Here is a 72,089-nt window from a genome sequence, read left to right as displayed (position 1 = left end):
TAGATGGAGCTGAGCAGCTGCTGGGGAGCAGAGAATGAATCAGATCCAGCACAGCAGGGGGAGATTTAATACCAGGCCACTTCTGTATAGCAGAGCTCATTACACTGGAGCTCCCGGGCAAGGACAGGAGAAGACACGGAGAAAACAAGATCACCTTTATATTATACCTAGCAAATCTAAGAGCTCAGCCCGGCCCGCACCACTCAGCTCAGCCACCTCCGCATTTACTGGAATTGTAGCTTATAATATTCAGGTGAATGATAAAGAGCAGGAAGGTAATAGCAGTCCCCGGGCCGTGCATGAGATCCATACTGGTCCATACTGGAGGATCTACAGCGACAAAGATACAAAGTGCTGTCACTAAGAGAAGGGAAGAATACACAGGAGCGAACGCATTACTGATGGAAAATCTGCAGCTTGTAAATCAACGTTTAATCTTAATCTGCTACATGAAATATGATTAAAATTAAAAATAATGCGCAAACCAATTTCTTAGAATTGAGACTTTCATGAGACTCAGATTCCAAATGTCCACAGGTAACCGCGGTCTCAGCAGACGGAGAGACTGGTGCAAGTATGAGCCGAGCTTAAAAGGGGTATTTCATGACCATAACCATATTCAATATTATAGACAATTACATGGTAAACATTTTTACAAGTAGACAGAATTGCTAATTTTGCTAACATTTTCTCTACCCATCTTAGCGGTGACATCTTCAGGCAGACAAGCTGTTGGCGCGGTGTTAAATTGTTTGTTAATGGCCAGGCAGTGACAATCAATGAATCTGTATGGAGAAGAAAATGTCACACTGTGTATCTGCCAATGTAAGAATCGATGATAAAACATTGTGACTGGCGCTCGTCCACCTGAACATCAGGCTGCAGAAATGAGCGCTAAGTCGTTCATGCAAAGTTATACAAATATGGAGCTGCTTGGGCTACCTGCTTGGTAGGATGTGCCCAGCCCTGGGTTTCGCAGCATTGTCACTCTAACCTATGCTCCACATCAATGACACAAACAAGGTTATAAAATTCACCTGCTACTTCCTCCTCCTCCGAGGAAGTCTGTTTGCACAGTAAATGCACTGGGTTAACAAGTAATAGAAGATCTGAAAAATTGTGGCTGGGCGAGTTATCTTCTAAGCTAAGAATGTTCAATAATTTGTAGAAAATTCCAAGTTCCAGCAGTGTAAAGCAATGTAGACTCTCACACTGTAAAAGAAGCATCTTGTGTCATGTGGATGAAGGGGTTTTGTAGGATTTAGATATGAATTACCTTTACCTAGGATAGATCATCAATATAGGTGCATCAATATATTGTGCAGTGTGTGTGCCCAGTTACATTGTATAATGGCTGTGCCCGGTTACATTGTATAGTGGCTGTGCCCGGTTATATTGTGCAGTGGCTGTGCCCGGTTATATTGTGCAGTGTGTGTGCCCGGTTATATTGTGCAGTGGCTGTGCCCGGTTATATTGTGCAGTGGCTGTGCCCGGTTATATTGTGCAGTGTGTGTGCCCGATTATATTGTGCAGTGGCTGTGCCCGGTTATATTGTGCAGTGGCTGTGCCCGGTTATATTGTGCAGTGGCTGTGCCTGGTTATGTTGTGCAGTGTGTGTGCCCGGTTATATTGTGCAGTGGCTGTGCCCGGTTATATTGTGCAGTGGCTGTGCCTGGTTATATTGTGCAGTGGCTGTGCCCGGTTATATTGTGCAGTAGCTTTGCTGGTTACATTGTGCAGTGGTTGTGCCTGGTTGTATTGTGCAGTGGCTGTGCCCGGTTATATTGTGCAGTGGCTGTGCCCTGTTACACTGTGTAGTGTCTGTGCCCGGTTATATTGTGTAATGGCTGAGCCCAGTTATATTGTGCAGTGGCTGTACCTGGTTATATTGTGCAGTGGCTGTGCCCGGTTATATTGTGCAGTGGCTGTGCCCAGTTATATTGTGCAGTGGCTGTGCCCGGTTATATTGTGCAGTGGCTGTGCCCGGTTACACTGTGTAGTGGCTGTGCCCAGTTACATTGTATAATGGCTGTGCCCGGTTACATTGTATAGTGGCTGTGCCCGGTTATATTGTGCAGTGGCTGTGCCCGGTTATGTTGTGCAGTGGCTGTGCCCGGTTATGTTGTGCAGTGGCTGTGCCCGGTTATATTGTGCAGTGGCTGTGCCCGGTTATATTGTGCAGTGGCTGTGCCCAGTTATATTGTGCAGTGGCTGTGCCCGGTTATGTTGTGCAGTGGCTGTGCCCGGTTATATTGTATAGTGGCTGTGCCTGGATATATTGTGCAGTGGCTGTGCCCGGTTATGTTGTGCAGTGGCTGTGCCCGGTTATATTGTGCAGTGGCTGTGCCTGGATATATTGTGCAGTGGCTGTGCCCGGTTATGTTGTGCAGTGGCTGTGCCCGGTTACATTGTATAGTGGCTGTGCCTGGTTATATTGTGCAGTGGCTGTGCCCGGTTATATTGTGCAGTGGCTGTGCCCGGTTATATTGTGCAGTGGCTGTGCCCGGTTACATTGTGCAGTGGCTGTGCCCGGTTATATTGTGCAGTGGCTGTGCCTGGTTATATTGTGCAGTGGCTGTGCCCGGTTATGTTGTGCAGTGGCTGTGCCCGGTTACATTGTATAGTGGCTGTGCCTGGTTATATTGTGCAGTGGCTGTGCCCGGTTATATTGTGCAGTGGCTGTGCCCGGTTATATTGTGCAGTGGCTGTGCTGGTTACATTGTAAAGAAAAACACATTATCAAAAGACAGAACCACAATCATAAAATTATATAATGTTATTAATATTATCAATAAAATGACATAACAAAATAACTAATAGTGAAAGAGAGAACAGAGAAGGAGGAGGCCAATGTTGCCTTAATGCATCACACATGGAGAAATATTTATATAATAATAGGACAAGTGTGGTGGTAAAAGTATATCTATATGTTAGCAAGTATGGCTAAAAGAACCCCAGTGACATAATATGTACAAAAAAAGAGTGAACACACAATAATAGAATAAAGCGGATACATAAAGCCATACAAAGTGGCAATCTCATAATAAAACACCGCCACTCTGTCCTCAGATATAACACAAATCTCGGCCCCCTATGGAGCTATCACAAGGACCTTGCATCCATATCTGCACCCTGCACTGCTGTCGGAGTAACTTGACAAACTGTCATTAACTGAGCTCAAGTCCATATTTTGCAGTTTGGGCGGAGGTATATCTCCAGTTTATGTTAGGGGTTTCTTTCTTATAGACTATATAAGACTGATGGACGGTGTGAATGTCAGATAATACGTGACTCCTCAGCGGATTGCTCATGCCATATGTGACTGACCTACTGACACAGACTCTCGGCTTTTGCTCTCCCTCTCTAATACTCCTCCGTCTAGACAGTGCAGATCAGGTGAAGGCTGATACCGTCTGGGCAATGTCTTCATCGCACTCTACACGTGGGCCTCATTCTTACCCTAAACACTGCTAATACCCAAACGGCTTCTGTCACCTGCGGCTGCGACTCTGAGAGGGTCAGGTCATCGTGATTTCCTACAGAGTTACAAAAGTAGCTTAAAATATACTGGTGTAACCTTATGGCCATATGAGATTTGCCAAAATGTATCTGGGATCTGCCAGTAGGTTTGGAAGCATGACACCAGTCTATACATAGATGGATTGCATAAGGGGCCACGTGGTGGCTCAGTGGTTAGCATTGCAGCGCTGGAGTCCTGGTGTTCAAATAAAATGATAGGAGACTTTTTTTTTAACGAGGACTTGAAATAATTTGTAATGTTGTTTTTGTTTTGTTTTTTCATTGTAGAGGATTTGGAGCAGAAGTTGGTTGCATATGATGACCTTGCCTTTAAGTGTTTATCTTATGTGGACACCTTTGGCTTTCATCAATCATGCAGATCTCGTGATGTTGAAGCTTCTGCTATCAGATCAGGTGATCCGGCGGTGGATGCCACAAAGCAGATGCCCGATTCCCCTCCCGAGCCATTCCCAGGGGAGCGAGCCATTGCAGGTCGGCCTTTCCTATAAGCTGGGGGCCATTGTCTTTAGAGGATGTCCAATATGGAGGCCTCGGTTGAACATGGTTCTCTCTTAACCAGCTGTAGGGTTTCATTAGGATTAGATACCTTTGCATATTTTCTATATTATGACAGAATACAGCTGAAGGATTATAGACTTCATTTGCAGCTTGTGGTGACAATATAAGCCATACAGTAGGCCAGATCCACTAAGCACTGGTAAGCCGAAACGAATCTTCCTGCCAAGTCACGCAGAGCGGGCAGAGCTTAGCATCAGCAAACACAGAGCATGTAAAATAATACAGCTGCTCGAGAGTTAATGACACTTATTGTCCCTTCCTGAAAGGGTTAACAGAGAGGAAGAGGATTACGGCAAGGAAGCTTAAAATTACAGGCCGTGCCCGAGTCATTACATGCTAATATACATGTATAATGTCCGGGTGCATGACGGCTATACTGTGATAACCTCTCTGCAATGACCTATAGTTACATAGTAGACTCTGCAATGACCTATACCTGTAGTTACATAGTAGATGAGGTTGGATAAAGACATCAGTCCATCAAGTCCAGTGGAGACGCACACGTATTGTTTACAGGCAAGGAGCCATGATACTCACAGATACAGAGCGTATCGCTGCCCCATTGAAGTTTATAGGACAGAACCTAAACCTGTCGCTTCACATCGGCTCCGTATGTATCTGCACGGTCCGGGAACAGCTGATCTGCGGGGTGCTGGCTCTCAGACCACTGCAGATCTAATAAGGATTTGTCATCATTGTTAGAAAGCGGACAACCCCTTTAAGTAACGGTCCTTATACAATAAATGTATCAAGTCCTAATATCTATGTAATATAATATGTAATAAGATCGGCCAATGTTCTGTCCTCTCACTCTGCCAGGTCACGGAGCTCAGGCTGGAACTTTCTGTAATGACTGTTGCAGGACGCCAGATATTCGTCGTTGCTGTTGTATAAGTGGGTCAGAGGGTCAGAATAATCCCATAGTAGGGCCCCGGCTTCACATTTCACTATTCGGATACTTTCTAAGGACAATTTTTGCAAAGACATAGATTCTGTATTGAAAGTGAAATCCGAATGGTCCCTTTAAAAGCTGGATTTCTGCGAGATTCGAGAATTCTGCGAGAATTAAATATTGCAGAGCTTACAGATGCTTTTATGTAAGGATGGAGGCGCTAAATATAAATGCCTGTGTCAGATTGTCATGGAAACCGGATGAGTGAGGTTCATGGCCGGTGTACTAGAATGAGGAAAAGATGAAATGATGGACCGTGCACGAGGGGACACGGCTGCGGCGTCCTGTACAGATCCGTGCGCCGGGCCCTGAGGCTGCCCAATGCTCGTCTAACAGCCCCATTGTCTGCTAGAAAGAATATGTGCTGCTGCTCCGGGGCACCGTAAGACGGTTAATGCTGCAGAAGTCACTTGTATCTGCTGCAGAAGCCATTATAGCCAGAAGAAAGGACCGCCATTCCAAAGAAAGGACCGCCAACCAGGAGAAAGGACCGCCAACCAGGAGAAAGGACCGCCAACCAGAAGAAAGGACCGCCAACACAAAGAAAGGACCGTCAACCAGAAGAAAGGATCACCAAACAGAAGAAAGGACCGCCAACCAGAAGAAAGGACCGCCAACCAGAAGAAAGGACCGCCAACCAGAAGAAAGAACCGCCAACCAGAAGAAAGGACCGCCAACCAGGAGAAAGGACCGCCAACCAGGAGAAAGGACCGCCAACCAGGAGAAAGGACCGCCAACCAGAAGAAAGGACCGCCAACCAGAAGAAAGGACCGCCAACCCAGAGAAAGGACCGCCAACCAGGAGAAAGGACCGCCATCCCAAAGAAAGGACCACCAACCAGAAGAAAGGACCGCCAACCCGGAGAAAGGACCGCCAACCAGAAGAAAGGACCGCCATTCCAAAGAAAGGACCGCCAACCAGGAGAAAGGAACACCAAACAGAAGAAAGGACCGCCAACCAGAAGAAAGGACCGCCAACACAAAGAAAGGACCGCCAACCAGAAGAAAGGACCGCCAACCCGGAGAAAGGACCGCCAACCAGGAGAAAGGACCGCCATCCCAAAGAAAGGACCACCAACCAGGAGAAAGGATCACCAAACAGAAGAAAGGACCGCCATTCCAAAGAAAGGACCGCCAACCAGAAGAAAGGACCGCCAAACAGAAGAAAGGACCGCCAACCAGAAGAAAGGACCGCCAACACAAAGAAAGGACCGCCAACCAGAAGAAAGGACCGCCAACACAAAGAAAGGACCGCCAACCAGGAGAAAGGACCGCCAACCCGGAGAAAGGACCGCCAACCAGGAGAAAGGACCGCCAACCAGGAGAAAGGACCACCAACCAGAAGAAAGGACCGCCAACCAGAAGAAAGGACCGCCATTCCAAAGAAAGGACCGCCAACCAGAAGAAAGGACCGCCAACCAGAAGAAAGGACCGCCAACCAGAAGAAAGGACCGCCATCCCGAAGAAAGGACTGCCAACCAGAAGAAAGGACCGCCAACCAGAAGAAAGGACCGCCATTCTAAAGAAAGGACCGCCAACCAGAAGAAAGGACCGCCAACCAGAAGAAAGGACCGCCAAGCAGAAGAAAGGACCGCCAACCAGAAGAAAGGACCGCCAACCAGAAGAAAGGACCGCCAAGCAGAAGAAAGGACCGCCAACCAGAAGAAAGGACCGCCAACCAGAAGAAAGGACCACCAACCCGAGGAAAGGACCGCCAAGCAGAAGAAAGAAACACCAACCAGAAGAAAGGACCGCCAACCAGAAGAAAGGACCGCCATTCCAAAGAAAGGACCGCCAACCAGGAGAAAGGATCACCAAACAGAAGAAAGGACCGCCAACCAGAAGAAAGGACCGCCAACACAAAGAAAGGACCGCCAACCAGAAGAAAGGACCGCCAACCCGGAGAAAGGACCGCCAACCAGGAGAAAGGACCGCCATCCCAAAGAAAGGACCACCAACCAGGAGAAAGGATCACCAAACAGAAGAAAGGACCGCCAACCAGAAGAAAGGACCGCCAACACAAAGAAAGGACCGCCAACCAGAAGAAAGGACCGCCAACACAAAGAAAGGACCGCCAACCAGGAGAAAGGACCGCCAACCCGGAGAAAGGACCGCCAACCAGGAGAAAGGACCGCCAACCAGGAGAAAGGACCGCCAACCAGGAGAAAGGACCGCCAACCAGAAGAAAGGACCGCCAACCAGAAGAAAGGACCGCCATTCCAAAGAAAGGACCGCCAACCAGAAGAAAGGACCGCCAACCAGAAGAAAGGACCGCCAACCAGAAGAAAGGACCGCCATCCCAAAGAAAGGACCGCCAACCAGAAGAAAGGACCGCCAACCAGAAGAAAGGACCGCCAACCAGAAGAAAGGACCGCCAAGCAGAAGAAAGGACCGCCAAGCAGAAGAAAGGACCGCCAAGCAGAAGAAAGGACCGCCAAGCAGAAGAAAGGACCGCCAAGCAGAAGAAAGGACCGCCAAGCAGAAGAAAGGACCGCCAAGCAGAAGAAAGGACCGCCAAGCAGAAGAAAGGACCGCCAACCAGAAGAAAGGACCGCCAACCAGAAGAAAGGACCACCAACCCGAGGAAAGGACCGCCAAGCAGAAGAAAGAAACACCAACCAGAAGAAAGGACAGCCAACCAGAAGAAAGGACCGCCAACCAGAAGAAAGGACCGCCAACCAGAAGAAAGGACCGCCAACCAGAAGAAAGGACCGCCAACCAGAAGAAAGGACCGCCAACCAGAAGAAAGGACCGCCAACCAGAAGAAAGGACCGCCAACTCAAAGAAAGGATCACCAACCAGAAGAAAGGACTTCCAACCCGAGGAAAGGACCGCCAACCAGAAGAAAGAACTGCCAACCAGAAGAAAGAATGAAAGAACCGCCAATCCGAAGAAAGGACCGCCTACCGGAAGAAAGGACCGCCAACCAGAAGAAAGGACCGCCAACCAGAAGAAAGGACCGCCAACCAGAAGAAAGGACCGCCAACCAGAAGAAAGGACCGCCAACCAGAAGAAAGGACCGCCAACCAGAAGAAAGGACCACCAACCAGGAGAAAGGACCGCCAAACAGAAGAAAGGACCGCCAACCAGAAGAAAGGACCGCCAACCAGAAGAAAGGACCGCCAACCAGAAGAAAGGACCGCCATTCCAAAGAAAGGACCGCCAACCAGAAGAAAGGACCACCAACCCGAGGAAAGGACCGCCAAGCAGAAGAAAGAAACACCAACCAGAAGAAAGGACCGCCAACCAGAAGAAAGGACCGCCAACCAGAAGAAAGGACCGCCAACCAGAAGAAAGGACCGCCAACCAGAAGAAAGGACCGCCAACCAGAAGAAAGGACCGCCAACCAGAAGAAAGGACCGCCAACCAGAAGAAAGGACCGCCAACCAGAAGAAAGGACCGCCAACCAGAAGAAAGGACCGCCAACCAGAAGAAAGGACCGCCAACTCAAAGAAAGGATCATCAACCAGAAGAAAGGATCATCAACCAGAAGAAAGGATCACCAACCAGAAGAAAGGACTTCCAACCCGAGGAAAGGACCGCCAACCAGAAGAAAGAACTGCCAACCAGAAGAAAGAATGAAAGAACCGCCAATCCGAAGAAAGGACCGCCTAACTGGAAGAAAGGACCGCCAACCAGAAGAAAGAACTGCCAACCAGAAGAAAGAATGAAAGAACCGCCAATCCGAAGAAAGGACCGCCTAACTGGAAGAAAGGACCGCCAACCAGAAGAAAGGACCGCCAACCAGAAGAAAGGACCGCCAACCAGAAGAAAGGACCGCCAACCAGAAGAAAGGACCGCCAACCAGAAGAAAGGACCGCCAACCAGAAGAAAGGACCGCCTAACTGGAAGAAAGAACTGCCAACCCAAGAAAAGAACCACCTAAACAGAAGAATGGACCACGTAACAGGAAGATAGGACCTCTAACCAGAAGAAAGAATGATAGAATCGCCAATTTTCACCCATAACCGTTCTTATGAATTGTTGTATATGTAACTATACCATTAAACAAGCTGTCCCATGAGGGTGAGCAGCACCTAGCTGGTTGGGGAGAGACTAGTATAATGCTACCTGTACGTGCCGCTTACTACCAACCATACAAACAAAGCAACATAGCACAGTACAGTCTCAGCACACTCTCAGTGTCAGGCCAGACTCCGGCGCCTCCTCTCACTCTCAGGATCTGCCCTGAAGTGCAAGCTCTGCAGCCTTTTATGGGCCAGTAATGAGCCCAAGACCCACAACTGGGGCTGAGGCCTAAATAAGACCCGCCCTGGACCACACATAAGTCAGACACCTGGGGGAGATATAGCGGGCGTCCAGCCCTCTGCCTGTCACCTCTGCACAGTGTTTACAAAGTGGCTTCATTTATGTAGATGATCTGCAGATAAGGGATAAGATAGCGCTCAGGGGTGTCTTTGTTTTTAAGCTGAAGCCGTCAGATCGATCAGTAGCCAACCACAGGCCCAGCCACAGGGCGAAGCCTTACAGAAGAATACATTAGGGTTGTCAGGGATTTATGGAACAGATGTTTTTGGACAAGGGACAATTTTTAGAAGGTGATTTGTTTTCCTGAAGTCTGGGGATAATTTTCATGCGACGCTGCAGATATAAGACGATGCTCGGCTCGGTATCACCAGGGACTCTTATGTGGACAGATCGAGGATCATTGTTGATTTGGGTGTTTTTATAAAGCAAATATGTTCTTATTTATATAACCTGCATAATGTGTACAGTGTCATAGGGAGGGTGGAGTGCGGTATACTCATATACAGCTAGTGTGAGTATTCATGACCTCATGGGATTTCTGAATACAAACCCGACCAAAACCTCAGGACATCTCTATGTGCCCCTGTGGGCCTCCATTTACACCCCAAATTCCTTTCTCTTCAGTGGATAGAAATTGCTAATATTACATTAATGTGCACAATAACTACAATATAGTTATAGTTAGGGCACTAGGGGGTATTATATTGTATGGGGACACTAATGGCTCAGTATAATATGTGGGGGCACTAAGGGGACAGTACTCAGGGGTTCCCTATACATAACTTTACTTGGGACCTCATAAATGCCAAATCTGGGAGCACTGCAGCGGTCACTGCAGCAGTCACTGGAACCGTTCTTGTTGGCGCCAGCAGTTTGATGGCCGATCCTTTTGGAGCCCTTACATACTCAGTTGAATCCACTTCAGTAACCTGCGTACGGGTGTCCCATCCCTCACATCAAAGGAAAGAGATGATCGGGCGCTTGGATTTTGATATTTGTGCAATCTTTTAGTTCTCAAGGCAGATAATCTGTTACCATAAGTATCTGGCAGTGTCTTATTGGATGTGCATCAGTCTGAGGATATTACACTGCCATACACATGGAGCGCTGCTTTCTAGGAGGCTCCTGCAGTGTCTGGGAGGTCTCCCCCTTTAATGGAGCTTCACAGATGTTGTGGATGAGTTTCAGGTATGTCGTGCGCAGTGTATCTGACGATGGTGCGCAGTGTATCTGACGATGGTGCGCAGTGTATCTGACGATGGTGCGCAGTGTATCTGACGATGGTGCGCAGTGTATCTGACGATGGTGCGCAGTGTATCTGACGATGGTGCGCAGTGTATCTGACGATGGTGCGCAGTGTATCTGACGATGGTGCGCAGTGTATCTGACGATGGTGCGCAGTGTATCTGACGATGGTGCGCAGTGTATCTGACGATGGTGCGCAGTGTATCTGACGATGGTGCGCAGTGTATCTGACGATGGTGCGCAGTGTATCTGACTATGGTGCGCAGTGTATCTGACAATGGTGCGCAGTGTATCTGACAATGGTGCGCAGTGTATCTGACAATGGTGCGCAGTGTATCTGATAATGGTGCGCAGTGTATCTGATAATGGTGCACTGTGTCTGATAATGGTGCGCAGTGTATCTGATAATGGTGCGCAGTGTATCTGATAATGGTGCGCAGTGTATCTGATAATGGTGCGCAGTGTATCTGATAATGGTGCGCAGTGTATCTGATAATGGTGCGCAGTGTATCTGATAATGGTGCGCAGTGTATCTGATAATGGTGCGCAGTGTATCTGATAATAATAATACATTTTATTTATATAGCGCCAGCATATTCCGCAGCGCTGTACAATTTATAGGGTTCAGATACAGACATACATAACAAAGAACGTCATTTCACACAATGGGACTGAGGGCCCTGCTCACAAGAGCTTACAATCTATGAGGTAGAGGGGGTGACACAAGAGGTAGGAGGGGCGGCATTGCTTATACAGTGTTCAGACAATTTTGTAATAGAGGTTACAGCTATTACACAAACAAAGCTTTATGGGCCGTCACTAGTCGTGTCCTTTAACATGTGGATAGAGCATGGACAAATATGTTAGGCTGAAAAGGCATCAAAAACGGAAGGCTTAGCATTAGGAATTGTGATAGGCTTGTCTGAAAAGATGTGTCTTTAGTTTGCGTTTGAAACTGTAGAAGTTGGGAGTTAATCTTATTGTCCGGGGTGTATCTGACAATGGTGCGCAGTGAATCTGATAATGGTGCGCAGTGTATCTGATAGCAGCCATCTTGGTCATTAAAGGGGTCAGCGACTTTCAGACCAATATTAACAAACAAATGTATAATAAAAAGATATACAATTTCCCAATATACTTTCCATATCAATTCCTTGCGGTTTCCTAGATCTCAGCTCACTGTCATTCATTCTGTTACTTCTAGGAGATAAAACTCTGACCATGGTCATGTGATGGACACACGGGTGCACGGCTGATTACCAGGCAGGTGTCTGATTATTGTGCTGTGACTATAACGAGCGGCACCTGTGTGCTCATCACATGACCATGGACCGCACATCACATGACCATGGACCGCACATCACATGACCATGGACCGCACATCACATGACCATGGACCGCACATCACATGACCACGGACAGAGTTTTATCCTCTAGAAGTAACAGAATGAATGGCAGCGAGCCGAGATCTAGGAAACCGCGAGGAATTGATACAGAAAGTCTATTGGAGAATTGTATATCTTATTATTATACATTTGTTTGTCAATATTGGTCTGAAAGTGTCCGAGCCCTTTAAATATGTGGTGTGTACAGCGGCCTATTCCCCGCTGCCAGTTTCTGACTTTTCTCGTACATGTTTTGCCATCTATATCTGTATATTATATATAACATTATACTACAGGGCTGTAGGTACAGTGCAGTGCACTGCAGGTTTGTGTATCTCTTTATGCCTGATTCAGTACAACATGCCATCTGAACAGGTCTTTATCAGGGATGCGTTTCCCATATAACACATGAGCATCATTACCTAATAGATCTCCACGAGGGCCATCCTGGCACTGCTCAGGACACAAGCACGCGTTCACACCAGCGCAGCAGAGCCGCATCTCTAGCCCATACGTGCGTCTTCTCTCCTCATGACGTCACCGCACTCACCTTGACAGGCGAGCCCCGCCTCTTGCCCGGGATTGGCCAGGATTCTCCAGACTCTGCCTTCTGATTGGACGCCAGCTGTGCCAATCGGAAGAGGAGTTTTTGCTCCCGCCTTCGGCCGCGGCGATGTCAGGGAATATGGCGGCCGCTATGTGGTGAAGCTGCCTAGGAAACTGCGGCGGTGTGTGCGCTCCGCGGCCTGCCAAGCGATGAGAGCTCCGGCGGTCAGCTTCATGACTAGGCCCGAGGGCAGGCTCTGGAGGACGCTCGGTGACAGCGGCGGACGGCTGTGAGGAGGCGCAGTGTCGGTGTGTCAGGCTCCGGGTCACCGCTGAGACCCCCTCCCTGCCTGTGGAGCCGGACGGCGCGTGTGACCAGCTGAGAGCGCCCGACGGGCCGAGGACAGCCATGCTGCGTGCCGGCACCGGCCCTCTGGGCCTCGGACTCTTGGTCCTGCTGGCTCTGGGGCGAGGACAGGCGGCGCCACTTCCTGAAACAGGTGCAGGTAAGAGCCGGGAGATGGCCCTGTATACAGAGGAGTGTGACGTCACTACCGTGGTATACAGAGGTGTGTGAGGGCTCAGTGACGTCACTACTGTGGGATACAGATAGGTATACAGAGGTGTGTGAGGGCTCAGTGACGTCACTACTGTGGGATACAGATAGGTATACAGAGGTGTGTGAGGGCTCAGTAACGTCACTACTGTGGGATACAGATAGGTATACAGAGGTGTGTGAGGGCTCAGTGACGTCACTACTGTGGGATACAGAGGTGTGTGAGGGCTCAGTGACGTCACTACTGTGGGATACAGATAGGTATACAGAGGTGTGTGAGGGCTCAGTGACGTCACTACTGTGGGATACAGATAGGTATACAGAGGTGTGTGAGGGCTCAGTGACGTCACTACTGTGGGATACAGATAGGTATACAGAGGTGTGTGAGGGCTCAGTGACGTCACTACTGTGGGATACAGATAGGTATACAGAGGTGTGTGAGGGCTCAGTAACGTCACTACTGTGGGATACAGATAGGTATACAGAGGTGTGTGAGGGCTCAGTGACGTCACTACTGTGGGATACAGATAGGTATACAGAGGTGTGTGAGGGCTCAGTGACGTCACTACTGTGGGATACAGATAGGTATACAGAGGTGTGTGAGGGCTCAGTGACGTCACTACTGTGGGATACAGATAGGTATACAGAGGTGTGTGAGGGCTCAGTGACGTCACTACTGTGGGATACAGAGGTGTGTGAGGGCTCAGTGACGTCACTACTGTGGGATACAGAGGTGTGTGAGGGCTCAGTGACGTCACTACTGTGGGATACAGAGGTGTGTGAGGGCTCAGTGACGTCACTACTGTGGGATACAGATAGGTATACAGAGGTGTGTGAGGGCTCAGTGACGTCACTACTGTGGGATACAGATAGGTATACAGAGGTGTGTGAGGGCTCAGTAACGTCACTACTGTGGGATACAGATAGGTATACAGAGGTGTGTGAGGGCTCAGTGACGTCACTACTGTGGGATACAGATAGGTATACAGAGGTGTGTGAGGGCTCAGTGACGTCACTACTGTGGGATACAGATAGGTATACAGAGGTGTGTGAGGGCTCAGTAACGTCACTACTGTGGGATACAGATAGGTATACAGAGGTGTGTGAGGGCTCAGTGACGTCACTACTGTGGGATACAGATAGGTATACAGAGGTGTGTGAGGGCTCAGTGACGTCACTACTGTGGGATACAGATAGGTATACAGAGGTGTGTGAGGGCTCAGTGACGTCACTACTGTGGGATACAGAGGTGTGTGAGGGCTCAGTGACGTCACTACTGTGGTATATAGATAGGTATACAGAGGTGTGTGAGGGCTCAGTGACGTCACTACTGTGGGATACAGATAGGTATGGGTCTGCTGTATTTGGGGGTCAGAGCATCCCATTAGGGACCCCTGACTGTCCCCCCACATCTCTCAGATGAAAGATGGGGTATTGTGGGGCTTAACCTTCTTCTCCTGTTACTGTACAAATGATATGGTGGGGGTAGGTGGGAGAGAATCGGGGAGAAGGTGACGGCCTAACGGGAGAGAATCGGGGAGAAGGTGACGGCCTAACGGGGGACAATGGGGGAGAAGGTGACGGCCTAACGGGGGACAATGGGGGAGAAGGTGACGGCCTAACGGGGGACAATGGGGGAGAAGGTGACGGCCTAACGGGGGACAATGGGGGAGAAGGTGACGGCCTAACGGGGGACAATGGGGGAGAAGGTGACGGCCTAACGGGGGACAATGGGGGAGAAGGTGACGGCCTAACGGGGGACAATGGGGGAGAAGGTGACGGCCTAACGGGGGACAATCGGGGAGAAGGTGACGGCCTAACGGGGGACAATGGGGGAGAAGGTGACGGCCTAACGGGGGACAATCGGGGAGAAGGTGACGGCCTAACGGGGGACAATCGGGGAGAAGGTGACGGCCTAACGGGGGACAATCGGGGAGAAGGTGACGGCCTAACACGGGGGACAATCGGGGAGAAGGTGACGGCCTAACACGGGGGACAATGGGGGAGAAGGTGACGGCCTAACGGGGGAGAAGGTGAGGTCCTCTACAGCAGGGGTAGGGAACGTACGGCTCTCCAGCTGTTGCAAAACTACAACTCCCAGCATGCATACTGGCTCTGCTGTTCTTGGAACTCCCATGGAAGTGAATGGAGCATGCTGGGAATTGTAGTTTCACAGCAGCTGGAGAGCCGAAGGTTCCCGACCCCTGGTCTAGAGTCTGATGGGATGGCCATAAATCTAATGGCAGGTGTCACAGGACTGACAGGTTGATGTTTATTGACTTTGGCTTTCCAAAGAGATGAGCGGCGCCAGATGTGCCTGTCTGCTGCTTATCCCAGGCTGTAGTGAAATATTTGGGTGTAATATTGCATAACATAATAATGCGCCCCCTTCCATATTAATTGGCCGCCCCTGGTCAGTGTTTTCCAGCAGTGGTGTCCACATCTATTCCAGCTTGTGCAGCCAATCACCGGCCCCGGTAACATCGTGTCCACCATCACTGCCAAGGTCATGTGAATAGACGGGAAGGTTATGGCTTCGGCCGGTTACCAGGGGTCTGCACTGTATCTCCTCTCTTCTTCTTCTTCTACCATCAGATTCCTCTGGCCAGATAGTTCTAGGTTTTCAGAAAGATGTCAGGTCATGTGACATCACATTCAGTCACATGACCTGATCTCAGCTCAGTCATTATACACATGTGCGGCCCCTGTGCTTGGTAAGTGCTGGAGAGACCATAGTGCTTGTCTGATCACTGCTGGAGGAATCTCCGTTATATTCATCATTCAAGCAGAGTAAGTGGGCTGTGATTTTTCCCTTTTTCCCGTACCCTTAACATGTGTATTGTCTGATCACTGCTGGCTCTTGTAGTGCTTGTCTGATCACTGCTGGCTCTTGTAGTGCTTGTCTGATCACTGCTGGCTCTTGTAGTGCTTGTCTGATCACTGCTGGCTCTTGTAGTGCTTGTCTGATCACTGCTGGCTCTTGTAATGCTTGTCTGATCACTGCTGGCTGTTGTAGTGCTTGTCTGATCACTGCTGGCACTTGTGGTGCTTGTCTGATCACTGCTGGCTCTTGTAGTGCTTGTCTGATCACTGCTGGCTCTTGTAGTGCTTGTCTGATCACTGCTGGCTCTTGTGGTGCTTGTCTGATCACTGCTGGCTCTTGTAGTGCTTGTCTGATCACCGCTGGCTCTTGTGGTGCTTGTCTGATCACTGCTGGCTCTTGTAGTGCTTGTCTGATCACTGCTGGCTCTTGTAGTGCTTGTCTGATCACTGCTGGCTCTTGTGGTGCTTGTCTGATCACTGCTGGCTCTTGTAGTGCTTGTCTGATCACTGCTGGCACTTGTGGTGCTTGTCTGATCACTGCTGGCTCTTGTAGTGCTTGTCTGATCACTGCTGGCTCTTGTAATGCTTGTCTGATCACTGCTGGCTGTTGTAGTGCTTGTCTGATCACTGCTGGCACTTGTGGTGCTTGTCTGATCACTGCTGGCTCTTGTAGTGCTTGTCTGATCACTGCTGGCTCTTGTAGTGCTTGTCTGATCACTGCTGGCTCTTGTGGTGCTTGTCTGATCACTGCTGGCTCTTGTAGTGCTTGTCTGATCACCGCTGGCTCTTGTGGTGCTTGTCTGATCACTGCTGGCTCTTGTAGTGCTTGTCTGATCACTGCTGGCTCTTGTAGTGCTTGTCTGATCACTGCTGGCTCTTGTGGTGCTTGTCTGATCACTGCTGGCTCTTGTAGTGCTTGTCTGATCACTGCTGGCACTTGTGGTGCTTGTCTGATCACTGCTGGCTCTTGTAGTGCTTGTCTGATCACCGCTGGCTCTTGTAGTGCTTGTCTGATCACCGCTGGCTCTTGTAGTGCTTGTCTGATCACCGCTGGCTCTTGTAGTGCTTGTCTGATCACTGCTGGCTCTTGTAGTGCTTGTCTGATCACTGCTGGCTCTTGTGGTGCTTGTCTGATCACTGCTGGCTCTTGTGGTGCTTGTCTGATCACTGCTGGCACTTGTGGTGCTTGTCTGATCACTGCTGGCTCTTGTAGTGCTTGTCTGATCACCGCTGGCTCTTGTAGTGCTTGTCTGATCACCGCTGGCTCTTGTAGTGCTTGTCTGATCACCGCTGGCTCTTGTAGTGCTTGTCTGATCACTGCTGGCTCTTGTAGTGCTTGTCTGATCACTGCTGGCTCTTGTAGTGCTTGTCTGATCACTGCTGGCTCTTGTAGTGCTTGTCTGATCACTGCTGGCTCTTGTAATGCTTGTCTGATCACTGCTGGCTCTTGTAGTGCTTGTCTGATCACTGCTGGCTCTTGTAGTGCTTGTCTGATCACTGCTGGCTCTTGTAGTGCTTGTCTGATCACCGCTGGCTCTTGTAGTGCTTGTCTGATCACTGCTGGCTCTTGTAGTACTTGTCTGATCACCGCTGGCTCTTGTAGTGCTTGTCTGATCACTGCTGGCACTTGTAGTACTTGTCTGATCACTGCTGGCTCTTGTAGTGCTTGTCTGATCACTGCTGGCTCTTGTAGTGCTTGTCTGATCACTGCTGGCTCTTGTAGTGCTTGTCTGATCGCTGCTGGTTCAGGGCCTGGGTGTAAGCCCTGTCTGTCTCCTCTCGCTTATTAACTGGGTCAAACTTCCAGGTCAGGCCCCAAGAACACAATAATTTGAACTGGAAAATCCTGTCCTTACCTAGGCCAGCCCAAACCCTAGTCAGGAGCCGGGGATTCCTTGCATCCCAGTGATCTATAGTGCTGGGAGTATCTAGCGGGGCCCTCACTGTCCAGACTGTATATAATACGGGACATTGAAGCTGCCGTCACACTGGGACTTCCAGCATCATGGATTGCCCTGTGTGCATTGGGCTTTATTTTGCTCATTTGACACTCGGCGACCTGTACCGATCAGAAACGGAGTTTATTCTCTCTCCATAGGATAGGGGTCTGCTCATTCATCTCTATAGAACTGCTGAAGGAGAGGTTGAGCGCAGCCATGTTCTGCAGAGATGAATGTAGTGGTAGAGGGTATGGGTGACCCCGCTCATGACCCCCTTAAATATTTGCTAGCGATCCCAGCACTTGGACTGACACTAATCCCCATTGTGCTACAAGTCCATTAAATTGGGACTATAAGGTTTGTGTGTCTGATGGGTTCTTTTTCTTATATTTGCATCAATTTTTAGATTTATTTTGCAAGCCTGCGGAGGTTAATACCAGGAAATGATCCCAAACCCAATGCCCTGTATTGAGACCGTTCTGTAGCTTCCTCTAGTATAGGGCAGTGATACATGTATGTGTGGTTGTGTTGGAAAACTTGAGATCCTCATAAGGTCTCTATGAAGACTCCGCACTCCTGTTGTCATTAGTGCAGCCTCAGGCTTTGGGCCTGTAACTTAAAGCAGTAATATGTCGGCATAATTATATATATATATATATATATATATATATATTTTAACTGGCCTTTCTGTATTTCTAGGGGATAGAAGATGTGACTTCTGCGACACTCGGCAATCACGAGAAAAGGGTGTCCCCGAATCCCCTGTGTGAATGGGGCAGTAGTCCCCTAATAGTGCATCCCTTTACATTCACACAAGGGACCTCAGAAACTCCCCCAGGGGCAGACACATCTCACCTCTTGTGTGGATAGCTGTTGTCTATTTGTATATCTGGTCCTTTATGTTTACACACCCCTCATTAGCACTATTAAAGAATAGGAAACAAGAGTCAGATCACCCCTTTAAGATTGTGGCCAGCAGGTTATGAGCCTTGGCGAGGGCTTATCTGTTGTCTTTTGGGTTTATTACTGTTACTAGTAGATGTTCATTGTATGTGAGTGAGGATTCTGTATCCCCTGACCCACAGGACAGCAGCGGCATCTGTATATATATAATATTGTGACATTGTCTTCATATATATATATATACTTATCTGCCAGCTTTTACTCCACTATTGTGACATTGTCTTTCCTTATCAGGAGGAAACAATGGAGACCCTTCCTCTGTCATGTGCACAGGCAGGTACTGGAGGACATGGAGTATTTTTAGATGTCTTGGTCTATAGTACAGAGATGAACCTTGTGGAATCCCAATCATGTCATGTATTTCATAGAGGAGGAGTCTTCCGAATAATGCCGAGCTCCGCTACCAGCCAATGTGCTGTCTGTAGTGTTATGTAGGATTTTGTCTGTGTCGTTCTGGCCCCATTCTACCGTATTACAGTTGTATCTCTTGTACCTGTCGCTTTATGAAGGGTTTTGTTTTTTTTTGGTATTACCATGCTGCATCCCGGTGTTGTGCTGTAATGTAAGTGGTAAAATTTGGTGACATTGGGTTTGATGCGACAATGAAATCCCTGCTAACAAATATATGATGTAGTCGCAGCAGTTTAGTTGCTGCAGAATCGCCACTGCCTAACCCCTAACCATACAGCACCAAAGTAGTGATTTATACCGTAACCATCCAGGCGCTGCTGACACAGCCCAAAATCACTTTATTATGGAGCTTCAGTGTAATACAAAGGCTGAAAACCAGGACCCGCTGCAGGGGTAACACCTGGGGGGAACCAGGCCTCTTTGGTTGTGTTTTGTTGCAGAATGGTATCCGGAGTGGACTCCTTACATGTGGCCTTGGTTTCTTTTTTTTTTTTTTTTTTTTTTTTTTTTTTTATATAGCACTGCTCTTGTCCTTGGTTTGTCTCAGAAATTGAAGCAAGACTCTATTCACAAAAATGTAAGATAGTTGTACTGAATCACATAGGACATGGTAGGGCTGCAAATAATCGAAAAATAACTGAAACATTAGCTCGATTAAACAATGTGAACTTGCCCTTATCAATGATTTCAGTTATTCTGCATCCATTCCATCTTTTCTGACATTGGCAGAAGACTACATCGCAGACTATACCCCATCCGATCAGGATTGCTAGCATGTGAATAATCGAAACGTTATGTGGCAGTATAAGGTTACTTTGTATTTGACGTTGCAGTGCAGTTTACTGGCCATGTGCAATTGCTGCATCTCTTTATATGACCTAAAGAAGCAGAGATTTTGTGAAAAGTTTAAGGCAGAACCTCGGCCCTCTGTGCACCACGTGTCTTATAAATCCATTGGAGAGCAGCCTGTTGATTTCCCCCTTGGTCTAACAATGAGAAAGACGCTCTGCTTGGGAGGTTGTGCGCATCAAGGGTTGTTCGATTTATTTGCTCATGGCGGAGCGCTTATTAAGTTCTGTAACAATTGCAGCAGATTTACTAATACTCTCCAACATCCGACAGAAACTTAGGCTGAGTTCACACGAGGTCTATTGGTCAGAATTTTGAGGCCGTATCTGGCTCAAAATCCTGACCAAAAAGACTGTTCCTATTGAAATCAATGGGAGCCAGTCAGTTCTTTTTTCCAGGAGCCGCTTGTTCTGGCTCCCGGAAAAAAAAACGGACATGCTCATTCTTCAGGCGGAGTCGCCTCGTGACATCGTCCTGAAGAAACTCCCTCCTCCAGACTAGGCCCATTCATTGGGCCTAGTCGGGAGAAGAATGTGTGACTGGGTGCCGGTGCAGTGCACCAGCTGCAGCTACCTGTGTTTTGGTGGCCTCCGCCTCAGATTCCAGACCAAAAAACCCTGTGTGAACCCGGCATAGTGCACCAGATCCATCACATCGGCTGGTGCTGGAGGATAAATCTGCTGCATCTTTACACTGCATAGTTTGACTTTACACTGCGGAGTTTGTTGGCTTAGTTTACGTCAGAAGTATAGCAAAATGTTTGGTGTAGAAAGTTGCATCTTGGGCCTTATCCGTTTCCTTCTCTGTTGTCAAATATCAAGTAAATGAAGGTAAAGTCCGGCATTTTTATTTCCTATCCATAAATCTGCAGTAACAGGTGAAGCAGCCTAGTGTGAGCTTTTCAAGCCTTAGTGTAGCATGAATGGACGTAAAACCACTGACTGACGAAGACCTGCTAAGGCTGGAAACCAGGGCTGTGATGTTGGAAAGCCAAATGCCCGACTCCTGCCCTCACTCCGGGGTCAATCACAAGCTGTAAAGTTCTTCTAAGACCACATTCACCTCTGCACAGGATTCTCCATTGCAGTGTCTGTAGGAAATCATCAGAAGATAAAGTTCTGCAAACCCCACTGTCCATTTTTTCCAAACGGATAGAAAAGTCCTGCGTGTAGGATTTTTTTTGATTTTTTTTTTTTTTTTTTTGTCCGCTTGAAAAAAACAGATATGGGTGCAAATGGACACAAGATAAAATCCCATTGAAATGAATGGAAATCTCAGACGGACCAGCGAGTGTCCATTGCTAAAATCTTGTACGAACAACAGCCACAGACACCAGTAGTGTGAACGCCCCCTAACACATGATGGAATATTAATAATCATTTGATGTCGTATCTTTTTCCGGACTCCACCCACATTTAGCCATGACCCCGCCTCTGCAGCCCTGCTGCAAAAGTTTAGGTTATTCTTCAGCCGTTCCTGTGGATTTTATGAATATGAAATAAAGTTTCAGATTTTCTTTTTGGAGAATGGACTTCACCTTCTTTTACTTCGGGTTCGTCTCGCTCTGCTGTATGGCCATAGCTGACATGAAAGCCATAAATGACGCCATCATTTGGACACGTTTTTCTTAGTCTGCCCGTGTCCAGGTGTCTTGGGCGGGATTTTGGACGGATGATTTTTCTGTAGAGCTTTTCAGTCACAGCTGGTCTCTGAAAGTTGACGCCTTGGATGACAATGACATAAGCGAAGAGCAGAAATCTGTGATTTGTCTCTGCCTTGATCGGTGTCCTAGTCTGGGCTTGCGTTGTGTCATTCGGCATGCACAGTAAATCATCTCTTCAGCAGATATCGGCCATCAGTCCCTGTCCGTCACACTTGCTTCTTCATGACAAGGTGCCAAGTGCCAGAAAATGGTCTAAATCCATTTTTTTTGTCTGTCCAGAGTCTCCAGCTTTAGTTTCCAGTCTAATGAACCTCAGGACTGAGCTGTCACTGCTTTACATGGGCACTAATAGCCTCAAAGGCTTCTATAGGATTGCAGAGTATTTTCGGTGAAGCTGTGCCTGTTACCTTACGAGTCTTGACATTCTTGTCATTCCTTATCATGGTCTTCTGCAGACAAGACTTTCTAGGTCTCGCTTTTTGTATTTATACTGGAGTTGTAGATCTTTTTTCTTTCTTGCTTTTGTTTGTCTCTTCTTTGCAGTTTATTTGGATGGTTATAAGGCCGAGCTTACCAAGTCATTACTTCCAGTCTGTACAGCGGCCTAAGTAACAACGACAGGTTATTTTATATGGTCACATCCTGGGAGACGTCGTCTGGACCTTCATTACGTCTCTACGTGTTGCAAATAATCTCCTTTATTTGATAAAACCTCTCGTGAATTTATTGTAGTTAGAAATATGGGGTCTGATGAAAGTCTCATTGGAGGAGATGCCTTTTAATGGGGTTGTACCACGGATGACATCTATAACCTGTCTGATGGCTGGGGGGTCCCCTGATCATAAGAATGGGCGCCCCATGTGAATGGCGAGCTAGTCGCCTGCTATCACCGCTCCATTCTCTGCCACGTACCTCTCCAGTTGTAGAACTTGGTCACAAGATATTGGGTGTGAGTATGGGAAGTAGGTGAGTGACTCATGGCTGATAATGCTACGTGCTGTTCGCTGCCTATTGAATCACCATCCAAGTATTTTACATTGTCTGCTTAGTCTTTAGCTCATCTCTGACTGTGAATTGGAAGCTTCTTCCTCTTTACACCACACATTTTTGTATTGCACCCCCTCCCCTTTCCCACCCGAATTATTTATAGTAAAGATTTCATTGCAGGTTTCTGCATTGAGCAGACTAATGATATGAGAAGCACGTGCGGCTACAAACAATAGTGTGAGCGGATCCGGGAGGAAGCGTCAGAATAATCAGGTTTTCAGTGCAGATTCCAAACTGAAAGTCATTGGCAGGTTACAAAGCTGCGATTGTCATTATGTGAATAAAAATGCCGCCCCATACATGTAGTGTAAGATCTGCACAGGGTTCAGTGCAAGCCGTGGATCTTCAGATTGTAATAAGATAAGATAATCCTTTAATAGTCCTACAGTGGGGACATTTTCAGTATGTTACAGCAGCAAATTAATACTAATGTGCAGAGGGCCGTAGTGGTGACAGTCTGCCGGGCCCTGCCTTATTTTCCCATTATAACTAATGCGGAGTGTTACAGGGTGTATTTGGGACTTGTAGTGCACATCACAGAATGTAATTGACATGGACTCGCTCTCTGCTGGTCGGCTTTGCTTTGTGTTTGCAGTGGGAGTAGAGAGAACAAGGGCTTTATAGTGCTGAGAAGTCGTGGGCAGAACATTATACCTGGTAATAAGGAATTTGGTAGCCACGTGGACATAAGATTCCTCATTCCTGAGATTCCTCCATCCCTGCAAAGACATTCCCAGTAAACTATTTTGGAGATTCCTTTTAATACCGTGGGTATAGCTAATTCAGACAATATAGGCTACAGGCACACAAATCCGTGAATAAAACTTCAGAGAAGGCGCGTTCATGATATCCATTAGTGCCCTCCAAGGACTCGTTCAATTCATTAAGGAGCGCGGGTCACAAAAAGGACATGAATAAGACCCGTCCTGAGCTTTATCCCCGGGCTCACAGCCCTGCACTATGGACTAATGGTAATGCACTGCCGTGTCTATGGGGCCGTAAGAAAATAACGGCTGTTATAATAGGGCTAGCACGTGGTCCTGTACATGGAGCCTCCGTCATAGAAGTGGCTTTATTTCTGTGTCCTAAGGTTTTCTGTATCAGAGAAGGGAAAGTTCTTCCATTCACCTTCATCGTAATCTCCCCGGCAGCCAGGAACAGAAGACCTGCAGGGTGCGAGTGTAAGGTTGGCTAAATGCACACCTTGGACTCTTGGCTAGTTGCATATAAAGGGTCATCACCCCGTCTAGATTGCCCCCACAGCATTAGTAAGGTGCAGCCGGCTGGCACAGGGTGGTTTATGGTTATATTACATATTGGGACAATGCTGGTATTGCATCAGATGTCATATTGTACATTTGTCACTTCAGACGATTGCGTAGTCAGCATTCTAGGGTTTTCTGTGAGCTGCGTTGCGTGCGGCCTCCTTGGACCTGGCGTGCAGTTGTTCTATGATTTGCATTGTGGAAGTTGTTTTCTGCTCCCCTGTGGTTTGACCTCAGGTGTTCTCCAGGGTGGGAATAGTTTTTAGGGGCCAGTTTCCGTGCTCTATGTGAGCGGGGCCAGCTTGGGACATGTGGAGTGACATAACCTTAGACACATCAGTTGGTTCTCCAAATGGAAACCTCTTATAGATACATGTAAGTTGGAGAATGAATTCTCCGGTGGCGGTCAGGGCATCCCCTGCAATGTACGGTTTGTCACTGTTCCCTGGAATCTTGCATGCAAGGTTTATCTTCTAGTTATACTATTGCTTTCCATCCATTGCTTCCACTGCTGCATTTACAACATTGACCTCACTTAAGAGAACCCCATTGAGCAGTGTCGGTGTCTCCTCCATCGGTTGTTTCAGGTAGTTTGGAGAGGGCAGGTTAGGAACAGCGATGGCTGGAAAGGAGGACGGTGCAGCAGATCTTACAGGGAGCTGCTTTATTACCACTGACCAGATGGTGGCGCTCACCCCTCAGCGCCTATTACACAGGTATAGGGTTGGCAGAAGACACAACGTGGTCATCACTGTCACGTCGGTGGGAGTCTGCCACTTCTTCTTCTCAGGGTAGCTTAAAGAGGTTGTCCAGGGAGTTCAGATCCGCTTCCCTGATCCAGCAGTCTTTATGATGGACCTGGTGTTTCCAGGCCTGGTTTTGACCCCTAGAACATGGGTCATCCAGCCCCCATAGCACAGGTAACTACCTCTAACATGAAGGAGGGGGTGGGTTGACCTGAGGGGAGGTCTAACCATGTAACGTAAGCAGCCTAAACCCCCCCGGGTCCGTCATCAAGAGTCTGCCGACTCCGGTAAGCTGATCTGGAAAACCCCTTTAAGCTTGCCATAGAATTGACCAATGCCATAGGGATCTGGTAGGGGCTTATTCACCATTCCCTATGGCAGTAAACATTCATGTTAGTTACTTTTTAAAGGGAGAAGCTAAAGAGTGACAGAGTCTGATACGGGAATGCCTACAATTTGCACAAGAGAGGACAGCTTGGGGATATTGTTCTGTAACTGTGGGCTTTGGCGCTCTGGGTCCTGCCAGAACATGTACTATTATATTACGTATACGGAGAACACCCCCTCTAAGGAACAACAGAGGAGTCTTGGATAATGGACAAGAACACGAGCGTGTGATGTAAGAAGCGCCTGTCACTGTGACAAAGCTGCAGCTCTGCATCGCACCCACAGGGCTCCTAAAATAAACCGCATTTATGTCGCCAACCACAACAACACATGTTATATATAGAGCGGGATCCGGAAGGGAAGCGCAGATCTTCTCCTCTCCCCGGTTACTCCTGTGTGTTTTGTTCTGCTGTTTTACATATATGTAGGATCTTTTATTGGCGTCTTGATTCGGCGTGCTATATATAGCTGGAGAGCAGCTGACGGGTGCGAGCGCTGAAGCGCTGTCTGTACGGGCGGATAGTCATTAGCTGGATTTGTGTGTCTGTCTGTGGATTTAGATTATAAGGATAGGACATGAAATGTTTCACTACAGACCGTACCAAAGAGCAGGAACCCGTAGTATCAGGACATCGCTGACCCAAATGTCTTACTGTACAAGTAGCAATGAAATCAGATTCTCCCCCGGCACAGAAGTCATGAATAATGTAGTGGTGACCGTCATGGCCGCCTCTGGCTCTGTGCAGGGCTAGTAGTGGCGCTGCCAGGCCGACATGTACATGAAGGAATGGAAGAGGGATACAATGTATATAGCTTGTGTATAGAATGTATATAGCGTGTGTATAGAATGTATATAGCGTGTGTATAGAATGTATATAGCTTGTGTATAGAATGTATATAGCGTGTGTATAGAATGTATATAGCGTGTGTATAGCTTGTGTATAGTATGTATGTAGCGTGTGTATAGAATGTGGCCATTTATTATCACTATTTTGTGGCTATAACAGGTTGGATACATTTGTATCTGCGTCTCATTACTTGGTTTGTCACTTTGAGTTGCTTCTTCTGTTTTCCGCCACAGACACGTTCATTGACTTGTCATTTGACAGATGCCTGATAGACCCCAGTGTAAGTGACACGGGGCCATCTGGTTCCTCCATAACCTGTTTTTGACTTGGGCTCTGTTCACACTACTCTTATTAATATCTGTTGCTATTATCCATCAGACATTAATGTGAGACCAAGTAGCAGGCAGTATATTCCATTATATATATTCCATTATATATTGACGTCTATGGGGTTTCCGATTCCTTCTGTTCCGATGACTTGTCGCCGCTCAGGACTCGCTCATCTGTATCGTCTCAACAGATTGGATTGGGAGCCCCATAGACGTGAATGCAAGGGGCATAACCTCAGATGTTACTCTGTATATTCTGCTGTACACTTCATCATGGGGTCTGACTATATCAAAGTAACGGGGACACAGTTTGGGGGGAGTCTGTGACCACCGACCTGACGGTATATTGGGTGCTGAAACTAACACAGGTTGCTCAGAAACAATGGAGGATAAAGGAAAGTCATCTGTGCTAGAGTTGGTGGAAGGTCTTATTTTGCCCATCAAATATGGTGCAATCCACAGCAGAGCATTAAAAATAGATGTGAACAAAGCCCTAGGATGGGGACACTTATTGCAGCTAACCTCACCCTTCTAAAACTGTGCTCACCTGTGGTTGCACAGCTACAGCGCCCCCTTAAGGCGGCAGCGGGGGCGGCTAGGACTGGAGCGTGGACAGGTGAGTAAAAATTCTCAACTGCCTCTCTGTGTGGAGGGGGGAGGAAAAAGGGGGTCATATACTGTGGCAGGCAATGAAAGGGGGTGTCATATACTGTGGCGGGCAATGAAAGGGGGGTCATATACTGTGGGGGGCAATGAAAGGGGGTGTCATATACTGTGGCGGGCAATGAAAGGGGGGTCATATACTGTGGGGGGCAATAAAAGGGGTCATATACTGTGGGGGGCAATAAAAGGGGTCATATACTGTGGGGGGCAATAAAAGGGGGGGGTCTTATACTGTGTGGGAGGCTAAAAAAAAAAAGGGGGGGGGGATAATATACAGTGTAATTGGCCAGAAAAAGGGGGCAATATACCATGTAATGATCCAGAAATACTTATAATCCAAATACACATATCAGAAATAGAAGTGTAAATCTGGGCCTGCACATGGCGGATCTGCTGACTTGGATGTGACTTGCCAGTCCCCGCGCACCCTGCCATAGCTGATCACACAGAACTGATTGACACTTTGCTCTGCAGGTTTTTTCTGCAGGGTGATGGTGGATTTTTTAAAAAGGGTTTTCAAGGACTTTTCCATTGATAGCTTCTGCTTAGGAATCGATTTGAAGATCTGTGGGGTCCTACACATGAGACAACAGCACTTTTCAGGTCATGTGACTTCACATTCATCGGCCACATGATTTATTACAGCTCAGTCCCAATCATGTGATATGCAATGTCAGGCCCAGTCAGTGCAATAGATGTCATGAAGAAGCCGCAGCGCTCACTTGAACACTGCAGGCCGGGGTCCCGGGTGTCTGACCCCTGCTGATCTCTAATTATTGACCTAAATCTTATCCACCAACCTGCTGCCAACTCCATGGACTTCCTTATATCCCGTACGCCCCGTGGACTTCCTTATATCCCGTACGCCCCGTGGACTTCCTTATATTCCGTACACCCCGTGGACTTCCTTATATTCCGTACACCCCGTGGACTTCCTTATATCCCCTACACCCCGTGGACTTCCTTATATCCCCTACACTCCATGGACTTAAACTCATCCCTAACAAACATGTCTTCAAAACCAAAACAGTATTGTGTTTATTGTGTTGTAAAGGTCAGTTGTGTTGTGGGGATTGGGGCGACGTCTGTTTCTATCTAATGGCGATTTCCTTTTCTTTTCCTTGTAGATGTTGCGAGCAGCGACGTCCCGGTGTCCCTGGTGCTGCTGTCTGTCTGCAGTTTCATCGCTTTGGTCGTGCTGCTTATAAGCTGTATATCCTGCTGCAAAGAGAACGAGATAGATTTCAAGGTGAGAGCGGTTTTATCAAGATGTTATTGGTTGGCGCGCGGTCGGTATCGGCTCGGCACATACATCACTTCGTAAACCTAGTGAGCAAACATTGTGCGGTAGTGACGGTACGTGCGAATGACCTTGTTCACTACCAGCTCGGCCTCTCCATTGCACACACTGAAAACTGAAATGCAAATATCCATCTCTGCCTCCAAGCACGAATGGCTGGTTTAGCGAGATCTTCCAGCAGCTCCTCCGTCAGACCTGTTTCCCGTACTGAATCGCGGCAGGATTTTATAGCCCTTATTAAGCAAATATTGTGACGTGTTTTCCTGCATCATAATAGAGGTGACTGGTAACTGACGGGTTAATTGTGTGATTTTTAGGCCGGCTCCTTTTCTAGTAGTTATGTTTTGGGGACGGACCCTTTTTCTGCTTACATCCAGTCTGGTAACATTCCAGGCGGGGATTTTGGCATCGAGTCAGCGTGAAACACAATGGATGTCAGTGTACGGCCTGACAAATATTGCAATCCCGCACCCTCGCCTGACTCATGAAATGTCAGAATGAATGTTGGTTTGGACAGGAAACACCATATTTAGCTGGTATAGAGCGTGCAGGGATGTGCGAGGGTCTTTCTAGGTCTCTTCTATTACATACAGTATTCTGATAGGAAGGACAGTATGGCGGTATACGTTGTAGAATAGCGCTGCGTTCCGTCATATCCATACTGGTTTATTTTCCTATAGGTCTCTAGAACCAAAGATTTAGGCAAGGCTCCCACCTGACTGAAAATCTGCAGATTGGCTCTGGATTTGCTGCATTTTCACTGTTGAAATCCACAATGAAAATCTGCATGAGCTGCCGTAACGTAGACTGCAAATCTGGTCCCCAGGTCAATGTCCACTGCAGATTTGATTTGCACTATATGGATGAGGTGACCGCCAGTACTGTAATAAGGCGCAGACTATCTACACTCAGTCTAAAGACTGAGAATGCTAATAAGAGAAAATCTGCATTGTGTGAACGCTCGCTTTGGCTCTGGATGGACATGACGTGCTCTCAGCAGGTTAGCGAAGTCAGCAGCTACCATACAAAACCTGCAAATGGGATTTAACCAGATCCCATTCACAGACTACAGAAAAAACCTGTAGTGTGTGAAGACGCAGATTGTCTTACATGCTGGGCTTGGAACGTGTCTTTATTGCTGCTTGTTCAGATGCAAAGCTCAGAAGCCCGGGCCAGCCACACTGGAACCAATTCCACCTAGTTTTTGTTGCATCCTGCAGCAGACCCGCGCTTAGTGGCCTTAGGGTAAGTTCACTCGGGGCTTTTCAAATCGGAACCTGAGGCGGAGGCCACTTCAGGTTCCAGACCAAAAGCCGGGTAGCCGCGACTGAAAGCCGGTGCACTGCAATGGCATCCAGCCGCGCACTCCACTCCGGATTAGGCCCAATGAATGGGCCTAGTCTGGAGGAGGGAGTGTCTTCAGGGTGTATTGCAAGGTGAAACGGCCTGAAGAATGAGCATCTCGCTTCTTTTTCCAGGATCTGTCTTTTTGATCAGGATTTTGAGGCGGATATGGCCTCAAAATCCTGACCAAAAATCTCAGTGTGAACAGAATAAACCACATTTCTCCATAGGATAGGTGTCTGATTCCTGCGGCCTCGTGTCGCTTATTTCTCTTCACTGCAGGACTCTGAATGAAGTTGTGGTTAATGTTGTAGATCAGGGGTAGGGACCCTTTGGTTCTCCAGCTGCTGTGAAACTACAACTCCCAGCATGCTCCATTCACTTCCATGGAAATTCCAAGAACAGTAGAGCCAGTATGCATGCTGTAGTTTTGCAACAGCTGGAGAGCCGTACGTTCCCTACCCCTGTTGTAGATCTTTGGTGCGGTTTCACCGCCTCTGTCTGACCCTGAGTTGTCAGCCATTTATGAAGGTGTCAATGGTTTGGCCCCGGATCTGGATCTCGCCCTTTGCAGTCTGCTCTGAACACTACACGTAACTTAAAATGAGTAGAAAATGACTTTACATTGATTTTACTAGATTTAATTCAGTTTTATAAGGCAACATAATTGGGAAAACCTCCAATATCTAAGCTACTTGTGTACAATCTCTCTGGTATCAGAGGACACTACATTGCACATAATAATACGAAGTGGTAGTGGATAAAGGTCAATGTCCAGGGGAGCAATAAAGAGCTTAGATCCAAGTAGGAAGGTTTTGAATAATGGCAGATATTCATTCATTCTAGTGGCCTAGGAACCGTCCCCATGATGTCAGTATAATGGGATAGAAGTAGCTAAGTAAGCCAGAGCCGTATCCAATTATCACACATCAGCCGCCGTTCCGGGAGACCAAGGTTTCCATATTTGATGCTAATTCTCTGAGGTTGCTGTGTGTCTAGTAGAGATGTATTCACACAGGCCTGTCAGCAGGTTACGTATGGTTTTATTGTTGTGGTTTGCAGATAGTATTACCCTGTGCAGCTTATGAGCACATGGACCCCCACAGCAGTCTTATAGATCATGGTTATCCATGGGGTTAGACATGAAGGTTATTAGACCTATAGGTGGGTTTGAGTCTTATCTGCAAATCTTCCCCCAGCAGTGCAGACTCCTCACCACTCCCTTGTGCAGCCTTTGCTTGGCTTTGTCTTGCTGCTCCTTGTATCCCTGTTATTTACATGCAGTGAATCTGTGGACAGACTACATCTCCCATGATGCATCTGCCTGTTCTCTCTGTATATACCCCTCTCCCTAGTCTGCAGATTTCTTCTCTGCTACACGGTCTGTCTTGTGGCACTTCTTAAGTCCTTGCAGCATCCCTGTCCTCCACTTATGGCCAAGCAATAAATCACTTTCATGAGCGGCTTCAAGGCGCAAGGTCGTCAAGTGCATGCTGCTGTGTTTGCTAGCTGAACTGCTCACAAGGAGGGGTAGTGACCTTGTAAATAAAAAGTCACAGCTGTGGTTAATGACCTGAAAATAAATCCGATAAAAGGTGCTGAATTTATACAGGAGATCTTAGGAAGTGTTTTGTATTGATGCACCCTGAGAGATAGATAGATAGAGAGAGAGAGAGATATTTTTTTTTAAATTGGATAACCTGTCTAAGGCTATGTTCACATTATGGAGGTCCGCTTTGCATCAGTCCGTTTTCATAGATCTCTCAATAGACTAAAATCTATGAGGGATCTCGGATACTGTCTGCATGCTTACCATGTGTGAGCCTTGTCTGAAGGGCTCTGCCCAGTTTAGAGCTGAGCGGCCCCTGTTTCTCTGGCCCTTACTGACTGTTTACAATGAGAGGAATTCTGCCAGGAGTAACTGTAAAATCGCAGTCAATGAATAGTTGAGAAAACCCAAGTGACCATTCTATAGGAGAACCAGAGACACCGGACTGCAAATCCAGGTTATGATACGGTTAAAAAGACTAAATACAAGCTGTGTGTAGTCTGTGACTAATCCCCCCCACCAGCCATAGTCAGAGGTAGATGCATTCCTGTGAGACACTGCAGACTCCTCTCTGTGCAGGGAAAGCTGTGTGATAACCTATAGAGACTGTGAATAGTGTCCTTGTATACATGTATATCCTCCTCGGTGTGTAGCTAGTTGTCACCCAGTAATGTGGTATCTGTCATTGTGCCGTCTCCAGCAGGTCTTTGGGATTTGTCTTCACCTTACTTACAATGCTATTCTTGTCTTTTAGGAATTTGAAGATCATTTTGATGATGAGATTGACTTTACCCCTCCAGCTGAAGACACGCCATCCAACCAGTCTCCTGCCGATGTTTTTACCCTGACGGTCCCCACAATCTCCTTGTCTGTTCCCTCGCAGCTGCAGACTCCTCAAGGTCAGTAAGGGCTCATCTACAGTCACAAGATTTGGGCCTATAGCAGTCCGGACCGTAAAAGCGTTATGGTCGTGTAAGACCAGCCTAAGATTCGGCCGGCACTGCAGCCTAGAAGTGCGGGTGACCCAGTTTAATTTTCAATCTGCATTTATTTTACTTGCTCATCACAAGGAAGTGAAGGTTTTCTTTATCAAGTCTGACATTTTGTCAAATCTAATCCTATCTAGTCCTTGCTGACTCGCTGAGGAGAATCGCTGTGCACAGAGCTGGATTATATCCGCTCAGGGAGACGCCGAAAATCACAAATTCTTACATTTATTCCCCCCCATGACATACAGAGCGACTTGTAGGCTGGAACATCACATAAGTTCTAGACGCAGCCAAAGACTGCGCCAATCTGATATATCGCTGCGAAACCTGCAAACGGCACAAACACATCAATAAAAATCTGATTCATTTCAGTGGGATTTGTTCTGTCGTCTGTTAGTGTCCGTCGTCATCAAATCCATGACAGGGCCGTTATTTTGGTGGAGATGCAGTTAGCACGGTGGCTTGGTGGTTAGCGTGGTGGCTTGGTGGTTAGCGCGGTGGCTGTGTGGTTAGCGCGGTGGCTGTGTGGTTAGCGCGGTGGCTGTGTGGTTAGCGCGGTGGCTGTGTGGTTAGCGCGGTGGCTGTGTGGTTAGCGCGGTGGCTGTGTGGTTAGCGCGGTGGCTGTGTGGTTAGCGCGGCGGCTGTGTGGTTAGCGCGGCGGCTGTGTGGTTAGCGCGGCGGCTGTGTGGTTAGCGCGGCGGCTGTGTGGTTAGCGCGGCGGCTGTGTGGTTAGCGCGGCGGCTGTGTGGTTAGCGCGGCGGCTGTGTGGTTAGCGCGGCGGCTGTGTGGTTAGCGCGGCGGCTGTGTGGTTAGCGCGGCGGCTGTGTGGTTAGCGCGGCGGCTGTGTGGTTAGCGCGGCGGCTGTGTGGTTAGCGCGGCGGCTGTGTGGTTAGCGCGGCGGCTGTGTGGTTAGCGCGGCGGCTGTGTGGTTAGCGCGGCGGCTGTGTGGTTAGCGCGGCGGCTGTGTGGTTAGCGCGGCGGCTGTGTGGTTAGCGCGGCGGCTCGGTGGTTAGCGCACCAGCCTACAGCACTGGAGTCCTGCCAAAGACGACATCTGCAAGGAGTCTGTAGGTTCTCCTCGGGTTTGGCCGTTTCCTCTGGTTATTCCAAAGAGCTCCTGATAGGGAATGTAGATTGTGAGGCCTGTATGGGACAGTGACTGACAATGTGTGTACAGCGCTGCGGAATATGATGGTGATATATAAGTAAGATGAATAATAAATCGATAACTCGGGGTGCAGGACTTTTGTAATAGATGTGAAGTGTCCTTTATAATTCTTGTGAACATTCATGTCTCTGGCTGCCGGACATGTGATGGATGGTAACGGGTCCGTTATACTGTATAATGACCGACACTCACTGGAGCTAATGTAACAGATCCATTACCATCAGTATCAGATTTGTAGGAGACTTGAGGTCGTTATGGATGGTGTGACCCTGCCGTCCCTGGGATCGCTGAACATCCCATAAAGCTTTATTACCAGATCCTATAAATAATCCGATGAATAAAACCGAATCCCTGCAGAATAAAACTCTCCTCTTAATAAGACTCTGCCGGAGTAAAGTGCACCGAACTTCAGAGATGTCACTTAATACATTGTCACATCTTTGACTGTTCTTGTGTCAGAAATCAAAAGCTTCTGCAGTCTGCCATTGTAGATTTCTGACAATATTTGGAGTGGGTAAATGTTGGGTGTGCAGGAAGCCTCGTCTCCTCCCTGCATCTTACGTAAGGTCCTGCTATCTGTCTGGTGTTTGCCGAAATGTTAACTTTGGATGTATTTTTCCCCTTTGCTGTCAGTGAATGAGATGACTTGTATAGCTGCTCCTGATCTAGTCTGGGCAATGCTCTGTGAGCTCAATCCCTCAGCAGCGGTCTGATCTCTGCCGCTTTGTCCAGACTCTTCAGCATTTACCTCTCTAACTATTGGGATCATTCTGTGTATTCTTGGCTTTTACTTTTCTTATCATTTTTAAGATCCCCAAAACCTCCTGCTTTAGTTATTGTAAATGCTTCTTCCTCTGCACCTAGAAGGGGGAGGGGAACCCTTTTGACCCCTTGTCCTGTTACTATAGATTTTTGCTGACCACAGATGGTGCGCGGCGTCTCCTAAAACCGATCATTAATTCCGAGTCTCATTTGGCTCCTTTGCAAAGTGAGATTTTTACTAGGGGACTTTATATGAGAAACTGGCATAAAGGTTTGGCAGGTTCACCCCGAGTTTACCTGTTACCCCATTAAAGTGGAGCCGCTGCCATATTAGAGACTGCAGCTCCTGGGCAGGTTATAGCGCGGGGTAGGAGTAGCGTTACTTTGGGACTGATAAGAGATTGTCTGTAGAAATGTGTATAGAAATTTTCCCTGAAAAATATATTTTATGTTCTTCATGTCATTAACAAACCTGCCCAATATAAGCAGATCCCCCCCTCCCCCTTATTCACCATTGTCAATGCCGCTGTGTGATCATGCAGATAGTATAGCGAACCACAATTCTCTTCTGATCTCCGTCAATGAGTCCCGTTGTGTTCTTTGCCGCCCGCCCCACATTTTCTTCATACCATTATTCTCCCACACGCCAGGCCGTGTTTTAAATGAAGGCGATATGATATGACATTGTTTTCTGCTCGGCTGGTACAGGGACGCGGTCCAGTCCCTTCGCTTATGTATGTATCTAAGATCGTTCTATCTTTCTCTTTCTCTAGATGCATCAAAGTTCCAGATTCCCCGCCACAGCCTGAGCTACATTCAGGAGATTGCTAATGGTGCATTTGGCAAGGTAAGATCACTGTTACATAAAATAACTAGATCTACATGTTCAAGGGTTAAACTGGGAACGTTTAAGGCGATCTTCCCTTGGTGTAATTTGGTGCTGATTTCGTGGTGGATTCTGCCTAAATTTGCTTCAATGGGAGGCAGAGACCGACGCAGAATGCTGAAAAATAAGAGCCCTGCTTGATGTTGTTGCAGATTCAGCCACAGAATACAAGGGCTGTCTTTCTATCGTCCTGATAGTGGCCAGACGAGCGCTGGGCTTTCTGTGGCACTCACATAGAGAGTGAATGGAATGACAGGGCACTCTGCAAATCTCCAGTGCTCCCATAGACAGTGGCAGGGCACTCTGCTCTCTCCAGCGCTCCCATAGACAGTAACAGGGCACTCTGCTCTCTCCAGCGCTCCCATAGACAGTAACAGGGCACGCTGCTCTCTCCATTGCTCCCATAGACAGTGGCAGGGCACTCTGCAAATCTCCAGTGCTCTCATAGACAGTGGCAGGGCACTCTGCTCTCTCCAGCGCTCCCATAGACAGTGGCAGGGCACTCTGCTCTCTCCAGCGCTCCCATAGACAGTAACAGGGCACTCTGCTCTCTCCAGCGCTCCCATAGACAGTAACAGGGCACGCTGCTCTCTCCATTGCTCCCATAGACAGTGGCAGGGCACTCTGCTCTCTCCAGCGCTCCCATAGACAGTGGCAGGGCACTCTGCTCTCTCCAGTGCTCCCATAGACAGTAACAGGGCACTCTGCTCTCTCCAGAGCCCCCATAGACAGTGGCAGGGCACTCTGCTCTCTCCAGCGCTCCCATAGACAGTGGCAGGGCACTCTGCTCTCTCCAGCGCTCCCATAGACAGTGGCAGGGCACTCTGCTCTCTCCAGCGCTCCCATAGACAGTGGCAGGGCACTCTGCTCTCTCCAGCGCTCCCATAGACAGTGGCAGGGCACTCTGCTCTCTCCAGCGCTCCCATAGACAGTGGCAGGGCACTCTGCTCTCTCCAGCGCTCCCATAGACAGTGGCAGGGCACTCTGCTCTCTCCAGCGCTCCCATAGACAGTGGCAGGGCACTCTGCTCTCTCCAGCGCTCCCATAGACAGTGGCAGGGCACTCTGCTCTCTCCAGCGCTCCCATAGACAGTGGCAGGGCACTCTGCTCTCTCCAGCGCTCCCATAGACAGTGGCAGGGCACTCTGCTCTCTCCAGAGCCCCCATAGACAGTGGCAGGGCACTCTGCTCTCTCCAGCGCTCCCATAGACAGTGGCAGGGCACTCTGCTCTCTCCAGCGCTCCCATAGACAGTGGCAGGGCACTCTGCTCTCTCCAGCGCTCCCATAGACAGTGGCAGGGCACGCTGCTCTCTCCATTGCTCCCATAGACAGTGGCAGGGCACTCTGCTCTCTCCAGTGCTCCCATAGACAGTGGCAGGGCACTCTGCTCTCTCCATTGCTCCCATAGACAGTGGCAGGGCACTCTGCTCTCTCCATTGCTCCCATAGACAGTGGCAGGGCATTCTGCTCTCTCCAGCGCTCCCATAGACAGTGGCAGGGCACTCTGCTCTCTCCAGCGCTCCCATAGACAGTGGCAGGGCACTCTGCTCTCTCCAGCGCTCCCATAGACAGTGGCAGGGCACTCTGCTCTCTCCAGCGCTCCCATAGACAGTGGCAGGGCACTCTGCTCTCTCCAGCGCTCCCATAGACAGTGGCAGGGCACTCTGCTCTCTCCAGAGCCCCCATAGACAGTGGCAGGGCACGCTGCTCTCTCCATTGCTCCCATAGACAGTGGCAGGGCACTCTGCTCTCTCCATTGCTCCCATAGACAGTGGCAGGGCACTCTGCTCTCTCCAGCGCTCCCATAGACAGTGGCAGGGCACTCTGCTCTCTCCAGCGCTCCCATAGACAGTGGCAGGGCACTCTGCTCTCTCCAGCGCTCCCATAGACAGTGGCAGGGCATTCTGCTCTCTCCATTGCTCCCATAGACAGTGGCAGGGCACTCTGCTCTCTCCAGCGCTCCCATAGACAGTGGCAGGGCACTCTGCTCTCTCCAGCGCTCCCATAGACAGTGGCAGGGCACTCTGCTCTCTCCAGCGCTCCCATAGACAGTGGCAGGGCACTCTGCTCTCTCCAGAGCCCCCATAGACAGTGGCAGGGCACTCTGCTCTCTCCAGCGCTCCCATAGACAATGGCAGGGCACGCTGATCTCTCCATTGCTCCCATAGACAGTGGCAGGGCACTCTGCTCTCTCCAGTGCTCCCATAGACAGTGGCAGGGCACTCTGCTCTCTCCATTGCTCCCATAGACAGTGGCAGGGCATTCTGCTCTCTCCAGCGCTCCCATAGACAGTGGCAGGGCACGCTGCTCTCTCCAGCACCCCCATAGACAGTGGCAGGGCACGCTGCTCTCTCCATTGCTCCCATAGACAGTGGCAGGGCATTCCGCTCTCTCCATTGCTCCCATAGACAGTGGCAGGGCACTCTGCTCTCTCCAGTGCTCCCATAGACAGTGGCAGGGCACTCTGCTCTCTCCAGTGCTCCCATAGACAGTGGCAGGGCACGCTGCTCTCTCCATTGCTCCCATAGACAGTGGCAGGGCACTCTGCTCTCTCCAGCGCTCCCATATACAGTGACAGGGCACAGGCTTATCTTGCCACTCCATCAGGACGTGAGATCTCCAGCCCCGGTCTCAGGATTGGTGGGGTTCTCTCCTCTCCTATCAAAAAGGGACAATTATATCTCTTGGTACAGCCCCAGGGGATTTTAATTTTCTTTTTAATTTTCTTTTTATCCATGCAGAGAGAGGCTTACTGTGCGGCCATATTGGACACTGTTCCATAGACATATTGGTTTAGTGTCACAGACATGGTGACGGGCTGACTGTAGAGTGTATGACATCAATAGCAAATCCCCAGGACCACAGAAACCTGTCATATTAACCTCACTTGCCCTGTATACACTATAGGAGGGTGCCAGCTCTTTTATGGCCGTGCTCCTGGTTCATTTAGGGATTATAGGATGGGGTCTAGACAGCTTTTAGTCTGATTGTGATGGTAGATATCAGAATTGTAAATCTCACTCTCCTCATATGCTCCTAAATTCTGGAGAAGTCCAGAGAAGTATTTGACATAAAGATTAGAAGCATTGATGAAAGCTGGTGTGTGACGTCTGGAGCCGCGCCGGATGTTACCCCCTCAGTCTTTTGTTATGGCTACCCCAGATTTTTAGGAAATCCCGCCCTTCCTGTATGTGCTTCCCTGTATATCTAGAGCTCAGCCCCTCTTCTCTTTACAGGTTCTTTTGGGCGAGATCTTCAGGGACAACAGCATCGCCAGAGTGATCGTGAAAGAACTGAGAGCAAGTGCAAGTGCAAAGGAGCAAGACCAGTTCATTAAAAATGGAGAGCCCTACAGGTAAGTACTGCAGTGGGCCGAAAATAATAATCTATACTTAGGATGGGGCATCCAATACGCAAGACCCCTACAGACCAGCTGGTATAAAGCGACATTGCTCTTCCCTAAATGTTGCTGCTATTTAACGGGACATTTGATGTGACGTTCATTGGTCTAGTGCAGGGGTAGGGAACGTACGGCTCTCCAGCTGTTGCAAAACTACAACTCCCAGCATGCATACTTGCTCTGCTGTTCTGGGAACTCCCATGGAAGTGAATGGAGCATGCTGGGAGTTGTAGTTTCACAGCAGCTGGAGAGCCAAAGGTTCCCTACCCCTAGTCCAGTGAGTGGGCCGAGTTGCGATATCAAGCACGGCCATAATAGCGTACGGCCATAATACAGTGCTGTGCTTGGCTTTCTGTGCAGTGCTGACATTGAACAATGTGGTCTGTAACTGCAGGAGACGCTCGCTGACCTCTCCTTGCCTGGAAAACCCCTCTAAATTATTCACTTATTACAAATTTTTGCTTTGCATTGCAATGTTTGCTCCAAACATAAATCTCTGACATAGGTAACCATGTACCAGGCAACTTGTATACATCACCCATAGGGTCCCATATTAGTGTGTGTGTATATATATATATATATATATATATATATATATATATATATATATATATATATATATATATATATATATATATATATATATATATATATATATATATATACTGCTGAGTTATTGCCTCTTCTGTATACATTGGGTTAACTGGAGCTTGTGGAAGTGTTTGCTAATAATAAGCAAAAACTGTGCTCTATGCGTAGCCTTTGTGCTCTTATGTTGGGCAGTGTGGGGTGTAGGAGTATAACCCTCTAGCTGTTGTATACCACACGCTATATTGCATATCATTGAGCCTATACACATTCCAGAGCACATTTCTGATGGATTTTTTTTCCCTCTCTTTAAGCTATCTGCATCATCCCAATATTGTGCAGTGCGTTGGGCAGTGCCTGGAGACTTTGCCCTACCTCATGGTATTTGAGATATGTGACTTGGTAAGTTATTTACACCGCTATAAACATTGCCTTTAACTGTGAACTTCTGTATCATGTGAATTGTCCGCAGGTATTCTCTATGAGTGTGGGTAGTTCTTGCTTATCCTGCACTCAGGGTTCAGGTAGTGTGCACTGTGACTGCCATAGTCTGAAGGGGGCCTAATAATTGGATAATTCTCCCCTGTCCTGTAGGTGAGGGGGGTAAAAGTGTCCATAAGGAGCGACAACTCCTTCCTCTACTCTATATAATGCAGCATACGACAGGTTATGATGTAAATACATGATATAAGTAGTATACAGACGTATTCACCTCCATCTATCTCACCACTACCGTCTTGTAACTCTCCAGGCCTTGCAATCTACGACTTCCAGGGCAGGTGAGGATTGTAGTGTCGCAGTTCCTTGAGATAAGGTGCTTGAGGCCACTGACCTACTTGATGCATCTGGATTGTACAGTTGCATTGGCTTCGGTCCTCTCTGTTCACGACTCGGAGTATCGATAATAAATTTCGGACCTTGCCCCTGGTTACGACCAATGACTGACATTGACCTAGTGTCAGTCCTGTATGTTCCTGACATGCGCTCCATGAGGAGGTAAATGGATTACGAGTGGTGCGTGCCGCTGTATCCTATAGCGCCTACTGTTTCTCTATGGAAACGGGTACAATGACATTATAGCTGACGTGTTGTTGGAGCGAGCGCAGCTCTAAGATGTAGTTTAAGCAGAGAACAATGCCATAGATGGAGCCGACATCCGGCGGGGGGGGGGGGATTAATGAGGCTTTATACGTATTCTTTCCATAGGGGGTATCTCCTCCTCACTGCAGTCTGCTGGGCCTGGATTTCTGTATGACAATGTATAGGCCACAAATTTAGGCTCAGACATCACCCTGAGGAGGGATTGCAGCCGGAGAGCCCTGTAAAGAGATTTATAGACGGCCATGTGGAACAAATATATAGGACAAGAGATGTATAGATATATGCTAAGGAGAATCTGCAGACTTGTATACCCATAGCATGCAATGTGAGGCCGTGTGTTGTTTCTGCTGTATATACGAGCATGTGCAATGTATGCACGCGTCTGTATCCATGGAGCAGACGGCGCAGATCGGCCGCACAAGGTCTCCAGCAATACAACACCCAATGGAAAGCCTGGTATATAGTCCTGGGCTTTGGGCCTGTGATCTGGCCGAGGAGACAGATGAGTAGTACATTGCACATTACAATGTCTGCCATAGGTTTCTTCTCATAGTCGCCTTTACCTGCTTCAGTAATAATGGAAGCTAATGGCTGCGGTATGCACGGTGTGCACAGGATCCTGTAGTCTGCCTGCCGTTGCTTCCCGTCCTCGTCATTCTCTTCTGGTCCGGGTTTTCTGCTGCATTATGTTTGTCTTGACATTGGCAGAGTCTTTACAGTTCTGTTTGTTCAGGATTTTTACAGTCATTATTTGTGACTGCGCTGGAGCGTCGTCGTCTGCGGGGATCCACCTTTGTTTTTCATGTACCCGCCATGTATGAAGCCGTCCAACGCTCTGATCTGTTCGCTCTACATTATACCTTCTCCGCTGTATTGTCTTCTACTGGGCACGGACGTCTCACAGCCTTACTAGACGGACGTGCACAGACCTATACAAGGTAGACACTAGGGGGCGCCATCACAAGCAGATCATTGTGACATTTCTGGAAGGAAACCATTTTCTGTAAGGCTAGCTTCACACTCGCAGCGGGCTCTCTGTTGTTAGTCCGTCTGCTAAGACAAGGATTACCCATAAGATATAATGGCGTCTGTCGGGTTTCCAGCAGAGTCCTCCGTTCAGGCCTTTTCCTCTCTACTGATTTCCAGCAGAATCTGTGGCAAAGTCTCCTATGGAGATGTGAACCTGGCCTTAAAGGCATATTGTGTTTATGTATTGCCATTTGTATTGATGCCACAACCATCCCCTTTAAAGGGTTTGGTGTGAATGGTTTATATTCCATGAAGAGTCTGGGGGTCACCTCGACTGACTTGGGGGTTCTGGTAAATACTTGGACTCTCCACAATATCATCCTGGACCATCTTCAGACTTCGGGAGCCTTTTCTTCTGTGGTTGGGAATACAAAAATATAGACACAAATGGGGGTACCCTCAGTTTGGGGGTCTCTGCACAATCTGTCAGTATCCGGTCACTGTGGCCTGGGAAGAAAGAAAATGACGAATTCTATTGTACAATGATGTGAAGTTCTCGCTTGAGTTGAGCTGTCTGTTGTTCTGATCCATCAGAGGACCAGAGCAATGGAGGAGCAGACCATACGGAAACCAACAGACCTCACTGACTATAATGGCGTCCATCAGACATCCATTGTTTTAAAACTGAAACTGGCAGATGTCTGTACGTGACATATTTGTCGTCTGATTTCAGGCGGTCATTGTGACACCGGCTCGGATGTGAACGTCTCCTTAATGGGGTGTTTAGTTTGTTACTTATTTAGATCCCTAAGGATTGAATCGGCTTCTATCTGACCATGGCTGTCGGCCGTTTATGAAGGATTCAGAGCAGGTGACTCTGTATGGACTCGTCCGTCCTGGTAGGGACACCAAGTTCATGTTGTCACTGAATTAATCCATTTCCGATCAGTGCTCAGCAGGGCAGGTGTGTAAGATAAGAGTGCACCGATATTACCGTCCTCCTCCATTCCTGGGCGGCAGCGACGTTACATTGACACGGCCAGTGCTCCATCACCGCGCTCAGCTGTCGGATGTGGCCGCAGGGTTTGTGACGGGTCTTGTTTCTGGATCAGACACCCACATAAATCCCTCTCTGTATTCTGATCTGTCCGCAGGGTGTCTCAGTGATTCTGGATCCGGCAGGACCAGTCTATATACAGGAGTCCGATAGGAATACGCTGACAGGTCTGCTCGGAAATAAGGAAGTAGATGTAAACGTCGCGCTCCTCAGGTCAGGCCGGTGCCTGATGTAATGTACGGAGCACAGGCTAGTAGGATGAGGCGCAGTGTAAGGGTTAATAGAGGCTTTAATTAGGGTGTCGCCTGAATTCTAATTTCTATAATGTTCTTCTGTATTCTCTGCTTCATGGGAAATATAGAGTCGTGAGACCTTCCGCACCTACAATTCAGACTCTCCAGAAATCATCCATGCTTCATTACAGACCGTCGTGTCGTGTGCTTGTCCCCCTCCCCCGGTGCTGTCCTGTGTCCATGACTTCTCATAAACTATTGTTATGTTACTGAATGTGGCCTCCGGAATATTCCGTATATGTATGTTCTTCCATCCTTATATAAGGATCTTACCATATAGACGTCGTCCGCGGGGCCGCCGCTATATTCCAGGGTAGTCGTTTACTGCCATCTAGTGGTGAGTACGGTATAACAGCCAGGCTTGCATGGTGTCTGCAGTTTTGGGTTTTTTTTATTTCTATGTTTTGAGGGGTTTGTGATTCCAGGGAAGCCTTTTTAATAGTTTTTCCTGTGTGAATGAATCCTAAAAGTATTTTCCATCTGGAGATATATTAAGTGAACTCTGGAGCCCCTGAGCCCTCCATTCACTGATCACACGGTAATGTTACTGGAGAAGACGCAGAGACCCGGGGGGGGACGTGAGCGGCGGCTGGGGGTAACCCCTGCGAGATTTTCTGGCATATACAGTGCAGTTTTATATGGCATTTATACAGCAGACCTTGCAGGCAGGGATCAGCCATTTTGTTAGTAACAAGGCGTACAGGGAGAGAAGTCGCACATGAGCCTAAAGACACCGGAGGGTCACCTGCTACATAACAAGACACCCATCTTATATATAGCATATGGTAGGTGGGGGGAGGGGGTGCAGGTGCCATAAGTCACACCTCTGGTAGCCACTCGCCTCCCGTCCTCTCCTCTTTGCCTTTGCACATCTTTTGGAGCTTTTTTTTTTCTTATCTGTGCCGCGCAATTTTTCTGTTATTCCCCCTAAGGATGTATGAAAAATGGCCAACTGGGTGTTACCATATACGAGCCCTGTCTGCAAAGCCTGACACTATTCATTCAGTGCTGTGGGTGCCAGACTATTGGGACGCACTCCTTTGACAAGAGGTTTGGTGTCAGCTAGTTGTGTATTTGAGGAGTAACAGGAATGGCTCACGCCGGCTGCTTATAAGTTATTGCAGAATTGTTATTCTATAGGGAATAAAGGTGAATTAGCCTAATGACCTGCAATGTCTGTAAGGTGGGTGATGCAGCGTGTTACGTGCAAATGTCACCAGTATAAATCTGTCACACTTCTGCAAAATAATGGAAAAGGTTCAGCTGTAAGAACCTGCAGCAAGCCCCGAAATCCTTGCAATGTTTTCCTCTAGTGGATTTAGTACTGAGTTGTTGCATTTTTGTGGTGCAGGCTGAGAGGACATGCTGGAAGTTGTAGTCCCACAGCAGCTGGAGTTCACTGCTTTCTGACCCCTGTCCCTAGGTCTTCCTATTGTATTTGTCAGTGTGTGAATAAGCTCCAGAATCTGCTTAGACATCTGCTGGCTGCTGCACATATCTGACATAGATGGAGTTTGTCAAGCAAAAAGCAGAGACCCTTAACAGACAGACAGGTTGACAGTGACGAATATATGACATCATTGGGGAACATCCGGGGGCCTCACTAAAGGCTCCTGGGCCCTGGTGCAAGACCTCAGCTTGGCCCCCTGCCCAACTTCTCCCAGCTGTCACCTGTGTCCCATCCATATGTTTTAGCAGCATTTGCAATTCCTTCTCTATCCTGTACCCAGACGGCCATGAAGACTTGTTCACAACATCCCTGTGCACACAAGCTTTCTATCCTTTACATCCCCCGTCAATGCCCCCTTTTATGCCACAGGATCCCTGTGTAATCTTCAGTCCCGTGCACCAGAGGACAGGGTTAATAAACTTACAATAGACAGCGAGCCCTAATGTGAAGGAGACCTGGGGGCCCCTGGCTTTTGGGCCCTGTAATCCACAGCCTATCCATTTCTCTTGTACCCTGCTTTATAAGGGCACATCATGCTGGAGCATATCCTCAGGCTCGTAGGGGTGCGACACACTTCCCTCTTGCAGGTCCTTGTCGCCTCCGGTCCTCACCGCCATGCTGTTATTTGCTGAATGCATTTGTCTGGTAAAATGTGACGTAAATGAGAAGTCCCTACAATTAGCCATAAAAGGCAGCGTGGCCCGTGTGTGCGATCGGGAAGAATTCTTATTTGAGACATGAAACTTGATGAGTTGAAGACTATTAAGCCGTAGAAGTTTACTAATAATAACCCTGATGACGGATTAGATCTAAGTAATGTATTTAGTTGCTGCTTTTTAAGCATCTCTGAAGTGCCCTCAGCACATGAACAAGCTGATGAGACGTCGCTGCTTCTTTTTTTTTTTCCAGGGTGACCTGAAGACCTATCTAAGTAATGAGAAGGAGAAGCTGAATGGAGAGAGCGAGGTCCTGCTGCTCCAGCGGATGGCCTGTGAGATCGCCGCCGGCCTGGCCGTAATGCACAAACACAACTTTGTACACTGGTATGTGCACTATTCACACTACACAACGTACGGACAGTTTTGTGTTCAGAATTATAAAAATTTAGGAAAATCAAAACTTATCAAAATTGCTCATTGTGACTACCAAGGAACACACAACTAAGACGAGGTAACGCGGTGAATGTTATATACCAAGGGCAAGCTGGATTTAACACTGGTTGCAGAGATGTTGGGGCAGTTAGTTTCGGCACTGATACCCCTGCACTGTCAGAGGGGATAGGCCGGGGGTAGGGAACCTTTGGCTCTCCAGCTCCTGTGAAACTACAACTCCCATCATGCTCCATTCACTTCCATGGGAGTAAGAAGAACGGCAGAGCAAGGATGCATGCTGGGAGTTGTAGTTTTCCAACATCTGGAGAGCTGTACGCTCCCTACCCCTGGGCTAGGTGATGAGGGTCCCCCCTTAAAGGTACTCTTCTATAGACTTATACTGTCGGACCGCTATTGGGACCCTAAACCACAAGTCTTTAAGACGTTGAAAGTGGGTTTAGTGTCCCAAATAGATCTGACAGGTTCCCGTTTAACCATTGCATGACCAAGACGCTCCCCTTATCAGGTTAAGTGTTTAAGAAAGAGATATTCCCAATAATTGCACCCAATATGCACAAGACATGCCATAAATGTCTTATAGATACGGGTCCAAGTCTCGGCCATGATGCCGTCCTGTGATTATTGGATGTTCATGACGCTTTACCGTATAGTGATATCGGAAGATGTGCGCTCTACGTAGTCGCTCAGTGCCTTGCATTATTCTAGAGCTCATGTGAAGGAGCTGATGGCGTCTGCACATGTACAGTTTAGTCCTTTTCCTTGGTTTCTGGTGAAGGCGCTGCTGGAGACGTTCTCGCCCGGGCACCAGTTTGCTCTATGACATCACTTTGTCTGGTATGGACGATCTCGGTATCTCGCCTGTCACTGCGCAGATACTTAATCTGTGGCCTGAGAACGCACTTGTTGCCATTCTTTACAAATAGTTGACATCTGACACTTGGTTTCGAGTGCAGTTCCTGACCTCTTGGTTTAAGAAGTCCCACATGCCGTCTAGACCATGCTCTGGGCATCGCGTGCAAGGAACAGCGTGTTCGGCGGGGGGCATACATTTTGTGTTCCGGCTTCTTTCGCTTTATGAGATCCCAAAAACATTGACTTTTACTGAACCTGGTCTTGTCTACCTGCAGTGACCGGATTTATTCTCCACTTAGCAATTCTAGAGAATTTTACAGCCCAGCATCAATTCCCCCCCCCAATTTCTGTGCTGCTTGTATAGACGTGCACTGCTGAATGCCTGATCCATATAGAATGGTATAAATGATATAATGGTTTCCATGCAGAGTGTTCCTTTCCCTCGTAGATGGGGAGACCATATGACCTATACATTGAGCAGACCCCGGGCCGCTTCTCACCTCGTAGAGCTGCTGTCAGTCTCATCTGCTGACTATTGATGAATAAACACTTGAGATTCGAGGCTCATTTTACATTGATCTTTTTGAAACTGGATCTGTCCATGTAGCAGTGAGGTCGGCGTGCGAGAAATTCTGGCTACCAGCGGCTCGAGTTCACGTCAGGATGGATTTCCTAAGACTTCTTACATGTAATGGGTTTATTGGTTCATACACACAAATGGATCAAGTGTCCTGCAAAAGGATGAAAACTGTCTCTGGTTCCAAGTATAGATGGTTACCCAGTATATAGCGCGGCTGTATCTCTGCACAGAGACGGCACGTCTAAGGGCCACACAGCCGGACTTCTGACCCACAACCAAAATCAGTCCGTTACTAATGTATATGATGGAGTCTCACTACATATAAAGCTGCTAAAAACATTGAGCGTTGTCTGATCTTTTGGGGGCAGCACATTCAGGGTCACATCACAACTCCATTTACTCGCCTTATTGAAGGAGTTGCAGGACGTTACGGCAAGGTGTGGTTACATGATGGGAGTTGTAGTCGCTGTATAGCCCTAGACCAATAAACCTATAGTCCTGACAAAGGATCCTGTACGTCTAGAAGAAAGAAGGGTTGGCTATTGGCGTAGATGGGGCTTCTCTAGTATCTGGAAGGCTCCGGCGCAGGATCTGACTGAACGCCATCTTCTGAAGCCTATAATATTAGATAGGGGATCTAGATTTCTATAGGTTTATTCTGGTGGCCATATTTAGAGTTTGGGGGAATTTTCCACTTTTATGGACTAATTGGCATCTGCCACAAAGGGATTGATTTCTGTCCTTCTTGCCTTGATAGTAATTTATGACGCCATCGTGTTCTGCAGCACTTTACAGGAGACTCTATGGCGATATATGGTATGAAGTGTGCACCATATGTGTATTCACATCCCCAGCTATAAACGCCATATGTGTAACCTCAATCCTTATGGGGTTTCTATCCTCTATAAATACGGGGGGCTGGTACTTGCCTTATTTGATATTGAAAGACACAATTGGTCTAATTCCATGTTGCAATGCATGACCAGGGGCAGCCGCGGTGCCGGATCTTGTCACCGATCCCTCCTTCTGAAGATCGCGCTGTAGTTAAGAATGGAAACCCACAACTTCTTACCTTTTGTAAGGCACTAACTCGGGGTGTGACCCGGGGCCGTTGTTCTGTGTCGCCCACAACGTTTCCTTGGCTTGTTATTGGATGTTCGTTCATCTTGTGTGACGTTCCATGTGCCGTCCGTGTACACGTGAGAGCTGATACTCGTGTTTACTTCCAGCAACAATATCCTGATGCTGTCTGAGTTACAGGCAAATCTCCAGCATCAGTGATTTTGTTGTTGGAGGTCAATGAATGCGGCCAGGCAGCCTCTCTGGATCCCCCAACCCAAATGTCACGGCCTCTCCCTTGTTTGTGTTTTCTGCCCCTCTCCTGTAGGCTGATGCATTGAGGAATCCATTGACTTGCATAGAGCGGAATTACCTGCTGGGTAAATACATCTGCTTTGATGCATCAATACTAAGGGGTATTCTAGTAAGACAATGTTACCGTCTATCCAAAGGGTAAAGGGTAACATGAGGTTCGGGCTTATCACAAGAGCTGCGCTCTGACTGCACCGTCAGGTCACGCTGCGTACACGGAGACCCCGGAGATAGCAGAGGGCAGTGCTTAGCAATAAATACATACCTTGAGTGTGCGAGCCTTGTATCATTCCCATAGACCTTTGTAATGTCCGTACAGGCAGAATTTGTCCAAGTGAGGTAACCCTTACATTGCCTAGAGTCCGTCCCGTCCCCATCCCCCCCCCCCCATGTTCCCGGAGGAGGGTTTGTTATTTAATGTCTATGAACATCTTCATGGTTAAGTTGTTGTGTCTAGCAGTATGGACGGCGACCAATGTCCGTACCATGATGATGATGATGATGGGATTACACCGGTATTTCCTGGGTCATGGTTTTTTTTATTGCAAAACTGAAAAGGTTAAATTGTGCACCTGAATGCACTAGTGACCGTCCTGTGTGTTTTAGGTTTATCATGTCTGCAATATCCTGTGAGCAAAGAATGTCTCCAACTATTTACTTTACATGTTCTACTGAACGATGGAGACCTGCAAATAGCGCGGCGTACAATGTGTGCACCTGATAGACCTGCACTGAACTGCCCAGGACTATATAGGTATATACTGAACGATGGAGACCTGCAAATAGCGCGGTGTACAATGTGTGCACCTAATAGACCTGCACTGAACTGACATATCTGTATCATATTTATATACTGAAAGATGGAGGCCTGCAAATAGCGCGGCGTACAGTGTGTGCACCTGATAGACCTGCGCTGCACTGACCAGGACTATATAGGTATATACTGAACGATGGAGGCCTGCAAATAGCGCGGTGTACAATGTGTGCACCTAATAGACCTGCACTGACCGGGACTATATAGGTATATACTGAAAGATGGAGGCCTACACATGGCGCGGCGTACAATGCGTACACCTGATACACCTGAACTGACCGGGACTATATAGGTATATACTGAAAGATGGAGGCCTGCAAATAGCGCGGCGTACAGTGTGTGCACCTGATAGACCTGCACTGAACTGACATACACTATGTGATCAAAAGTATCCGGACACCCGGCTGAAAATGACTTACAAGTTGGTGGCGCCCTCCATGGGTAATGCTGGATACAATATGGTGTTGGCCCCCCCTTAGCCTTGATGACGGCTTCCACTCTCGCAGGCAGACGTTCAATCAGGTGCTGGAAGGTTTCTTGGGGGATGGCGGCCCATTCTTCACGGAGTGCTGCACTGAGGAGAGGTATCCATGTAGGTCGGTGAGGCCTGGCACCAAGTCGGCGTTCCAAAACATCCCAAAGGTGTTCTATAGGATTCTAGTCAGGAGTCTGTGCAGGCCCGTCCATTACAGAGCTGTTACTGTGGTGTCGCCACTCCGCCACAGGCCGTGCAGTATGAACAGGTGCTCCATTGTGTTGAAAGATGCAACCGCCATCCCCGAATTGCCCTTCAACAGTGCGAAGCAAGAAGGTGTGCACTTGATAGACCCGCACTGAACTGACCGGGACTATATAGGTATATACTGAATGATGGAGGCCTGCAAATAGCGCAGCGTACAATGCCTGCACCTGATAGACCTGCACTGAACTGACACATCTGTATCCTATGTATAGGTTGACATCTTAAATATTGTCGTTTTCCCTCCATATCTCATTGATTCCATCCTATTTTGTTTTCCAGTGATCTGGCCTTAAGAAATTGCTTTGTGACATCTGATCTGACGGTAAAAATCGGAGATTACGGAATAGGATTCAGCAGGTACAAGGTGAGCGGCTGCCCCAGGACCTGGTTATCTCTGACCTTCCGGATTTCCTTTGCTCTATCACATTGTAATATTATCATTGCTCTTAGGAACTTCTGATTTCTTTCATGGCTTGTTACACAGAACTGTGGTTGACTCCATTTACTAAAGCTTATGATGAATCCCTTTCCTCCTGCACACAAATACACATGTATATAACTTGCACACTTGGCACCTGACATGCGTATTCTTAGACCCCATACAATACAGTGAACAGAGGATACAAGCCTTTGGCTGGAATAAGCCTGTAAGCCGGGCCATGTGTTGTGTGAGACCTTGCAGAGGACCCAACCATAGCAAAGAGAGTCTGGTGCAAATCTACAGAATAGGCAGCGACCACTGAGGTGCGGCTGGTCCTAAACTCTCCTCACTGCGGGTTTTCTGCAGCGAGTGTATAGGGTTTGTTCAGTCCACGTCACCGGTACTGTAATGAGGGTTAGCTGAAGCAATTCTGCCTGCACTAACACACCGTGAGCTCTCAATGTGGCCCCGGCCTGGAATCTGGATGCCGCTATACCAATGTATTACTGGTCAGTTGTGTTACCAGATATTGCAGACCCCTGAACTTCCGGTTGGCCTGAAGGATCGCCCATGTGTACCAATATTTTCTGTATATATGGGAAGGTTCTGTAGGTGTTTTTTTAGCAGACTCTTAATTACATTGTGTAGTTTGACACTTCCTCACTAGGTGGCAGCAGAACCTTAACCTCTGAGACCACACATTGATACAGACAGTGTTGGCTATATGGTATATATATGTATACGTGTGTGTGTATATGTGTGTGTGTGTGTATATATATATATATATATATATATATATATATATATATATATATATATAGTCAGATGTAGAGGCCTGAGAGGGGGTGTAAGGGATTGTGAACTACAGGTGAGAACGTCGGCACTTATATGGCTGCCTGTCTGGGTTTGGTGCTGAGAATTCTCTAATGGCCAGTCAGAATAATAGACCCTGGTGACGTGTAACCTCACAGGGCAGGACCTTCTCGTCTGACCTGTCCTTGGCAGATACTTGAGCTTATTGTCTGTCCTTCCCTGATGTCCTCTTACTCATCTTTTTTCTTTCTAAACTGATCTTTATTATTTCTTTAATTATTTTGCAGGACGACTACATGGAGACCTCGGAGGAGAAATTCATCCCAGTAAGATGGATGGCGCCAGAGCTAGTGACGTTATATCAAGAACGAGTGATCGCTGCAGATCAAACCCGTGCCAGCAATATCTGGTAGGTCACAAGTCCCCGACTAAAAACAGCAAAAGTGGTTTAAAGGTGAAGATTGGTGACATAAATTAATATTGATTTACTCCTTTGGATAATGCAGAGTGTACCGATTCTTCACATAATGCCCCTGTCTGTAGGTGTTGTGGTTAGTATTTGTTAGGGCGCCCCCTGGTGGTTGGTCTGATGCCCTCTCATTGGTCACATATGCTCGGCCGTCAGAGGATAGTCCATGTGGCTGCCATAAATGTGTATGGAGACGACCTCTGGGCCCCAGAGCAGACGGGGCCGGTCCTGACCACTGGATCGCTTTTATGTCCATCCATTAGCTATATCTCGGGGTGTCTCCAGCAGACGATCCCCTTTTTTCTCCTGACTATTGGTGCTAATAGCTTTGTGCTTTCTCTTCTAGGTCTCTGGGTGTAACTCTCTGGGAACTCTTTGACAGCTGCTCCAAACCTTACGCCGAGCTTTCAGACAACGAAGTCTTAACTTACGTTATAAAAGAGAAAGAAGTGAAACTTCCTAAACCTCAGCTTGAGCAGCCATATGCAGACAGATGGTAATGACTAACCTGTATCAGATATCCAAAGGATTGGTGTAAATGTCTGATCACTGGGGGCCCAACTGCAGAGACCTCCACCCATTCTAGAAACCTAGATGGCCGGGCTGCCAATGATCCTGTATTTATCACCCACTGTACCCTGTAGATAGGTGCTAAACGCTGCTCATGGGCTCCCCTGTAGGGTTGTCTCACCTTCTATTATGTCTTAGGCCCGGTTCACACCTGCATTCAGTGTTCCGCATCGGGGACCCCTGAACGAAAACCTATATGCATTAAAAAAAACAATTATATAGGAAACCACACGGACCCCGTAGACTATAATGAGGTCCGTGTTGTTTCCGCTCGGTGTCTTGCAAGCAGCACTTCTCTCTCTCCCCAAGCGGAATACTGAACACAAGTGTGAACCGGGCCTCAGTTTTTGGTAATATTTGTGTTTACAATATAAAAAGAAAATTGTTTTGTGGTTTTAGTGAAGGAAATGCCTGGTAAAAAAATAAATTGCTCCTCGCCTATCCCTGTTGTGTCCGCTGTTCCATCCAGTGACTGTAGAAGCTCAGGGCCACTGCGGCCGCTCACTGGTCACATTGGGTACCGGTGATTTCACTGCTGGGGCCTAACGTGACCGCTGATGCCAATGATTTGGCCAGGCCGGTTCTAGCACTTGACAAAACAGTGGACCAAGGATCGGCGATATCACTTAGTAATCTTCAGTAGATTTCAGTTTCTCTTGATTTCCACCTTTACGCCTCGGATCATGTTGCTGATCAGCCAGGTTAGATATAGTTATGTGCAAGTTGACGTAGTGCTGTGAACTTACCCGGACAGCATAATAGTTGTGGGCGCCCCCCAACTGATGTGGTCATGAAGCGACTCTGCAGGTAGTTTCACGTCTCTCTACAATACAGGTGATCTTTGCTGCACAATAAGGGATGGGCCTTAGACATGTCACAGCCGTATCGCACTTCTGACAACGCTATCTCCTCAGACAACGTGGCACTGTGTGACTTGCATTGTTTCCTGGACTGAAGAATCCCTTCAATTCTAACACTTTCAATTTGATAACATCAGGAATGACCGTACGAGCCGGAGAAACTTTGCTCAGCTAGTTTCACAAGAGAGTTTTGCACTTTGTCTTATGGCTCCTCTCAGCCAAGCTGCAGGCCTTAGGCCTTGAACTAATGGCACCCTCTGAATCTGGTGCTGGCTGTGCGGGTCGGAGTTTGCAGCTGTAATACAAGTGCAGGAAGGCGTCCACGTTCACGTGTGTGAACCTGGCCAAAAAGCAGAGCTTTGATTCCTTATCATGGGGCTAGGGCAAGTGCAAAAATACCGACAGCAGAACTTGTCTTGTAATGAAAGAAGCAGCCCTGCATGTGCAAAAGTAATAGACATGGCAGAAGAAAGTCCAGGGGCTTTGTGCTGAACTTCAGTTTCCAGTTTCTACTGCTAATAGTGTCCATTGCTCTTATCCTTTGATGGCAAGGGACATGATAGTGTAAATGTCTCCATAGACCTGTATAAGAAGTGTCTTTAGTGTGTGATCTAGATACCTGCTTTGGCTCATCTGTCTTGTCTTTGCGTTTTCTTCTAAGGTTTGAAGTCTTGCAGTTCTGCTGGCTACCTCCAGATAAAAGACTCACAGCAGAAGAAGTCCACCGACTACTGACATACCTCCGGATGCAAAGCCAAAGGGAGACTGAAGCCGACTTCGAGCAACGCTGGAACTCTCTGAAACCAAACACTAACAACCGGCAGCCTGCAGTGAATAATCTGGCCTTTCCCATCTTGGAGCACTTCAATGGCGACGAGCTGGGCCGTGAACTAGATGAAGTTCTTACTGTGACCGAAACCAGCCAGGGGCTCAGCTTCGAGTACGTGTGGGAGGCCGCCAAAGAGGATCACTTCGAGGAGCACAGTCACTCGGACTCGGACGCGACGGTGAACTATAATAGCCTGTTTTTCCCGGTGCCTGTAGATGTTTTTCAGAAATCTATTGCAGAAATAGGGCAAGGAAAAGCGGAGCAAGCGAGCAGAGAAGAGACCCTTTCTGTCCCAGAGGTTGTCCCGGTGTTTGACGCTCACAACGCCTCTGTCTCTAATGAATATTACATTCGATTGGAAGAGCAAGGTGAAAGCAGGTTGGACTTTGATAACCGCAGCGATCACAAAGAACGGAAAGATGGAAATCTCCAGTTCATTGCTCTGGCCGATCTCGGGTCTGCAGGGGCCAGTAACAATAACAATTGCTCTGCAGTGCCCAATAAGTCAAGTATTCCCGATTACCTTTATGTTTCGGGCCGCCCCTCTTTTCCACTCCAGGAACCTGTAAATCGTCTTGACCTTCCAGACGATGTGACTTTCTCTGACTTTACAAAAAAAAATGCTGTTGATCCCGAGTCTCCTCTGAGCGGATCCAAGAAGGGGGGGCAGAGTCTCTTTGACGCAAATACTTTCCTCTTTGACAGTATTTCAGATACAAATTTAGCATTGGCCGAATTGGAAGAACTTTCAGACAATTTTTTTTTCTTGCAAGAGAAAAACCTATTGTCCGACCATCCAAAGTCGGCACCGAATAATGTCGGGTCTAAGAACATTTTTGAAGACACTAGTGACCTGGACATTGAGCTCACACTGGCGGACCTCGATACCTCCTTCCTCAATTTCTCTGATGAAGTGTTGACAGGTAAACCAGATCTTGCCCATAGAACGGACTTAGAACAAGCAGGTAATGCTGCACATGAGGACTTTCTCCAAGACATCCCCAAGGACACCCAACTTTCTGGAAAGGACCTTGAAAGCACAACCAAGGATGTTGGAAGAGATTACACTAAAGACATTGTAAGAACGGACACAGTTGGATCGGTTACAGAAAGTATTGATCTGTACAGATCCTTCGATCACGCTGGTAAGGTTCATGATGATGTTACAGGTGACGACAAAGCCTTTCCTAAACCCGTTCTCAAGGGTTCCACTATTGATGCTAAGAAACCTGGAGAACTTATCAATGGGGACCTTAATATAACTCCACTCCTTGTAAAGACTTCTACTTCCCTGGATTCGTCCAGTCACGACAGCTTGTTAGAGGATAGCGCCTCAAACTGTACGCAGTCATTGGTACCATCCGTAGGAACCCCAGACTCTCTCGACTCTCTGGAAAATATTCTAGAGGCCGACGAATCGCACAAATTCACCCCTTCTGACAAACCTGCCGATAGCGGCTACGAGACGGAGAACCTTGAATCTCCGGAGTGGACCTCGCACGTCAATGGCTCCTCCGGCCATTCTGTAGCCAATCCCGATGCGTCCTCTTTTGCTGCGCCTGTTATTATTATATCAGAGGTTGGGGCGAATGACGGGGAACTGGATAGTAAAACACACAAATCTATCAATGGCAGTAACCACTCCTATCGAGACTCCGCTTATTTCTCTGATAATGACTCTGAGACTGAGAAGAAGCTTGATGTGTCCGAAATCAAAGCTGCTGAAAGTGACGGTACGGGTTCTCCGCCACGCGAACGAGACGTCCTAGAAGAGAAGACTAGTAGTAGCTTTCCTAGGAAGGTCCTTGTGCCGGGGGAGTGGGCTGCAGATCTGTCTTTGAGTTCAGACCAGAACGTAGCAGATCCGTCAGTACATGACGTCACCTCCGAAAACGATGAGGAGATTGTGAACCCCTTTGGTCCTTCGGAGGTTTTCTGCTCCGTGAACGCGATCAAAGAGCTGCCATTTTTGAGCCACAGTGAAGGACTGAAGCTTAAAGAGCCTGATATGGAGGGGAAATACCTGGGAAAGCTGGATGCCTCTGGCCTGCTTGACTTATCTGAGGACGGCATGGACGCCGATGAAGAGGATGAAAACAGCGACGATTCTGATGACGATATTCGAGCCTTTAACCTGCACAGTTTTAGCTCTGACAGTGAAGACGACACCGTCCACCCAGTTCCTATTGTGCACATGGAAACGGATGACGGGAAAAACTTGAAAAGCCTAATAAAAGTGCGCAAGCCCCTGTCCGACAAGCAGGAGAAGAGGAGCAGGAAAGCGGTTTCCTTTTTCGATGATGTCACCATCTACCTATTTGATCAGGTAATGACCTATATTTCATTGCAGATGTGAAAGGAAACCAAACTCCCCAGTAAGGGCGGGTTCACATCTCCGGTTTGCGCATCTGGCGGGTTTCCGTATTCTGCCTTGAGAAACTGGACAGGGGATGGAAACCCAGCGGTCAGATTTCAAACCCATTCACTTGAATGGACATGCAAAGTGACCGCCCGTGTGTGTCTTCCGTCTGTCCGCGGTGAAACCATTTTTTTTTAACTGGACACAAAGTCCTGTATAACCGACTTTGTGTCACACTAAAAGAAAAATGGTTTCGCCGCGGACAGGCAGAAAACGCACACGGGCGGTCACTATGCAAGCCCATTCAAGTGAATGGGTTTGAAACCTGACTGCTGGGATTCCATCCCCTGTCCAGTTTTTTGGGGCAGAATACAGAAACCGGCTGGATTGGGTAAAGTGTGAACCCGCCCGAATACGCCATGGCCATGTGTTTCTGTGAATACTTCTGTATTCAGGAGACTGCTGCTGTTTTTGTTGTTTCTCTCTGGATCTGCAATGCTGTGCAGGTTGTGTTCTCTATTACCAGCTTTTCCTTGTAGCCGGCAGAGTCCGAGATTATTGCACCTGCAATGGAAATTTGGTTTCATGATGGGAAATGACGATGTTTCTGTTCGGCAGTAGCGTATCCTCCAGGCCACAGACATTGTTAGATTTCTGGTCCTGTCCTTCCTTACCTGTTATCTAAAACACTCATTCACTTTATCCTCTTTTCTTTTAAATTAGGAAACCCCAACCAAAGAGCTAGGATCCCGAGCGTTGGACGCCAGCAGCCAAAGGTCTAGTAACAGCAGTCCGGTGTCTCCATCTGCCCCTGGTTATAGATTTGCAAATTCTGAAAGCTCCACTGATGAAGAAGGTACGGGGACATGGCGGCTGCTGTGATGGTTGGGTAGAATGACTCTGTGGAGTGCATTCAGACATGGCAGGTTTGCAGCACACATCCTGCACCACAAGGCTCCCACACATTACAGTAGAGTAAGTGTGGATGAGATTTAGAGAAGACGAAGCAGAAAAACCTGCAATGTATCAGGACAAGGTCTGCAGCAGCTTGTATAAGTGCGAGCGCCCTGATCACATCTGCACTCGCCCTGAGGGACTTTCTGCAGCAGTTTCACCACAAATCTCTGGCAGAATCCACGTCTGTTACTTGGGTTGTCGATTTGCTGTGAAATCCTCCCTGTGCAATGTGAAGGGTGAAACTCCCGGATAAGTCCATATGCTGTGACTATAAAATCTGCTCCACTGGTCGGTTCCCCTGTAGATGTTAGTGTCTCCTCCACCTCGCTGTACTATAACATGCTGTGGACGTGCCCCTAACCCAAGTTGTCAGCTTTACTGCACCCTCCGCTGTGTTGTCAGTCACCCCCTGCTGTATACTAATAGACTTGTATTCCTAGGTGGCGGTTTCGAGTGGGACGACGACTTCACATCTCCTGAGCCGACTTTTATTAACAAACCACCAGCAAACCCCATCGGCTCCAAAGTGTCCGTCAATCCGTCAAAATATTTCTCCCCTCCCCCACCACCTCGGAGCCCTGATCAGAGCTGGACCCATCCACCCGCGCCCTTTTATTCAAGATTCTCCATTTCGCCAGCAAACATCGCAAATTTTTCTCTGACGCACCTGACAGACTCTGATATAGAGCAGGGTGGTAAGTGTTCGCTTGTCTATGTCGTGTCCTAGACCCCCCCCCAGGTACGGGCCGGCCAGAAACACAACTTTTCTAGGTTACGTAGCTGTTTGCTCTTGCATTATACCCAGTGATAAGATGGCTGCAAAGAACAAATCATCTGGACTTTATTATTTCCAGATTAGCTGTAAAGTGACATTGAACTAATGTGTGATAGAAGCAGATGTGTGATGTGCGGCTCTGAGAGAGGAGCAGGTGGAGCGCCCGCGCGGGGGTTAATGTTTTACTGCGGCTGAATGCGAGAGGGAATGTAGGCTGGGGTGATGGGGGCCATTACTTTCTATATACCGCCACTAGCTTATAGACATACTGGCCCCTGGTTACACTGTGGGGTGCAGAAGATCCAACTCTGGGTCATGTGAGAGGAAAGCTGGGCTATTAGATATATTAATGTATGTCCTGAGTATACGGTCCATAACCCCGTCCAATTCTATTGATTGGGGCTGAGCTGCAGAAGGATCACGTGACTGACAGACATAACCAGATTCTGGGGTGCCGGATCCCCTCCAAACCCGACAGACCCTTCTATAGTCGGCGAGTCTGACCGATCTTGTCGCTGCCAGTCATGTGACTGACCTGACTCTGCTGTTATTTCGCTGTCCCTCCCCCCTATAGAAGCGGAACCCTGAAAATAACAATGCAGGTGTGAACTCAGCCTTAGGAGAAAGCGAACACCTGTGTCCTGTGCAAGGTGTCTACAAGCGTGTTTGCTTTAGGAACATGCAGAAGATCTCGGAGGGTGACAAACACTGCGGGAAAGTTAATCTCCTGTTTACTCTTTCATTTCTATCTTCCTTCCTAGTGTTCCCTTAAACAGTATTTGCATCGTGTGTGTATAGCACAAGCTAGCAGCTGCCATTGGTCCGTGTACAGATTCCTGCCCCGCCAGTCAATGGCGGTCATAGCGTGTGCATTGTATGCTAAACAGGCCCTGGGGGAGCGCGGTACTGGATCAACAACTCATTGACACGAAGGCTGCTGCGAGGAGTCTTATGATCTCCCCAGCCTGTCTGCAGGGGTGAATGCACTGCCAAATGTGTGCAGGACGTCCTTAGTACTATCTGGGCTCCAGAGGGCCAGTCTGTTGGTGCAATAGTGCCCCCTAGCTTACTCAGTGTCAGCCCTGGTACAGCAGGACGTCCGAGGGGTTTATCAGTACAAGCAAAATAAAGTGACTTGCACCTCTCTGTGACCCATCGTTGCCTCCAGTCTCTAGCCGGCCCGGCCTCGCCCCTGGTATTGCCCGGCACACACGAAATGTCCTGACACCAACTCGGCCAATCACTGCAGAGTCCGGTCACTGATCTGCCTTGTGATTGGCTGAGGGAGTATCTCCAAGCTTTTGCTGTGTGTCAGAGATGATAGGACATGGAGCCCAGTGACCTGGAGGAGAGCGGAGGACCCCTTTATGCTACCATGCCTCTCTAGCCGTTCTCACCTTATTTTCTATTTGCTATAAAATTCCTTTAACTGTTTAGTGTTTATTTATTTTTTTTCATTTGTGAGTTTTTTGGGCAGGGGGCTTGTAAAGGAGTTTTCCAGGACTATACTAAGAGCTGTGACCTCTTGGCTACTAGCCTATCCAAATGTCTTCTTTAAGACACAACACCCCTCTATCAGCAGTGGTTTGGGGGTTTTGCCCCCCGTCAGGTCACTGGCGCTCACTAGATCAGACGTCTCAACTACTTCTGCATTTCCCTTTAAAATGTCATCTCCCATTCTCTCCAACCAGGCAGCAGCGAGGACGGCGAGAAGGACTGACTCCATACCTGAGGAGCGGCTGCTGACGGGCGCGTTAGGCGGAGGACATACGTGCAATGTTGGGATCTCTTATCGGAGAGGCGCGGGGACATGTGCTGCATGTAAAATGTACAGACAGTATAAATGACTATTGTGCAATGCGATTTCTCCCCTGCGCTCCTCCAGCCGTGCTCGACCCCTCCCCCAGCGCTGCTACTGTCTGTACATGTGAAGATGTAACTGCAGTCAGGGCGCTCAGTGGGGTCGGGACTGGGAACTCGACATCTTATTGTGCCCAAATAGTGTGTACATACAGGTGTATAAGTATCTGCAGTGTCCGTGCTTATGTAATGATAATGGGTAAGTGACCATGTCGTATCGATGACGTTCCTGACTATGTATTGCTTCTTATTGCACTGTAATGTTTCTCGCATATCTATATCTGTACAGGATTTTTTAATTGTTAAGAGGATAAAAACAAACAAACCTGCTTGTTATAAATTTTATCTGTATGAATGTTTGTGTTCTTTGCATTGTACATCGTGTAAGAAGCTGCTGCTGCTGGGACGACGCGAGCGCTCAGACTTATATGCTGTATTTTTTGGGGGGGGGGGTTAACAGCAATACTTCCTTCTTAGGTTTAGGATCTCCATTCTGCGTCTTTCAGAAATACATATTGTATGTGGGTGCTCGGCGGAGACTACTGATCGGGTGGGGGCCACTCCTGTACCCATAATCCCAGTACCAGGGCTCAGAATGGGTTGGATAATGATATCTGCCTAGTTCTCGGCCTGTGACGCTTGTTGCATGATGGAGGGTTTATGGGATTGATCTGATGCATAACTGAGATTTACTGCCCTGTGGTTTTGTGTGGGGATCTCTGGGGTTTGAAGATGGGAACATAAGAGCGGGCAATGGTGTAAAATACCCATTGTTTCCCAGCTAATAACCCGTCACTGGGATCCCACTGAGTGCTGCAGCGATGATGCCCCGCACTTCATGTACATGACCAGTGTACCCAGACACTAGCCTCAGTGGTCATACTGGTATATATGACATGTGACTCCTGAGGCCAGTAACTGTCTGCCGCTGTCACATGACTGATGTCATTGCTGCAGGACCTGTGAGGGTCCAACAGATTGAGGACGGTCTGTACCAAGTTAAGAAGTTATAACATTATCATCGCTGGGGGTCTGACCATTTAGGCACTCACCGATCCTGAGAATGGGGGCCCAGGTTCCCCATACTGATGGAGTAGGAAGCTGAGTGCGTTCCCTATTGCTCAATTCAATCTCTATGGCAATGCCGTAGCCTGCGGAGTGCTGGACTCGGGGCACATGCCTGACCCACCGCTCTCTGGATTTGTGGTCGCACCCTACAGATCATGAAGTTATCCCCTATCCTAATAATAACTTTATTCCCCTCCTGCTCTTAGGCGACTTTCTTAAAATCCTGGACACTCCCCTGTAGACCCCGGTCACCCCCTGGCATGGCCGGTTTGGTAAATACTTGTATTTCACATGATAGAAATCTGCAGCGTTCTCTTCTCTTGACTCTCTGCTTGGCGTCTCCATTTTCCTTTCTGGAAATGCTTGAACGAGCCCCGCCCACTTTCTAGGAGTGCCCCGCCCTGTTGTCAGGTGCAATGGGCACACCTAGTTGTCCACTTATATATAACCTTTTAAAAGTTGTGAAAAATCAGTCAATGCTGGAAGGCCCCGGACCCCAAATTGTAAGGCTAAAAGTGACCGTGTGAATAAGACCCAATAGAGGAAAGAGGCTGAGTACAAGTAGCTTCCAAAACAGGCCTGTCAGGAGAGCGCGGACCCTCTCACTCCCCTCTAAGAAAACTGAACAGTGAAGAACATGGGGGGGAAAAAATGTAATATGTGAATTTGGTCTTATTGCTGCCTGACATGGACAGGTCTCCATAACTGGGGTCCTCTGAGGGGAGAAGGATACCAAGGTGATGTTATGGGGGGGCTCTCCGAGTTTGGCCCTGGTGTTCTGCAGAATCTAGCACCACAGCAGGGCTCCTGTTTGCTCCTGTGTCGCCTGCTGCTCTCTTCCCTTATTTAACCAGTTCTCTCCCCATTTTGACCGGGTTCACACAGTTCTCGCCTGTTGCATTGCTGGACTTGACTGATAAATAAAAAATGTTGCAAATATTTGGGGCGATCCCGGACCTGTCGCACGTACTTGGGGCGATCCCGGACCTGTCGCACGTACTTGGGGCGATCCCGGACTCGTCGCACGTACTTGGGGCGATCCCGGACTCGTCGCACGTACTCGGGGCGATCCCGGACTCGTCGCACGTACTCGGGGCGATCCCGGACTCGTCGCACGTACTCGGGGCGATCCCGGACTCGTCGCACGTACTTGAGACGATCCCGGACTCCTCGCACGTACTCGGGACGATCCCGGACTCCTCGCACGTACTCGGGACGATCCCGGACTCGGGGGCGATCCCGGACCCGTCGCACGTACTCGGGGCGATCCCGGACCCGTCGCACGTACTCGGGGCGATCCCGGACTCGTCGCACGTACTCGGGGCGATCCCGGACTTGTCGCACGTACTCGGGGCGATCCCGGACTCGTCGCACGTACTCGGGGCGATCCCGGACTCGTCGCACGTACTCGGGGCGATCCCGGACTCGTCGCACGTACTCGGGGCGATCCCGGACTCGTCGCACGTACTCGGGACGATCCCGGACTCGTTGCACGTACTCGGGACGATCCCGGACTCCTCGCACGTACTCGGGACGATCCCGGACTCCTCGCACGTACTCGGGACGATCCCGGACTCCTCGCACGTACTCGGGACGATCCCGGACTCGGGGGCGATCCCGGACCCGTCGCACGTACTCGGGGCGATCCCGGACTTGTCGCACGTACTCGGGGGCGATCCCGGACCCGTCGCACGTACTCGGGGCGATCCCGGACCCGTCGCACGTACTCGGGGCGATCCCGGACCCGTCGCACGTACTCGGGGCGATCCCGGACCCGTCGCACGTACTCGGGGCGATCCCGGACTCGTCGCACGTACTCGGGGCGATCCCGGACTCGTCGCACGTACTCGGGGCGATCCCGGACTCGTCGCACGTACTCGGGGCGATCCCGGACTCGTCGCACGTACTCGGGGCGATCCCGGACTCGTCGCACGTACTCGGGACGATCCCGGACTCGTCGCACGTACTCGGGACGATCCCGGACTCCTCGCACGTACTCGGGACGATCCCGGACTCCTCGCACGTACTCGGGACGATCCCGGACTCCTCGCACGTACTCGGGACGATCCCGGACTCGGGGGCGATCCCGGACCCGTCGCACGTACTCGGGGCGATCCCGGACTTGTCGCACGTACTTGGGGCGATCCCGGACTCATTGCACATATTCGGGGTACTCCTGGGTGGATGTTCTAATCGTGACTTGACGGGCCTGATCCTTGATGGGACGGGTCCTCTCTCTGCTGCTATGGGGGGGGTCTACTGTGAGCTTTGTATTATATTGATGTCTCGTTGTTTGTGTTCGGCCTCCCCTTCTATAGGTGCGGACCCTATGGCTGCTCTCGGAGTCTTACTATTTGCTGTGTATATTTGTGGATGTTTCTTTTATTAGTTCTCCCCTTTATAGGGTCTGTGGTATCAGGATTGGGGGCGGCTCCAGTAAATCTCCTGGGCGCAGTCGGCCATTATAGATAATGAGGTTGGTAGCGGTGGGGGGAGGGCAGAGCTTGGACAGTGTAACACTATACGTCTCACGTATGTTATTTATTTCCTAGTATCTATCTACATGGTAACAGACTACAAACACAGCGTGTAGTCTGACCCCGAAATCATCCACTTATGGTGTACAGACCCTCGTATTGTGTAATCATGGACACTCCCTCATCTGATTAAGCGTTGTACACACACACTCTTGGATGCATTGGAGCAATAAATATTACATATAAAATCGCATGCAGCTGTTATAGGGTTAATGGTCACAGCTGGACGGACCTGCCCTCTTGTACGGACTGGGGGGGCCCTACTTACAGAGGAGGGTGTTTGGGGTCCTCTGGTAGCCCTTGTATTACCCCCAGTCATAGCGCTGCCACCTACAGGCCATAACTATAGTGCAGACTAGTTACTGTATATGTTATAGACGTGTACGATGTGATATGTGTCTGTGCATCAGGATATTATCCCCCCGTTATGTATCCACAATGAAGACCCCGCACTCGCTCAGTCCCCTATAGATTCTATATAGGTAATACGATGAGGAACATCCGCGGGATGTAAACTAGACTGAGCTCTATCTGCCATTCTCCTGGCAGACGTCACCCCAAATCCTGTTCCCCGACATAATATTTATAGGGATCCGAATACAAAGTGGTTAAACCGGTTTTATGGCTCCGGTGACACATGTGGATGTGCAGCGAGGAATGGAATAAATGGCCGGATTGTCCGGGATTACAGGGAGAGAAAGGACATTAGTGGTGGCAGGAAGGCTGCCGCTGCTGGCTGTGTGTGGTACTGCACCTCGTACAGACAAAGCCAATCACACAGTCTGCACGTTCCAGGGCATGCTGGGAGTTGTAGTTCCACAATCATTGGCAAGCTTCAGAGTAGAGACCACTTTGTAGCAGCTAACCAGTGCTGCGGAGTTACCCATGTAGGGGGCGCTATACATGATATATATACAGGCCTCCCACTTGTTTATGTGTATATAAAGGTGTTGGTCTTTCAAAGAGGATCTTTCTCCACCTTCAGGCGCCATCTCTCCTCTGATTCTGACACTATTGGAATGTTTCCTCTCGCCCCCACCATTCCTGAGCTTCTAATCGCGCCACATTTCCTGCTGACTCCGCCCACCTGACACATGGAGTCTAGTGAGCACATCAGGCACCAAAACTACCAGCACCGACTGCTCAGGTAAGGTGGGGGCGAGAGGGAAACTTCCAACTATGCTGAATGGGTGGAGAGGGGGCTAATAAAGGCTGCAGGGTCGTCTTTAACACGAGTTCACACTCCTCAGTCTTCGGAATTTTTAATCTTACACTTGATTGCAATACAAATGAATGAACTGGCAAATTCTCCAATCCAGAGCTGCCCCCTCCTCGTCCTGTACTGCTGCCCCCTCCTCGTCCTGTACTGCTGCCCCCTCCTCGTCCTGTACTGCTGCCCCCTCCTCGTCCTGTACTGCTGCCCCCTCCTCGTCCTGTACTTCTGCCCCCTCCTCGTCCTGTACTGCTGCCCCCTCCTCGTCCTGTACTGCTGCCCCCTCCTCGTCCTGTACTGCTGCCCCCTCCTCGTCCTGTACTGCTGCCCCCTCCTCGTCCTGTACTTCTGCCCCCTCCTCGTCCTGTACTTCTGCCCCCTCCTCGTCCTGTACTGCTGCCCCCTCCTCGTCCTGTACTGCTGCCCCCTCCTCGTCCTGTACTGCTGCCCCCTCCTCGTCCTGTACTGCTGCCCGTCCTCGGGGACCCCCATTGCACCTCTTTTGGTTGCGATCTCTGCACTGATCTTGTTTTCTAGAATAACCAGCAACTCCTTCAGTATTTCTCCTTGTCCCGCTATATATGAGATGAGCATGTTGGTTTCTTTGCATCCTGCTGTAAAGCACTACCTTGTACTGAATATCCAGTATGTGGGGGAGGGGGGAGGGTTGTCCGAGGCTCAGACACTTGTGTAAATTGCCTTAACTCCAGTATACGCCGCGGGGTAACGTCAGCGACTTTCTACGTGTTGTAGTGACTGTAGACTACAGATATATATATATATATACCGGGGGAGGGGGGGTTACTTGAATTCCAGTGGATTCTACTGATCAGATTGTGTTGCCTTGCACAAGGACTGTATATACACAATCCCCTATGTGGGGGAGGGGCCGGCCTGCCCGACATAACGTATGTAAGGTGGACGGCGAGGTCTTATCGGATAGAATTGCTCTTTCAATGGTTGTACATTTTTTTTAATTTGTAAAATTTTTACTGTACATTTGATTCTCTGCATAGTGTGATCAGCGGCTTGTAATTTAAGACACTATTTAATATTCAGAATAAAAGCTATATATTTATAAGCGCCGCCTCCGCATCCTTCTTTATGTCGCTGTTACTACATGGCTCAGGGCGAGGAAGCAAAGCGTCCTGGGAAAAAGCTATGCAAATGAGCTCTGATGTGGGCGGAGCAAGAAGTGAGTATACAGGACAGCGCCGAAGCTTCAAACAGGTGGGGCGGGGGGAATAAGAGAACATTGGGGAATAAAAGGGTTAATGGTTTAATTTTGTTCATTAACAAAAATAAAGCAACGGAAGAAAAGAGAAATGTAAATCTCGTCGATATTTGGGGTGACCTTTGCCCTTTACCTTCCATCTTGGAGAAGTAAGCCCAGATCTTCTGTGGATGTCGCTTGTCCAGTCCGACTGTCTCTTCAATGAGAAATGATTGCTCAGGAATGGAGGGGACTAAAGAAATAATTGTTACTGCCAGAATCGGAAGCACGGCGCTAACGGCAGGAGGTGAGAGGTCAGAGGTGAGAGGTCCTCGCTTTATAAACAGACATTTGTCAAATGACACTTAATTTTTTTTGTGGGGCGATGAGACCTGCGGTCATTGGTTATAAATGATATATATATACTGTATCACCTGTAATGTCACCCCCTCCTCAGGGAAGTGCACACAGAAGAATTGTCACGCGTCTTTCAGTCCATATCTCTCTATTAGAGATGAGCGAACAGTAAGATATTAGATATTCGTTCTGAATAGCCGCTCAATATGTGACTATTGGAAGGAATCTGGAACCCCATTATAGTCCATGGAGAAAATGCTTCACTCCAGGGGATCCCACCATTCACCTCAGGAGGTCACCAAGTCCACTATGACACCCCAGGAAATGATGCAACACCTCTGCAATGACACTGGGCCAGCAGGGGGCGCATGTCTGGGGGCATCTAACACACCAAAGCCCCTCTATTACCCCCCTATCACAGCCTAACAACTACACACTATACACACTCACTACAACCTCTATCACAGTGGGGGGGAAATACCCGGAAACCTTCTTTACTCCCCAAATGGATGGACACAAACCCCAATGTAAGCCCCACAAACATTACCAAGCCCCCCTTTATATCACGTTCCCCATGACAAGCACAGATGGAATAGACAATGGGAACCCCCCCCCCCCCCCGACCTGTCATTGTGGATGTGTGTGATGTGTATATGTATGTATGTGTGTATATATATGTGTGTGATGTGGTGAGACCTTCCAAAAGTCACTTTTATGGCCCCTAACATGAGCCCTTCCAAATGAAGTTCCCGGCCCTTAAGCTGAGCTCCAGCAGAGATTGGGGCCCTTCAGGTGACTTCAGCCTCTACCTGCAGAGATTGGGGCCCTGTCACTTAGTCCAGCCTTCACCAGCAGAGATTGGTTGGCCCTTTGGGTGAGTGGAGCCTTTAAAAAGCAGAGATTTATGCCCTTGGGGTGACTAGAGCCTCGCAGCAGCAGCAGCGTTTCATTTTTTTGACCCTTGGGGTGGAGGCCTAAAAAATTGATTTGCAACCCCCTGGGCTGTTGTTATTCACAATTCCTGCCTAACCAAAGCCCTATATATCACACAGCTCAGCTTCTCTCCTCTATCCTATAACCCTATATATCACACAGCTCAGCTTCTCTCCTCTATCATATAACCTTATATATCACACAGCTCAGCTTCTCTCCTCTATCATATACCCCTATATATCACACAGCTCAGCTTCTCTCCTCTATCCTATACCCCTATATATCACACAGCTCAGCTTCTCTCCTCTATCCTATATCCCTATATATCACACAGCTCAGCTTCTCTCCTCTATCCTATAACCCTATATATCACAGCTCAGCTTCTCTCCTCTATCATATACCCCCTATATATCACACAGCTCAGCTTCTCTCCTCTATCATATACCCCTATATATCACACAGCTCAGCTTCTCTCCTCTATCCTATAACCCTATATATCACACAGCTCAGCTTCTCTCCTCTATCCTATACCCCTATATATCACACAGCTCAGCTTCTCTCCTCTATCCTATAACCCTATATATCACACAGCTCAGCTTCTCTCCTCTATCCTATAACCCTATATATCACACAGCTCAGCTTCTCTCCTCTATCATATAACCTTATATATCACACAGCTCAGCTTCTCTCCTCTATCATATACCCCTATATATCACACAGCTCAGCTTCTCTCCTCTATCCTATACCCCTATATATCACACAGCTCAGCTTCTCTCCTCTATCCTATATCTCTATATATCACACAGCTCAGCTTCTCTCCTCTATCATATAACCTTATATATCTCACAGCTCAGCTTCTCTCCTCTATCCTATAACCCTATATTTCACACAGCTCAGCTTCTCTCCTCTATCCTATAACCCTATATATCACAGAGCTCAGCTTCTCTCCTCTATCATATAACCTTATATATCACACAGCTCAGCTTCTCTCCTCTATCATATACCCCTATATATCACACAGCTCAGCTTCTCTCCTCTATCATATAACCTTATATATCACACAGCTCAGCTTCTCTCCTCTATCCTATACCCCTATATATCACACAGCTCAGCTTCTCTCCTCTATCCTATACCCCTATATATCACAGAGCTCAGCTTCTCTCCTCTATCCTATACCCCTATACATCACACAGCTCAGCTTCTCTCCTCTATCCTATACCCCTATACATCACACAGCTCAGCTTCTCTCCTCTATCCTATACCCCTATACATCACACAGCTCAGCTTCTCTCCTCTATCCTATACCCCTATATATCACAGAGCTCAGCTTTTCTCCTCTATCCTATAACCCTATATATCACAGAGCTCAGCTTCTCTCCTCTATCCTATACCCCTATATATCACACAGCTCAGCTTCTCTCCTCTATCCTATACCCCTATATATCACACAGCTCAGCTTCTCTCCTCTATCCTATAACCCTATATATCACACAGCTCAGCTTCTCTCCTCTATCCTATATATCACACAGCTCAGCTTCTCTCCTCTATCCTATAACCCTATATATCACACAGCTCAGCTTCTCTCCTCTATCCTATAACCCTATATATCACACAGCTCAGCTTCTCTCCTCTATCCTATAACCCTATATATCACACAGCTCAGCTTCTCTCCTCTATCATATACCCCTATATATCACACAGCTCAGCTTCTCTCCTCTATCCTATAACCCTATATATCACACAGCTCAGCTTCTCTCCTCTATCCTATACCCCTATATATCACACAGCTCAGCTTCTCTCCTCTATCCTATACCCCTATATATCACACAGCTCAGCTTCTCTCCTCTATCATATAACCTTATATATCACACAGCTCAGCTTCTCTCCTCTATCCTATACCCCTATATATCACACAGCTCAGCTTCTCTCCTCTATCCTATACCCCTATATATCACACAGCTCAGCTTCTCTCCTCTATCCTATACCCCTATATATCACACAGCTCAGCTTCTCTCCTCTATCATATAACCTTATATATCACACAGCTCAGCTTCTCTCCTCTATCCTATACCCCTATATATCACACAGCTCAGCTTCTCTCCTCTATCCTATACCCCTATATATCACACAGCTCAGCTTCTCTCCTCTATCCTATACCCCTATATATCACACAGCTCAGCTTCTCTCCTCTATCCTATACCCCTATATATCACACAGCTCAGCTTCTCTCCTCTATCCTATACCCCTATATATCACAGAGCTCAGCTTTTCTCCTCTATCCTATAACCCTATATATCACAGAGCTCAGCTTCTCTCCTCTATCCTATACCCCTATATATCACACAGCTCAGCTTCTCTCCTCTATCCTATACCCCTATATATCACACAGCTCAGCTTCTCTCCTCTATCCTATATATCACACAGCTCAGCTTCTCTCCTCTATCCTATAACCCTATATATCACACAGCTCAGCTTCTCTCCTCTATCCTATAACCCTATATATCACACAGCTCAGCTTCTCTCCTCTATCCTATAACCCTATATATCACACAGCTCAGCTTCTCTCCTCTATCCTATAACCCTATATATCACACAGCTCAGCTTCTCTCCTCTATCCTATAACCCTATATATCACACAGCTCAGCTTCTCTCCTCTATCCTATAACCCTATATATCACACAGCTCAGCTTCTCTCCTCTATCCTATACCCCTATATATCACACAGCTCAGCTTCTCTCCTCTATCCTATACCCCTATATATCACACAGCTCAGCTTCTCTCCTCTATCATATAACCTTATATATCACACAGCTCAGCTTCTCTCCTCTATCCTATACCCCTATATATCACACAGCTCAGCTTCTCTCCTCTATCCTATACCCCTATATATCACACAGCTCAGCTTCTCTCCTCTATCCTATAACCCTATATATCACACAGCTCAGCTTCTCTCCTCTATCCTATACCCCTATATATCACACAGCTCAGCTTTTCTCCTCTATCCTATACCCCTATATATCACACAGCTCAGCTTCTCTCCTCTATCATATAACCTTATATATCACACAGCTCAGCTTCTCTCCTCTATCCTATACCCTTATATATCACACAGCTCAGCTTCTCTCCTCTATCCTATACCCCTATATATCACACAGCTCAGCTTCTCTCCTCTATCCTATACCCCTATATATCACACAGCTCAGCTTCTCTCCTCTATCCTATACCCCTATATATCACACAGCTCAGCTTCTCTCCTCTATCCTATACCCCTATATATCACACAGCTCAGCTTCTCTCCTCTATCCTATACCCCTATATATCACACAGCTCAGCTTCTCTCCTCTATCCTATACCCCTATATATCACACAGCTCAGCTTCTCTCCTCTATCCTATAACCCTATATATCACACAGCTCAGCTTCTCTCCTCTATCCTATACCCCTATATATCACACAGCTCAGCTTCTCTCCTCTATCTTATACCCCTATATATCACACAGCTCAGCTTCTCTCCTCTATCCTATACCCCTATATATCACACAGCTCAGCTTCTCTCCTCTATCCTATATATCACAGAGCTCAGCTTCTCTCCTCTATCCTATATATCACAGAGCTCAGCTTCTCTCCTCTATCCTATAACCCTATATATCACAGAGCTCAGCTTCTCTCCTCTATCCTATACCCCTATATATCACACAGCTCAGCTTCTCTCCTCTATCCTATAACCCTATATATCACAGAGCTCAGCTTCTCTCCTCTATCCTATAACCCTATATATCACACAGCTCAGCTTCTCTCCTCTATCCTATAACCCTATATATCACACAGCTCAGCTTCTCTCCTCTATCCTATAACCCTATATATCACACAGCTCAGCTTCTCTCCTCTATCCTATACCCCTATATATCACAGAGCTCAGCTTCTCTCCTCTATCCTATACCCCTATACATCACAGAGCTCAGCTTCTCTCCTCTATCCTATACCCCTATACATCACACAGCTCAGCTTCTCTCCTCTATCCTATACCCCTATACATCACACAGCTCAGCTTCTCTCCTCTATCCTATACCCCTATATATCACACAGCTCAGCTTCTCTCCTCTATCCTATAACCCTATATATCACAGCTCAGCTTCTCTCCTCTATCCTATAACCCTATATATCACAGCTCAGCTTCTCTCCTCTATCATATACCCCCTATATATATCACACAGCTCAGCTTCTCTCCTCTATCATATACCCCTATATATCACACAGCTCAGCTTCTCTCCTCTATCCTATAACCCTATATATCACACAGCTCAGCTTCTCTCCTCTATCCTATACCCCTATATATCACACAGCTCAGCTTCTCTCCTCTATCCTATAACCCTATATATCACACAGCTCAGCTTCTCTCCTCTATCCTATACCCCTATACATCACAGAGCTCAGCTTCTCTCCTCTATCCTATACCCCTATACATCACACAGCTCAGCTTCTCTCCTCTATCCTATACCCCTATACATCACACAGCTCAGCTTCTCTCCTCTATCCTATACCCCTATATATCACACAGCTCAGCTTCTCTCCTCTATCCTATAACCCTATATATCACAGCTCAGCTTCTCTCCTCTATCCTATAACCCTATATATCACAGCTCAGCTTCTCTCCTCTATCATATACCCCCTATATATATCACACAGCTCAGCTTCTCTCCTCTATCATATACCCCTATATATCACACAGCTCAGCTTCTCTCCTCTATCCTATAACCCTATATATCACACAGCTCAGCTTCTCTCCTCTATCCTATACCCCTATATATCACACAGCTCAGCTTCTCTCCTCTATCCTATAACCCTATATATCACACAGCTCAGCTTCTCTCCTCTATCCTATACCCCTATATATCACACAGCTCAGCTTCTCTCCTCTATCCTATACCCCTATATATCACAGAGCTCAGCTTCTCTCCTCTATCCTATAACCCTATATATCACAGAGCTCAGCTTCTCTCCTCTATCCTATACCCCTATATATCACACAGCTCAGCTTCTCTCCTCTATCCTATACCCCTATATATCACACAGCTCAGCTTCTCTCCTCTATCCTATAACCCTATATATCACACAGCTCAGCTTCTCTCCTCTATCCTATATATCACACAGCTCAGCTTCTCTCCTCTATCCTATAACCCTATATATCACACAGCTCAGCTTCTCTCCTCTATCCTATAACCCTATATATCACACAGCTCAGCTTCTCTCCTCTATCCTATAACCCTATATATCACACAGCTCAGCTTCTCTCCTCTATCCTATAACCCTATATATCACAGTGCTCAGCTTCTCTCTTCTATCCTATAACCCTATATATCACACAGCTCAGCTTCTCTCCTCTATCCTATAACCCTATATATCACACAGCTCAGCTTCTCTCCTCTATCCTATACCCCTATATATCACACAGCTCAGCTTCTCTCCTCTATCCTATAACCCTATATATCACACAGCTCAGCTTCTCTCCTCTATCCTATACCCCCTATATATCGCACAGCTCAGC

General features: G+C 48.1%; 1 protein-coding gene across 1 annotated transcript; it reads left to right on the top strand.

Moving 5' to 3' along the window:
• Positions 1 to 12,587: 12,587 nt before the first annotated feature.
• On the top strand, positions 12,588 to 61,638 carry LMTK2 (lemur tyrosine kinase 2). The gene is made up of 14 exons (XM_075284876.1): positions 12,588 to 13,000; positions 28,112 to 28,233; positions 31,932 to 32,076; positions 34,870 to 34,943; positions 38,219 to 38,337; positions 39,285 to 39,372; positions 44,750 to 44,883; positions 49,591 to 49,675; positions 50,833 to 50,954; positions 51,361 to 51,510; positions 53,106 to 55,599; positions 56,356 to 56,488; positions 57,030 to 57,284; positions 59,056 to 61,638. Exons 1-14 carry the CDS (start codon positions 12,904 to 12,906, stop codon positions 59,082 to 59,084), a joined length of 4,047 nt encoding a protein of 1,348 aa, XP_075140977.1. The 5' UTR covers positions 12,588 to 12,903; the 3' UTR covers positions 59,085 to 61,638.
• Positions 61,639 to 72,089: the final 10,451 nt, after the last annotated feature.

This window comes from Leptodactylus fuscus, chromosome 8 (assembly GCF_031893055.1).
Source record: "Leptodactylus fuscus isolate aLepFus1 chromosome 8, aLepFus1.hap2, whole genome shotgun sequence".
Classification (NCBI taxonomy): Eukaryota; Metazoa; Chordata; class Amphibia; order Anura; family Leptodactylidae; genus Leptodactylus; species Leptodactylus fuscus.
This window is presented reverse-complemented; position numbering and strand designations above follow the sequence as displayed.

Excerpts from the sequence above, each read along its gene's own strand:
- LMTK2 (XM_075284876.1), top strand. The coding sequence starts at position 12,904 with ATGCTGCGTGCCGGCACCGGCCCTCTGGGCCTCGGACTCTTGGTCCTG. Across the intron at positions 49,676-50,832 it reads TAGGATTCAGCAGGTACAAG|GACGACTACATGGAGACCTC; the intron begins GTGAGCGGCTGC and ends ATTATTTTGCAG. Across the intron at positions 50,955-51,360 it reads ACCCGTGCCAGCAATATCTG|GTCTCTGGGTGTAACTCTCT; the intron begins GTAGGTCACAAG and ends TTTCTCTTCTAG.